Below are 72089 nucleotides of genomic sequence, written 5' to 3'. Positions count from 1 at the left end.
ACAAAGATGGGCGGGTGATAGCTGCAGCGGGGAAAGTTGAGGGGGGGGGGGCGAGAGGGCAAAGGAGGTGGAGGTCGTGCGGCTGGTGATTAGTGCTGGTTGAGCCCGACTTGTCACAGGTTGACATGGGATGCAATTATAGAGAGGAAGTGTCCCAGCCCCTCAGGCATGTGCCAGCCACGCTGTCACCGGCAGCTGATGTGTGGGCTCCTGGCACCGCCAAAAGGTGTCACAGGTGCTTATGTGTGCTCAAAAAAAAACACTGCTACGCTCCCATGAAAATTGGCCTTAGCCTTTTTTTTCCCCAGGATGACTGTGTCCCGTGCACTCACACACGCCCGGTTACCTTTTGTTTGAGTATTAGTTAAACCCTACTCCACTCCCAGCTCTCTCTCTCTCACTCTTTCTCATTTCCTCTGAAGCCACACGGTAAAGCTACAGCACTTGTGATTCTGCCGGCTTCTCACGCTGTTCCCACATCTTCTCCTTTTCCCGTATCTGCCGGCATACGACTCTGCCAGCAGCGCGAGTATAAGCTCCATAAGACCCAAGGCAAATTACCTCAGCGGGACACTCCACTTCTGTTTCCCCTCCTTGCTTCTTCTTCTTCTTCTTCCTCTTCCTCTTCCACATCGTCTTCTCTCTGCATGTCACAAATCAAAGTGTGCACCTCAGCACTGGCTGCATGTCGTGGGAGTGGAGCTTAAAAACAAATTCAACGTCCTCCACCGGCCTATTCACATCTATCCTGCAGTGAGAGGAAAGAAAACAGCTTAAGTTGTCCGTCTCGTCACTATGTGGGAAGAAACAAGAACACTGTCTTCTACTAAAGGACACAGATGGTCATCTGGACTTTTGTCCAACCTTTCTTTTATTCTTTTTTTTATCATAACCCTTTTTTCAGAAAATGGATTCGTACAAAGACTTTCATACTACCATCTAGGGGCTTGAAAGCCATGCTGGTGGGCCATCAGGTGTGATTTTCCACTTCAGACCATTTTTTTAGTGGGGAAATGGCCTGAAATTGGATCCTCTGGCAGCTTGCAGTTCCTCTAAACTAGCCTTGAGCAATACAGTTCTTAGATGCACTCCTACCTCTCCTGCTATCATTTCCAGAAGGATCCCAGCTATAAAGATGCTGCCACTAATCCTCAGACAGGTAGAGGAGGGACGGTTCAGTAACATCCTCACCGACCAACGGTTCCTCATACAACGGTTCCTACGATATCCTACAAGAAGTTATCTCTCATATTGAGTGCATTTTCATATGAAAGCCAGCAACATGTTACATGCATACGGTCTTTTCAAAATAAACTTCTGTCTTCACAGGAAACTAAATTAGATTTAGGTAATAAAACCACGTATAAGGTTTATGAAAACATTATGAAATACTCAGTTAGGTTTAGTAACCATGACACAAGCTACATGACAGAAACATCAACATTGACTTCTTGATTCTCATGAAGAATGAACAGCAGTCTCCTGGCTGAAGTATTGCTGTTTGTTGAACCCACACACCTCCCCGTCCTCCCTATTCAACCAATGTGTTTATGATTCAATTGTTAAGAGCACAAAGTTCCTCATAGATCGAGCCTCTTTAAAAAAAAGTGGCCACCTACGAATGATCCGACTCACCGGCTTTCAGGAGGCAGCCCTATCGGACCCTCACATACAAAAGATAATTGTAAAAACTGTTTGGAGGAGCGTAATTAAAAGGCTAACGAAGCCATTAAAGGTGTTATATGGCAGCCTTTTAGCAGGCCTGTAGAGTCACCGGGGTCTGCCGCTGTGCCCTGTTAGAGTTGTTAGCAATAACCGCAGCCAGCCGGCAGGACGTGTCCCCGTGTCCTCTACCTGAGGCCCCGCTGTGATCACGCAGCAGGTGAGCATACGATGCTCCTTCGCCCCTCACAGTTCATAGCCCGACACCCCAACCAAGAGGGCCTGATTAAATCGGCGGAACAAGGCCTAATTAAATAGGGTCTGATCATGGAGGAGTAAATTATTTAACACTGCCCACACATACTGATGTCTCCTCTTCAGATCCTGAACCAGAGACTTCTCTTTGTCGCTTTTGTCTCCTCTTGTTTCATTTTCCCTCTTTGTCTGTCTCGTCTTTTTTTTTTTACGACATTTGCACCAAGTGCTCTTTCATCTCCGAAATGCCATTCAGTGGCCACGGCAGAGTCGTGAAACAGTCACGGGAACAAATGCAGGGCCGGAGCCGGAGGAAGATAACATTGTGTGTTGATTAAAGACATGGAGGGAGACACCTATATCATCCTTTGGAATCAACATAGAAGGGCTGACAGAAATATCCCCCCTGAGGACAAATATAACAATGGGACAAGTGAGGATGTTAACTGTTGGCTCTTCCTGCTTTCATGGTGAATACCCCCCCCCCCCTTACCTATGCATTTTAATATAAATAACGCTTCTTGTTTTATTATACCCTTTAGAAACCTGTAGCCCGTTAAGAGTGCTTTCTGCTGATGCTGTGATCCAAGCAGTACAACTGAAGGTCCACAGAGAAACTCGTGTATTCGTTCACTCAGCGGGGGATGGCATTTTCCATTTCTTTTCTTCGATGCCGAGGCTTTTTCCATCTGACAGCGGTGCTCTCTCCGGGCCAATTTCAGACTTTCTGATCACCCACCGCACTGTGCACATCTTTCCATCGCTACACTGTGCTAACTACGAGACCTGAATCCCACAGAAAACCACTGACCCAAGACAGCGCGGACTGAAGGGGGGGGTCCATTGCCTTGTAAACATTGCATTTTGCATTTACAATCCGTTGTCATGAAACACCTTGAGAAAAAGCTGCAAACTAACAGCGAGGGGACATTCAAATGCAGCACTCGATACCCCCCCCATCATTACAAGGCCTCCACCCAACAGACTGAATGAATCAATGAGGAGTGATTGTGCAAAGCTGCTAACTTTACAGAGGAAACCTGTTTTTTTCTACAAGAAACAGCAGTGCTTGGGGCGGCTGGGTCTAGAGAAGTAGATCTGCGGTTTGATCTCCTCCAGTCCGCATGTGGAAGTGTCCTTGGGCAAGATAATGAACCCCACATTGCTCCCGAAAAAGCCATCAGTGTGTGAGTGAGCATCACTATACATCCTGATGAGCAGTTTGCCACCTTTGGGAGCCTCCACCAGCGGATCTGTGGCGGTTTAATGCCAAGTGCGTCTGCAGATACAAGGATGTTGGCTTGGTGATTGGTGTAGGAAGATAAACACAGTGCTCTGGAAGAAGACATGATTTGAAAATAAAAAAATATGAAAATGTACAATAGAATATGATAAACAAACTAATTAAGAGTGTGTTAAAATAACCTTTCTAGTATCGGCTCAGCTCGCTAGGGTACTGAAAAAAGTACCAGGTACTGTCAACAATTTCCGCGAATGGAAAACCCAAAAGAGCGAGTCGAGTTGAGCAGAGCCGTGCCGTACCACGCAGTGGAAATGCGGCATCTGATTCACAAGATGGGACTCGGGGTCTTGGCCGGTTAGCATGTCTTCAGTTGACAGCGTACATCCTCATGCGTACAGGAAACGAGGACCGAGCAGTTCTTGTCTGAACAGCTGATGGGGCTATTTTTAACAATTATGGGAACAAATTCAGGCATAATCCTGCAGAGCTGTGTGCTTCTTCTGGGCTTCATTCAGGATGTTGAGGATTAAAATAATACATTGGTCTCAAGTAGCAAAGAGAATAACAGATGAGTCAAACTCTCATATAAAGCTCGTATTGTCATTCAATCATCTTGATGTTCATCATGGTCGAAATGTAGTCCCCAGAAATAGATATAACCAAATACATATCCCCGTGTACACAGCTCCATGGTACATAAAAAGCGTCTATTAACAGCCTCTGCAACTCAGCATTACTTTAATAATTAATGGCTTTTGTAAGTGTGCAGTAAAATATCACGACACCAGACAACAAAGGTATGCAATTGCTTCATAATGTGCTTTTGCTCCCTGAGCTTTAATGCACTCAGACTGTACGGGGCTGTGGCGTGTGTCTGTGCATGATCTCGGGCACATTCATTACGAAAACAACACTTTACTCCGGTGGCAAAATGATGTTGACCTTTGCAAAATCGAATACCAGCAAACCGTGTCTCATTGTTCAAAGATAATAGCCGGGCAACATTCCTCGTAAGGCAGATGATGTTGCTGGCATGCTGAGTGCCAGCCTCGCTATTGGGTGGGTGTTTGGACCGCTGATGACTCATTCTTCATCTGCTTTAGAGAGACCTGGGTGACAGGTTTCTGTTTTAGCCGCCGAAACAAAGCCTTTCCTGTCGTCGGTGGATTTTTACTTCCCTTAGATAAATGATTGAGCAAAAAAAAAAATCTCCTTTTTGTCTGAGCGACATCCTACCTGAGGTTTACTCGGCATAGCATGTGGAAGAAGAGGAGGAAACAGCACAGAGAGAGAGGGAGGGAGAATTAGAGAGAGAACAAGAGGGGGAGAAAGTGGGCCAGCCACCCTAAAGAAGCCTCGTTCATTCTCCAGGGAAATTGCATCACATATTGATCCGTGTTCCCTGCATCTAATGAACACAGAGGGTGGAATTGCTGGTGGCAATTGGGAAATAGCTATGAGAGTAACAAGGAGTCATTAAGGCATGAAACCCAGGTTATTCACCTGAGGACCTCTCACCTGCCTTCACACAGTCCGTCACAGTGCAGGCTGTCTGAGCGGCTACATAGACCGGGGAGGTAGATTGCCAAAGCAGCAGGTTCACGGGCTCAGACGAGCATTTGTCTCCATTACAGCCCTCACGCTGGCAAATAAACAGGGGAGACAGCCAATCATTCTACGTTACATCCATGACTATAGCACTTTACATTTTCTATCAGCGTAACAGACTCCCTGGGCCATCTCACAATCCTCGCATTCATTTTTTTTTTACTGCGCATTCTGCTACTCGTGAGCACAGATGGAGCCTGAACAAGGGAGGGATTTCCATGACTGCTATAACATTTATGGCCCTTTCTCCGAGGCAAACAAAAAAACAAAAAGCAAGATCCAAAGCAAGGTCTGCATGCTAACCCAAATCTGTCATGCCATCAGTGTTGTCGTGCTACTTCAAAACAGAAAGCAAAACACAGCCTTTCAGTCGCAGTCTGCACCGACACTATTGTTTCTGCTTGGAGCTCACTGCCCGATGCGTCCGCAGGAGAAGGGCAACAACAAATGCATTCAAACGGCTTTTTTCCAACAGCGTGCTAAAACAGCAAATGCGAAATTGAAGGCTAAAGCCAGGGGAAGAAAAGCAAGACGGGAGCAGCCAGTAGAGAGAATCTGTAATTTATCATGAAAGGAGAAGGAAGTGGGAGGACCGGCATCACGGTGATTTTATTCTGTGGATCTCAGTTTGATGTAAAGCAGAACCTTGGGGCTGCACAAAAGGCTATTTTTGTTCACACCTAAGCAGGCAAAACGTATTATTCTAACAACATATTTTCTTATTTTTTAATCATGTTCCTTTTAGCTGCAAATGCACCACAGACGGAGCGGCTGCCCTGCACAATTTACAATTGGATTTATAATCGTTTTTTATGGCTCTTTGCAGCTGATAACCATCTCTATTGCAATTCAGATAACGCTCCATTATTCTTAGAGGCGCGCGGACTATTTCACACATATGAAGGCACTTACTTGCATGTAAATTATTGATCACCTCTCAACCCCTTAAATAAACCAATCGGCTCTGCGCATGTAAATAAGGCGCCGCACTTAGCCGAGGTGTTTCGCCCCGGTGTCACACTGCCGGTGATTTTGATTTGGTGCCATTTGGATATTAAGTGCAGTGGATATTGAGTGCTATTACAGCAGGGAACAGGCAGCACATCAATCTCTGTCCAAGCAGACAGAAGCAGCCAGGAAGGAGCTACAGTAGCTAAACGGCCGCTGCATAAAGACAGGAATCCCAGGAGTGATGGGAAAACTACTTCTGTATAATGAACCCTATACGAGCTTAGATGTAGCGGCTCACCTTGGCCCGTATGATGAACTGTAAACAAGCTAAGCTATAGCATCTCATCTCATCCCTTTGGTGCTCACAATCTGCCAGTTACCATAATTGCATACAGATTGACACAGAAGTGTCTCAAAAACACGTTTTATGTAGGACAAACACAGGACTTTACCCAGGAGACAGCTGTTCGTGTCCCAAACGTGTGTTGTTTGTGTTGACAACATTACTTTTCACATTTTTACTTTACAAACGTATTTTCTACCCTTAAACCGAGATCAGTTTTTTCCTAAACCTAACTAAGTGTTAAACTGCGACCACAGTGGAGCATCAAGGTGTCCGTTTTTGTGACGAAAAGCGGGTTTGTACATGTCACAACATCACCTTTTGTCGAGGTTGAATCCTCGCTTGCTGCCGCTGCTGGTCAGCAGAGCTACAGCATGTGTGGTGAATGCTGTTTTGTGCATATTTGTGGAATATCTACATTGCTCTGGCTCTGTTTTTGCAGTGCTGCTTTTGGCTTTGAAGCTGCTTCTCAAGGGATCCCCCCCTAAAAAGTTACCTGATGAGCCACCGTCCTCACAGGAAAGAGGGGGGGTTAGAAACAGAGACAGAGAGAAAGAGAAAGAAAAAGCTCTCATTATTTCTCCCTAATTGCCCACGAGTGACCCTCCTGATTCCCCCCTCTGCAACCAGGTACGGTGCCTCATTACAGGCAGCCTCCTGAGTTCTCCCAGGAGAAACCCATGAAAAGGCCATGAAAGGCCTCGTCTGACAGGGGCCAGCCAGACTGGACCAATTAACAGGGTTTTTCTGTGCTCTGACTCGCCACACTGCAGTTTGCAACTCATCTGTGGTGTGAGACTCGTGGACGTCTTGGGTCAGGGAGGGATGGTTTGTTCAGGAGGTAGGAGGGATAAGGCCAGTGCCATCCAGCCACTGCTTCTGCGCAATTTACATGTTTCTCACGCCTCCTTTCACTTTTTAATTTGTACTTTTTAGGGTACACATGGCTGACTACTTTATTTATTTTTTTATATATTTTGATTAGCTTTGAGAAGGAATATTAAAGAAATTAATTAAGTGCAAATCCGCCTTTTTAATTTTATATCCAGGACAAAGAAAATATTAATTTTGGATGAAACTGCGACAGGCCGATGAAAGTTTAAAATATAGTTGTTTTCTGGCGCCCGGGCATCATCGCTCCATGAAGGCTAAATGCAATTGTCTCTCAGCCTCACAGTGCCAGGTGACTTAGTGTGTGTCTGAATAAATGACCCAGTCAAGGTGAGCTCCCTGTGTCAAGCCAGGAGCATCAAAGACAAACCATGCAACCTTGCCAGAGGGCCCGTTTTTTTCCTTTCACCCGGAGAACTCCCTTTTCACTCTCCAAGGCTTGATGCATTCAAGCCCGTCCTGATCTTTGTAATGACTGGTCAAAAAAAAAAGAAGTAATTCAGACAGCCTGCTGTCTATTAGTGACATGAAAGACAAGGCTTTCAAAGAGCGTCCTCCTTCCTCTTCAGGTCTAAAGAGGCACCGACATTCTCCACAAGGTCACATCAGTTTCTGCCGGAGTGATTCAAAGCAAAAGATCACCTGAACGTTAACAGCACTGACTGATAGAGTGGAGGACAATAATGGGGGGGGGGGGGGTGGCGACAATGATACCACTCAGCCAACAGAGTCTGTCACTTCAGAAGGCGGTGGTGGTTTGGGCAGAGGGAAAGAGGAAGGGTTGTGAGGGGCGGGGCTGGAGGGGAAGAGGGGCACTGATTGGCTTGCTGGCTCCTGGGTGGGGGGGCATGTTTGCCTGCAGGGAAAGGTCACGGGAGGGAACGGGAGTAACGAGGTGTGAAGGGAAGGCACTGTCCTCGGCTCCTGGGCCCTAGGAGACGTCCCCGGCAAGGTGTTAATGCAGATGCTGCAGCCTCCCAGGTTCTGTTTATTACACTTTCTTTCGAGTCGATACAGCTGAAAACATGGGAAATCAGAACCGACCGGACTCATCCGGCCCAGAAATGGATAAACACGAAAATGTGGAAAAGATTGGCTGCGTTTTATTTGTGTGAACGATATTTTTTAGGGGTTAAACTCAATGTGGTTATTTTTTCTCATTAATTGGTCATGTCTCCAATCCAGCTCACCTCGGTCAGAGTCTAACCTTCCAAACACCCTGAGCTGTGACCAACGAAGTCTCACTCCCAACTGACAGTTGGTCGGTGGCCCCTCGGCGTCTGATAGTCTCGACTAACTCCAATGTAAACCCAGCCCCGTCTTTACTAGACAGTCAGAGCAACTGACTATAAAGAGAGTATAAAGACTGAGAAAGTCCACACACAGCGTGAGGGAGGGGGGGTCAAACAGACACAAGACTTTCACCCAGGAGACCGCTGTTTGTGTCCCGTGCAAAACTAAAAGTAAACGTCGGTCGTCAGCGTCGTTTGTCACTCGCTAGTCACGAGTCATTGGTCAGTCAAGTTAATGTCAACCACACTCGTTTCCTCAAACAAATGAAGTGGTTTCGTTGCCTAAACCTAACTTCCTGTGAAGTCAGAAGTTCTTCTTGAAAAGACACTAAGGAAGTAACTTAGTGCAGAATGTGGTTGGTGCAGAATCTGGGCTCAAAGACACCAACTTGCTTCGTGTACACATGATAATCAATAACTGGTGTATGTTAATTCTTTAGTACCTGTGCCTTTTGCTTCCAGTAACCTGCATGTGTCCTATTGATTATCATTATTTATGTTGCCTGCAACAAGATGGTTCAAAACCAAGCAGCATTGTTTGTAATGCAGGATACGATATATGAATATATTGACTTAAAGGGGAACACCGCGTAAATTAAAAATGCCACTATGTTATTAACGTCAGAGGAATGTTCAATCAATACTTGTGAACATGAGCTACTCCCTCTGAAAGCCAGACACCAGAGCAGTAAAATCTCAAACACACCGTCTGGAACTCCACAGACGATGACCGGAGACCCACAGAACGTCTCTCATGTTAACGTAGCTGTATACTCAGAACGTTCCCCTGGCTGCTCTCTGTGTTATCTATATTAAAGATGAGAGGCGGGAATTCGAGTCACATGACTTGGACTCGAGTCACATGACTTGGACTCGAGTCACAAATTTGATGACTTTAGAGTTGACATAATAAAAAAAACGACTTGTATTTAAAACATCGTATTTGTCGGTGAGCACTTTGTGACTTGTTTAGGACTCGAAACTCAAAGTTTAGGACTTGGAACTTGAGTGCAACGACTTGAGACTGACTTGTTCCCATCTCTGTTGACAATGACAATGAATCTTTAGCAATTCATAGTCTATGGAGCAGTTCCACACTTTATAACTCTGAGTTATAGCACTCTAGAGTTAGTATTTTGGAGATAGTTGTTCATGTTTACTGATATCTTTGGACTGTCTTGGACCATATTGGAATAACCTATGAATTTTGAAAAAGGTCATAGTTCCCCTTTAATATGAAGGACTAACTTCCATATAAGAAGTTCATCCATAAACCGATGAATAATTAAGGCTGATGTCTAAGTAAACGTGTGTTTCAACCCGCCAAAGTCATAAGAGAACGACCTTAACACAACCCGACGTGTCGCAGCCCTTCTTTTGTTTCCAGAGCGGTCCCTGCAGCCGCAGCGAAACTGCTGTCTCTCCATGAACTCAACCTGAGAGGGGACCGCATGGGAGACCGACCCTCATTATGTGTAAAATATCATTAATTAACTTTATTGAATGAGTCACAGTATGGTTTCCACCACGTGGTTCCCTCAGGGTCCATTGCCCAAGACCCCACCTTGCCCCGTTTGGAAGCCAGAGAGCCAGCATCCTTCACATCGGCCGAGGCCGGTTCTAGGTGACTCTTTCTCCCCTCTTGTCATTGCTTAGAAAGCTGCCAGTAATTTATAATGTTGTGACAGTCAAATAAACAGGGCTGCTGCTTGCTGGAGTGAGAGAGAAAAAAAAAAGTCCCGTATTAAAGGGAATCAAAACAGCTCCAAATGGTGCCTTGAATGGGAATAATCTCGGAGTAAGATCTGTTCTGGGCTGGCTAATTTAAATGTGTTCAGGGTGACAGCTTACTGGAAGAGGGACATAATGAAGTCCATTATCATCAGTGGTGCAAATTCTAAAGAACGAGAACTCTCATTATCAGCGCTTTCCTGTATACGAAGGAAATGTGTTCATCCATTATGAAATGTGCTGAGAATGACAACACGGAGCAAACATAAGACAATGTGAGCTGTGACTCGCCGCTGGAACAAAATAAAAAGGAGACTGGACAAGTCTCTCCTTTTCATTTTGTGTTTTTAACGCCTTCACTTTATTTATGGATGAGGTGATGGTGATTTTCACTGCATGGGAGAAGGCCGTGTATTGGATTTGAACGCAGTCAAGACTGTAATAGGCTGATAATTCTGATATCTCACAATGTGGTGTGCAACAGCAAGATTCGCGGGGCCTTTTCTTGTGGTAATCTCACATCTGGTGGACCATGCCAGACCTTGAACACAACAGTGTCTCCCCAAGCATTATCTCATGAAAACAGAACCTTGAAAACGCAGCTCCGTTGGACGAGTAGCGGGAAATAACAACAAGTCATTTTAGGCCGGAATTAACTGATAAACAGGGAAATGAGGGAAGTGTCCAGATCTGTAACCCACGATAACCGGAGCTTGACTAAACTTAGGGAGCGAGCACTTCAAGCTGTCTCCGTAATATATTCACTTCAAAGAGTGTACAAATAGGTTTGGTGCCAAAATAATCATCAGAAGTAAGTTCAGTGCCAGCGAAATGTGTTGTGGAATGAACTGGAGGGGAGGAAATGGGAAAAGCCAGGTGTTGGGGGGGAGAGACACACACACACTAATGTGCTATTAAAAGTCAAGTGCACACATTCAGGGACAAGAGACTGAATCAAAACACAAAGCAATGCACTAATAATGAAGAAAACGCCGATTTATAAACGTGTGGTTTAATCTGAAATGATGAACATGTTTAGTGCCACTGCACCTTCCGTCTTTGTAACAGTTGCATCCGTAGAAATGTCTCACAGCAAACTGGACCGAAGGCCCGAAACGCACTGAAAGCGATGAATGATGCACGTCAATTGACGCTCTACAAGCATTCAATTTGAAATGCACAGAAAGCAGAACTTCAGGAAAAGGTTGCTATTAAAGCAATAATGTTGTAACAAATAACCATAACTATTTTAATAAACAAAATGAAGGTCTCGGTTCAAAACTATAAGAGGGGATAAGATTCAATTATTGATGTGATGTAAATGAAAGTTTAACTGGAGGAAGTGAAGTGCACATATGACACGAAAATCCATCTTGTCTTTAAGTGCACGGACCGATCAGCGTCCTGCGTCACCCGTTGGTTTGTGGGTCTGCTGTTTTGAAGCCTTGCGTTTGCCGTTTTGGCCGTCGCCATCTTGGCTTTTTTGCAACCAGTGGACAGGAAGTGACCATATTGTACCGATTTGCCGTTTTTACAAGAGGCTAAATGCTGCACCGTGTCTCGGATGGGAACAGTAACTACCTGGCGTCTCCGATGGTTGCCTGGCAACTGCTCCAATCCGAGTAAATAGTCGAGCACATAACACATACGAGTATTATGAGATGTGGACACTTGTATGGCTTCTATTAGCATAGAATAAGGATGCATCAACATTAACCAGGAGAAAAAAAATGACTACAAATTATAAATCATGCATGGCCATGAGGGACAAGTCCCGCCCACCTTCTGAAACAATTACTTTAGACCCCTCCCACTTTGACCACGTCAAAAAGTCAGTGCTTCATTATGAAATCCATTCGGCTTGCTTATTGAGGGTTTTCACTGCTACCTTGCAGCCATGCAGATTCTCTCTCACACACACACACACACACACACACACACACACACACACACACACACACACACACACACACACACACACACACACACACACACACACACACATTACAAGCGAGTGTGCCGCTGATGCGTGGGTCGAAGCATACTAGAAACTATCACAGGTTCAGGCGGACGGGTCAAAAAGTGACAAAGCGGCGTTCTGGGTTAGTTATTAATAACTTGCAGAAACATGTGTGCAATAGTCCACCTTCTCTCCCCCCCCCCCCCCCCCCCCTCTCTCTCTCTCTCTCACTACTCGATGCTCACTGTGACAGTGTTTCATGAATACATGAAGTTAGCGGTTTGGGGTCGGCTCTCATATCGGGTCGGAGGGGTATTTAAAACCCCTGACTCATGCTTCACCAGTCGCTTACGTCAGAGAAACACGACAGGAGAGAGGAAAGTAAGACGGCAGATAAAACTAAAAGAGAAGGAGAGAAAGAAAGGGATGAAGGAAGTGAGGAAACAAAAAGGGATGTAGGAGGTGCCAAGGCAGGGAGGAGCTTTCAACCATGCGTTGATACAACTGGGCATCTCATAATTGTGTGAGGTTATAAAATGTATTAAATTAAAATAAACAGCAAAAAGCATCATGCCCCTTTAGCCATTGGTGGTGGTTACTTGTGCAACATTCATTTTTATATTTCAGGACATTTTGGGGCTGAATTTTAAGTGAAAATATTTATTTTGTTCAGCCAAAGGAGTTGATATCAGGAGCCTGTGCCAAGTTATGAATTCCAGACTGCTTTCCATGAAAGGTGGTTGTTATATTCGTGGCTTTTGTCTTGAAATGTTTAAATATTCATGCAGAGTGCTTCTCTGTAGCAGTGTTGTGAAAATATTGTAAAATAACCAAGATAACTGGCTAACAACATGAACTATTGAGACGTGGGCCTCGGGTCCGAGTGGTTCTTCACAGCAACAGAAACGATTGGAAGTTGATTCCTCTCCACTTAACTCATTGATTTGATCAAAGTAAAGAAATTAAAGAGATAATAAACAATTAGTGGTTATTATTAAAGATGGATCTGAATTGATTTCTGTCCTTTTAGCTTTTAAATACTCTTTTTATTGTGATCAGGGCTCAACCACCTCCTCTGGTTGAACGCTACAGCCGGATAAAAGTTTCACACCAGAATACAGGAAATGACATTTACCCCGTGAGGACATCCAGACCGCCTTTGATTGCCCCGCCCACATTTTCAATGTGTAGTACGCTCTACTGGTCACTCTGAAAACTACATTTTCCCACATTTCAAGCAGCCATTAGTTTCCTAATGGTTCGTTTAAACTTGTTGAAGGTTGTGTAATCCATCGCAGTGAATATCATGGTTTTTTTTGTTCAGGCTTTACTTTGTTATAATATTAAAACTTTGAGAATGTGACTGATGATGTGGGGGCTCTTTAGTCCTTTCATTAAGAATGTTTAAGGAGGAATTTACAGGTCAATCTAAACACAAGGGTAACTTCATCATATTACACTCGTACTGTCCACAAATAGCTCCTGGTTTCCTTTAAAACGCACCGTGTGGTACACAAGGAAGGAAGGAAGCGTCACATGAACTCAAAACATCCTCAGAGCGGTGTTGAAAGACCTTACAGTAGCTTCATTATGAAAATCAGATGCCAAAACAAAAGTCTTGGATACGAGTGATTTTCAAGGCAAGAAAGACAAAGGACACATATCAAACACACACTCGTCCTCTAACCGACATCGTGTCTCTGTTCCATCTCACAGGGATCTTCATGTCCCACGCGCTCCCTCTCACTCCTTCAGGTCAATATTAGCACAAGGAACTCCCGCTACTTGATGTACCAGAGTCAAATTTACCAAACACCGTTTGACTCGCGCTATTAAATCTGAAGATGAAAGAATCGCCAAGGGCACACAGCCCCCGAGGCCGTACACCGAACACACAGACTCTCTACTTTTAACAGCGAGGTACAATTAAAAATTTAAATGGACGCTGCGTAAATGTGCTTCTGCCGTGAATCCGACCGACTTTGAAAATATCATAATTAGTGCCAAGTCGACCGCTGACATTGTGCAAAAGTGTGTAACGTCCGGCTATCTTCCCTGAAGCCCTGCGGTGATAAGTTCATCCCCTGATTACGTGGTAAGAGCAGGATAATATGACACAAAAAAGTACCCGAGAAAGAATAATATAATGAAGTCGGGGGCTGTAGATGTGTGCTCCAATCTACATCTATTGTACCTCAACACTATGTACTTTCAACATACAATCCCAACTCTATCACAGGAGATAGAGAAGGACAAATATGACAGACAACAGACAAATGGGAAAGAAGAGCGAGAGAGGGGAATAAGAGACGGGGAAAGGGGGGGGGGGGGGGCTGTGAGAGTTCCAGAGAGGAGTGACCAATCAAGATAGAGTGAAAGAAGGGGGGGGGGGGGGGGGTACAAATTGTGATAAGAGCGATGACAGAGTGTAAAATGACTCAGTCTAAACCCTGGCAGTGGCATCGGCTCTGACCCCGCATTCCTCGTCCCTGGTTCAGAGGAGTCCTGAGGTTTTGGGGGACTGTGCCAGCTGGTTGTAGGACACCGTTTGAACCTGCTGATTTCAACAACAGCTTAAAAAAACAAACACTGTAAACCCTCCGACACAAAGGGCCTGCCCCAGACTCGGACAGTGTTTCACAGGCAAGGACTAGATGTCGACAAGTTCTCCAAGCGAAAGGATAAATTGCTCGTTTTTTGTCACTGCCCTCCAAAACAACACAACACTGTTTGTCTGGGATGTGAACACCTCTCTCCCGTGCTGACCAATCCCAACACAGAGCTCCTCTGGAAAAGGTTTTTAGCTCATTTTACACGTTTGAACAAACAAACCGACGCTGTTGTTATTTTTTCCGGTGACGGTACTCGGATTTCGACAAAATCAAAAAAGCTGCAAACACCTTTATACCGCTAAGCACGAGATTTGATGGTTTGTGGGTCAAAAAGGTAGCTGTCAACAAGTCTTCCAAACTAAATAACACCAACATTATGTTGTTTATTGTTGCCTTTCAGAACAACCAATGGAGCCCACACTGTCACTAACTGCCTGCATGAATACCATCTAAATATTAATTAAATATCTAAACCCTCCAAATCAAAAGCCTCTGCAGACCCCGACAACGTCTCACACAAACAGGATGTACTCTAGAGTAGGCATCTATTGGATTCACTTATTAAAGGGCTATTACATACGATCCAGTTAGGACCTGCTTCACATTGAAGTATGGTATGCAAGTGGGCGAGGAGCTCCTTGCTGAGCAGGCAGGTTTTACTGCAGGTTTTAGACACATCCAGCTGTTGTGTAGAATCAGATCTCCAGCCGTGTCATGTGGACTGAAGCTGTAGCAGGACCCTGTCAACCGCACCTGGCTGTGAGGCTCGACATGCTGTCAGAAAGTTGTTCATAACAAATGTCTGCACAACACCGTCGGAGACGTCCTGGACACTAACCTTTTCAAATAAAACAGCGACGTGGAACAAACAGGACAGGGATGTATGGGTGTCGTCCATAACAAGGAGTGGGTGGAGTTTGAGTAGCCGTGCTCTGTGGCCTCAAGGGAGTGACATCTTGAAGGGCCCTTAAAAAGATCCTGGAAGGAAATCAAGGTGGCCAGAAGGAGGACAGTGGAGACAGTGGAGACAGAGTTGACGGAGATAAAGCTGACCTGAGGCCACTATGTCTTTATCTCAGCATTCTGCTATGAAAGTCCATTAAACTTATTCGATTTGTGCATTTAATTGAAAATGTAGACACATTTGAACAGATTAACGTTTGAATCTCCCCGAAATAATAATAATAATAATAACTCCGTTGTTCAGGCTCGGTGTAAATCACAGTTAAATGAACTGAGAATCTCTATTTTCTACCTGCCGTCATGCATTTTCATAAGCAGTTGAAGCGAGGGGGGGGGGGGGCATATTTTGTTTTCTGAGTAGTTGACAGTTGCAAAGTGCACACATATTGACAGTGATTAGAATCTGTGAGGGCTCACTGCCAATGAATATTCAAGAGCACCTGTCTGCAGCTGAACCTGTGGTTCAACAATGCGTTCAGTGTGAGTCTCTGAGTCCTGCTGCACTCTGTTCAACACAGGAATCCACTTCATTTACTACTTAAATCATATTTAGTCATTCTCTTGTATTTTGTTTGTTGTAATTTTGTTTAAATCTCAAGTCTGTTTTTATCGTTCTGCTCATTAGAGTATGAAAAAAAAGTCATGTTTGACATGCAACATGCAACATTTAGCTGTTTTATTTAATGACACTGTTCATTTGACCTCTCTCATTTTTAATTTAGTCTGTTTTGTTCTCGAGACTACTGTCAAACAATTTCATTGATTATTGATGCTATTCATGTTGTACTTCTTTGTTTGGTTGTTTTTTTTTACTCATGTTTACAATGTTTACTGAGGTAATAAATCAAGAGAGAAGTAGAGTCATTTTCTCATAGACTTCTATACAACCAGAGGAGTCGCCCCCTGGTGGACACTAGAGAGAATGCAGCTTTAAGACTCTTCCGCATTAGCTTTACTCTTCAGAACCGCCTGTCCGCTAGTTAGCTCGCTTGTGTGCTAATTCCACCTTGCTGTAATGCTACAATGGTTTCAGAAAATAAGATGAAAAAAAAAAAAAAAAAAGTTGCCACTCATCTGGTGGTAGCGATGTGCTTTCCTACGCTGTGAAAAGAGTGTGTGGATGAAGCCTTAAATGGTTTAATTTACTTGTGAATGTCCATCCTACTGCTATTTCATTTCTATGGTTGGACCTCACTATCTCTCTCTCGTGGCTGAATGGGAGAACGTCCCAGCAGCCAGGATCTGAAATCACGTCTTCACAACAGAGCGGAGGCTTTTATAACAGCACATCAATGCCCGTGGTTATGAAATGAGAGTTTGTGTAATTACAGAACATGCGGGCAACTTGCGGTATAAACAATTGACCTCGACCAAGCAGAGAAAAAAGGCAATATCTTTGTTATTCTTGACACCAATCTGTCCCAGTTCTGCTCACGCCCCCTGCTGTGCCTCTCCTCCACCTTTTGGCACATTTCACAATGAGTCACTGAAATACCAAACGGGAACAGGCAAGACTGTGCCTGCAAAACAAAAACAACCAAAAACAAAAAGCTGATCTGTAATTCAGGAAAATCCCACTCGAGAATGTAATTTTTCTATTTGCCTTTTAGCCAAATGAATAAATGGAGCAGCTCGCCACGTTTCTGCACATTAGAGACCCGAGAGACGCCGAGGTCTTCTCTCATTACAGTTCACGTTCAGTTGACTCATTTACAATGATATAACCTAGTAAATATAGATCCGTGTTTTGGATCCCCGCCTGACAAAGCCAGCTGGTTCTATTAAGCGTGTGATGCTTTCTCTGGCGCACACGGGGACATAGGTGGGTGGGTGGCACTGAAGCCGTTTCAGGGTCTGGAATTGATATCACTGCATTTAAATAATGATAATATTTGATAAACAAGACCAAAAAACAAACAAATGTAAACTACCATCAACAGCACTTGCACCGTCTCTCTACCACAAACATCCCATTTGTCTCAGCAATTGTTGAGAGAATTAGATCACAATTTGTGCGTTTGAGCTTTACACTGCCGAGTGCATTAGTATCCAGCCACTCTGACACAACGCCGCCCCGTAGATCACATCATCACGAGCTGCTTTATGCAATTTAGCCGTTAACCACTATCATCTGTGTAGAAGGCAGTGTTTTGTGTGAAACGAAACGTCGCTATAGACGGGAGCTGTAACCCTGCCATTCTGTAGCTATGGAAACAATAATGAGGTCACTGTGCTATTTTAGCGCTGGGTTTACTCGGAGAGATCGGTGCTGACATCACCGCCGCTGAAGTTTGTGGAAGTTCAGTAAAAAAACAAGAGCTTTGGCTGGAAGCTGAGGGAGCGTGTCACACACCAAGTCACATTAAGCTGCGATGCTGCCGGCTGTAACCTTGAGTGATCTCACACGGAGCTCATTAGTTACTGCAAACAGCTCAATAAGCCATGTCCAAATCACAACGAAATGAAGAGCCACAGCATCCATTTCTATCTGCAGTAATAGCATTTGTGTTTGGCCTTCAATCTGCTGAGGAATTCTTTTATCTCTGGTCGAAAGTCTTTTTCAGAATTAAACACTTGTTGTGTGAAAGCCGAGCCGTGCCGAGGACGTGAGAGGTCCGGTTCACAGAGCATATCTGAAGGTACTTTTTGGATAAAAAAAGGTTCCAGTCACTGATTGATTGAACAGCTTGTATTGGGGACTAAGAACTCTAAATTGAAATATAATTTCCTGCTGCAGCGTCTTGCATTCAGCGTCGTTTGATAATGCCTCCATGGAGCAAAACACGTCCATTTATTCAACAGCATAATGAAAAGGGGAAACACTGGGTCTAGACGAGCAAACCCAGTGTTATGCTTTAAATTACACCCGAAGAAAGACTTGCTCACCCTTCATTCACAGCCTTTATTTGGACGTCAGAGTAGCCACTGAAATGTGCAGACTGGAGGACTGACAATGATATGGTTTATGTCAAACACAGGTTGGATAAAGGCTGGATGGATTGCTGTTTATATCATATATCCTCAAGGTGAAGTCACAAAGGGAGACGACTACATTCATCTAACGCTGAATGGACCCAGCCATCCGGACGAGTTAGCGATCTTCAAACATTGAGTTAAAACTGTTCAAAATGTCGGCTTGTTGCATGTTCGGTCGCCACAATTGATGTTCAAACAGCAGAGTTTTACAGATTGACGGTTTCAGAGAAACAGATGTTTCAGTTTAACCGGTCACCGTGTTAACTGGTGACTTCCAGCCGAATGCGTCCTTGAGTGGTCGTCGTCGATAATAAACACAGATGAGTCCGTATTTAAAATAGATTGAAGGCTTTTACGAGGACACATACATGTTCTGTTGGGCAACCACGGAGGAATTCAGCTGAGAGTCACCAGTTAACACGGTCACTGGTTAAACCGAGACACCGGCAGGCTGCGAGCTGTTAAACCCACTCGCTAACAGCACACAGACCTGGAAAGTCTCTTTGTTTAGCATTCACAATACTTTACAAGTTTAAATCCATTTTACCTGCGAGTTAAGCTTTTCCTTCAGTGAATCATAAACTTACTTAAACCGGTGGATCATTTTTGTGTTGGAGACACAACTTTTGGGGGGTGCTCTAGTGTTGGACGTGATCCGATTTGTCTTTCATTCCTATTTTCTCTTGGACTTTTCTCATGAAAAAGCATTTGGACAATGTTGGTGGAATTGAAATGAGGATAGTATTGAAAAACAAAAGAAAGCAGACCGATGACGTCCATCATCAACAGCATGATTTACCAAGAAATAGGCGTTTTCTCAGAGCAACTGCTCGAGAATTTGATCACAATTTAGGAGTTTCAGCTTCAGTCTGCTGAGGGCATTAACATCCAACTGCAGAATAGACAGCACTTACACCACATCACCAATAAATCAGATTATGATGAGCCTTTTTACCAATTTAGCTGTAAATCCGCACTAAGCATGAAAGTGAGGAGCACAAATATTCCACATTTGTTGTCGTAAATGTGACGAGTGTCTGGTGGTAAAGAACGGTAAACGGCCAGACAGCAACACATTCTGGGAGCATCCGAGTAAACGTTGTCCCCCCATGTCTCTGTCCTTAACCATTTGTACTCTGGTAATGACTCCAACATGCTGTGTTCACCAGATCGAAAAAGGAAGAGAAGATGTGTGTGGGGAGGGGGGGGGGGGGGGGGGGCGGTAAGAGAGGAGGCTTATCGTACAGTTAAGCTGCAGCTGCAGTTTCCATAACAACTACCTGCAGAAACCCTGCTCCCTCGACCGTCATTAGAATAACATTTTTACTCGTAAAGTAAGCATTAGCGGAATCTGCATGAGCAATGAGACGGGGGTAACACAGAGAAAGTGCCGGCGTCCATTGGAGCTGTCGTTTGACAGTCGTGGCAGGAACCCTCTTGTTTTTTTTCTGCAGGGCGATTTCTAACAGCGTAATTACAGAATGGGAATTGTAAGCCGTGTAGTTTTCCCTAGAAAATGTACACATGATGTCTGAGACTTTCCAGAGGCTCGTGCAGGAGTTTAGCATCGCAAATGATTCATACCCACGCAGGGTTCACAGAGGAACGCGGCTCAAGGCTTCAGAGGCCGGGTCTTGATCAAAAAACGCTCCTTTTTTTGTGTTCTAACATCCGGCGACCGACTCAAGGAGACAAGCGCCTTCTACATCCAGCCTCTCCTCTGATCATGCATTGCAATATTAACTTGAAAAGGGGGGGGGGGGGGGGGGGGGTAATCAAGAGTTTAAAGAAAAAGTAAAAACAAAGGTAGAGGGAACACATTAAGTGTTGGCTAGTCCAGGGTATCATTTAAAATCAGCGCTGATGGCTTCATTGTGTGGGCTGTAACCTTGAGCGAGGCTGGTGGGGCCCTGGTGACCAGCGAGGGGACGGGGAGGGGACGGGGACGGGGAGAGGGATCGGCTCTTTTTTTTCCCTCTTTGCATTCACATTCTGCTCAGCAGGCACCCGGGGGCGATAACCCTGAGAATCCGTATTAGGTGAGCCAAAGTCACCATTAATATAGAGCACTGGGCCATACTATAACCTTACACTTCACATCTCTGGGGTGTCCTGAACTGAGGGGGGGGAGAAAAAAAATGGTACTATCGAACAATCACTTGGGAGGACTTTTCAAAAGTGACCTCTTACCAAAGTCAATCCGTTTGCTTTTCCCTTCTTTCTTTTTTTATTCATTTTTATCTGTGTTTGCTGTTCCTGCTCAAATCTCTCCATCTCTCTCTGGCTCTGCGTGGACGGCGGCTCCGGCCTGGCGCTCCGTGGCCGGTCACGTCAGAGAGCTTGTTCCTCCTTCACTGGATGCAATTACAGATTAGGGCTAAAACACAGGTTGAGGCCATGCTGCTACCACACCTCCGGCTCCAGCTCCAGCCTCGGCTGAATATACGGCAATGTGAGAAAAGGACCAAAGAAAACACAAGGGGAATAAAGTCTTCTATGTGCACAGTTACGCTCGGGAAACATTCCCATGAGCACTACAGACCCGGAGGTTCGATCCCACTCCAGAGGAGGACGGAATCTGTTTGTCGTGTGAGCTCGGGGAAATTGAGAATGAGGTGCACTTTTTGTTTTACTGTTTTACATAAGGGATGACCTCCATTATGTTGATTTCTTTTGGCTGCATGACTATGACAAAGTTGAGTTGTGCTTCAGGAAAGGAACCTTTTTTTCGTAGCAGATTTTATTTTCCAGGCCTGAGAGAGAAGGCAGAACGTTTTGTTAAAGATCGAGCGCTGAAGTAACCTGTGATGTTGTAATTGAATGAAACTTAATGACATGTGTGTCCACTGCAGCTGTATTTGATGTGTCTTATGAACCCATGAGGGTTGTGCATGACACGAAAATAAAGATATCAATCAATCAATCAATGTTAGGCGGTGAAATAAGGTAAAGTTAAATAAACTAATTAAAAAAGGTGCCGCATGCAGCAAGTGTCCTTTCAATGTTTATGAATGACTCATCACTAATAATGTGTAGAAATACGATGACAAACAAAACCTGCTCATTCTGACCTTTTTAAAGGTTATTAACTGATTTACTCCTCGGAGAAACAGAACTTTTTTTGAATAAATTGTGAGTCAAAGTGTGTGTTTAAAGTCTTCTGTCACACAATAAATAACTGTTTTGTATCCAGTGCACACCATCAACCAAACCAAACATAAACTCTACACAGCTCTCTCAACACTAACCTCCTTATTAAATCTAGAAAAGTTAGACGACAGGCTGCTTAAAATAAACCTATAATGAAGTTATTTCCACACTCTTAATTATCCACAAAAGATTAAACGGATTATAAACTCAAATCTAGGGCTTCACTTTCGCCTCTTAAGGATCAAATTGAGTTGTTTTACCCAATAGAGTGACTTAGTCTGCCTCCAATCCACCTTGAATCCTGATATGAAAAGCTCCAGGGCTTTTAGAGTTTGTATTCAGTGGTTCACTTGGTGAATATGAAGGTAAGCACAAAGCCTCCTCTCCTTGAGAACACACTGTGTGGCACCAGCCTGGAAATGTGGCCAGAAAGCTCCTGGATCGTTTTTAGACACAACAAAAAAAAAGGGTGGTTCTGCTTTACAGCATTAAAAAAAGGGAGATGGAGCTGTTCCTCTGGCAGGAACACAACTACTGCACCTTCTTTAGAGTTCCTGACAATAGCAGATGGTAGGAGGAATGTGTCCGGGGGGGGGGGGGGGGGGGGGCTTACGGGTTAAGTCAATGTTTGGGGAAAGACTTGCAGTGTGAGACAGAGGTGAACTGATCTGATTTCCAGTAAGTAAACAAATTATTCACAATAGATTTGAAAATATGATCATGAAAGGGAGAGACAGGACCTTTCTATAGGTCAGGGGTGTCAAACGTGCGGCCTGTGAGAGGGTCAGATCCGTCCCTGTGGAGGACACAGCAGTCTGTCTTCAGTGTTTTAACCTCATCATTGATGGTGAGCGTCTTCACAACGTACTCGTAGTTCTTCTGAAAGAAAGTCGTTATTTAAATGTTATGAAGCAATGGTTCTGCTGGTTTGGCCCACTTCAGATCTAATTTGTTTGTATGTGGCCCGTGACCTAAAAAGCTGGAGACCAGAACCGAATATATATGTTTTTGATTTCAGGTTAAAGCTTTCCTGATCCTGACTTCAGAAAGAAAGAAACGATACATCTTCTTATCTGGTTTGCTGACTGAAATGTTTTCATATTTGCCGTTAAACAAAGACTACATTAAAGAGAAAAATCACTTTGTGACCGACGATAGAAAGCTTTCCCATGTTACACGGAGAGTATAAGCTGAGCCATATGATGGTCAGCCCTGGGCAGCAATGAATACATGAATAAATAAATGAATAAGCAGTCCTCCGGTGATGTGATATGTTGTACGTTTTGTATGGAATTCAGAGAAATACCTGCTCGGGTTGTTTGTACAGAATCTGTCGGCGTAACACAGAGACACTGTTCTTTTAGTGTTGTGGATGTTTCATGTTTGAGAAGCTGAGGAGCCTCTTGTTCGTTGTTAAAGGGTCAAACCCAGCCTGTTTTCATCTCGCCATGCAGATACATAGCTCTGGTTCGACACAATGAGCTTTTGAGACATTGGCTTCGAGGTGTAAGACACCGATTACAATCACCGATCGTTGACCCGGGAGAAACAACGAGGTCAAAGTTGATTTATTCGTCACGTAACTTGCGTACTTCAGAAACCACACATCTGTAGTTATGTGGATCTTTTCCTAAACCTTATACGGTCGTTTCCTGTGAAAACCTGTTTGTAACGAGGGACAACATTTTACTGGATTTGACTCGCCCCCAGAAGTCAAAATGTCTAAATATTTATCTAAGAGACAATCTTTCCTTCACCTTAAACAAGAGCTTTGAGTGAGTAAACATCCCCATAAACAATTTGCAGTATTTTGTATGCAAAGCAGTTTGGCATGTTTGTTAAAATCTTTCATCGATAGGAACTCTCTGGTCCGTGAGTGAACAGTGTGGAGGAATCAAAGATCACTGATGAATCTGTGGACAAACCTACTGATGACACAATAACACCTGATGACAAAACGTGTGCGATGTTAAGACCTCACCAACATAAATTTGGCAATTTCACCACTTCTTTTGAAATGTAATGTTTAAAAAAAAAAAACAGCAATCAGCTGGTCGACAATTTTTCATTAAAGGCGAAGTTGCCTTTGGCGTCTGTTGCCCTGATTTGATCCTGAGTTCAATTTGATTTCTGTCTTGCTGTCATTGGTTTAGCACTGACCACTCCGTCGGGGGGGGGGGGGGGCAATGAAGTTAGTAATTCATCTCAGAAAAGGGCAGTGTCAGACCCAGCCAATCGCTAAATATAATGTGCCGCCAGCGATTCATGGGATCTGGAAAGCCGGCTCACCTCTGAACTTTGGCCTTTTTGAAATGGGCAACCTTTGCCGGGTGACCCGTTTGAATCCCCACACCTGCTGGGAAATGTGTCTGGAGTACATGAGCTGGGGAGGCATTAGTTCCTTCTGTCACGATGCCCTTGCACAAGGCAACTGCTCTAAGAGCATGCATGCGTGGTTCCCTGAAGAAATATTTAAAGTAACAATGCCTATATTTGCAACAGAGATCTTCAGTGATCAGATATGATGGGGTACCGAAATAACCCAGTACCAAGTAGTATCAGAACTCACCATTCAAAAAGAGACCTGTAACCGATCCTTTTTTTTGTGCCCAGAACGAGAAAAAAAAACGATTTGCATGATTTATGATCGCAGCCAATCATCACTATCCATTTATTCTTTGACTTTACTTGAAGTGCTTATCCTGCTCCGGGTCGCAGGGGGGCTGGAGCCGATCCCAGCTGACATTGGGTGAAGGCAGGGTGCACCCGACTATCGCAGGGCTGACAAGTAGAACCCGGAGAGAACCGACGCTGACACAGGGAGAACATGCAAACTCCACACATAAGGCCCGTCCAGCCCGGGAGTCAAAACCGGGACCTGAACGCGTAGATGTCTGAGTCGGCAGCTAACAGTGCTAACAGTGGCAACAGTGCTGACAGAGACCACAGGTTTTACGTGGTATATGGACCGGAAAGGTGGGCGTCACGCTTCTACCGACAACACGGCCCTGCCATCGTGAGTCCGGCGACGCCGTTATCAGCACAGCTTCCATTAACATGATGGGTATTGAATGAAGTACTCTAATGGTATCGGTATCACTTTAAGGGTACTGGAAATTGGTACCGGCATCGTTAACAACACCCAGCCCCGAGGGTCAGAGAATCTTTTGTTCAGAACTGTATTTTGAAGAAAGCTTTGACGGGGAATAAGACAGCCAACCGGTGTTAGCGAGGGTCAAAGAATATGGCCGGTCTGCCAGAACAGGGGGCAGATTAAACTCTCCTCTTCCTCAACACAACTACTGTGAAGCCACCGCGTGCCCTCAGGGGGTGGGGTGTTTGGAGGTGTGGGGTGGGGGTGTGGGGGGGGGGGTTTGACTGTAATGATTGGCACCTGTGAAAGAGGGTTTGGGCAAGTGCACGGACCATATCAAAGAGGATCAGCCGGGGCACAGTGTGACCTGACTTTTATTAGGTGCCAAAATGAAATGGTCGCTCTATAGCCCCTTCAAGAAATCATTTAACCAGCCACAGCTGAGAGAAATACACGCAAGCATGCACACGCTGGTGAAGTCACACACACACACACACACACACACACACACACACACACACACACACACACACACACACACACACACACACACACACACACACACACACACACACACACACACACACACACACACGCACACACACACACGTATAATAAAGACCAAAGGTTGCTAGTATACATTTACCGTGTGGTGAAGGTTGTCTACATCATTGTGTTGGCTGAAGTGATTTGTAAAACATCTATTTGAACATCTTTCAGGCTTTTGATCACATACACACACACACAGATGTGATGTAAGATGTTATTGTAATTGGTGCAGCTGTATTTGACCAAAAATAAATAAATCTCACTGAAGTCCAAAAACGTTTTGATCCGCAGTTAGGAGTTTGCTCAGTTGTCGACCACAACCAAAAGAAAACTCTTTCACAGACTGTAAAAAGGAGGACGGGTCATTACGTCATTGTGACATCATAGTTTAAATTTTGCATTGGTGCCAGACTTTGGTGCCCCTTTTATTAGAGATAATGGTGCGTGGCAAGTCCCATTATAACGCATCGTATCGGGGGTGATGATGACTGATGTCTTTCATCTAAAAGTCAAAGCAGCTGCATATAGTTCAACTCAAGCCCCTGTTTGGTCCAAGCTGCCTACATGATGATACATGACTCAACGTTAACCATTTTAGCTCTGATTAAAGGTGCTATTGATGATATTGATCACTTTCTGCAACTAGATTTCTCCATGAATCTCTCGTAGTAGAGTAATTCATTCATTTTGCAACGAGTATCTCTACATTCAGCTTCAGCTGTAGGTTCCTTTGTGCAGTGGTGTGCTCTGATGTGCATCGTCGTTACAGATTGTTTGAGGGGAACTGTAAACTGGACGCCACCGTCGCTAATGCTAACAGAGCTCCTCGCGGACTGAAGCTGTTATTTTTCTCACTTTAACAATCTAACCGGCGACAACACATTAGTTCAGATTGGCTGTTGTAAGAAGGACTTTGGCTGATTTTCATTAAACATGCAGTATTGTAATTTTATGGGCTATTTTTAAGGGTTGTTTGGACGATTAAGTTGAGATAGCTAATAAATGTGAACGTCGGTTGTCACTTGTTGCCACGATACATTTTTTGTAATTTACGGTAAACAAAGTGTAAATGCTAACTTAGTTCATTACCAAAGTAACAAGTACCGGTACAGGGTCCAGATTCATAGACCTACTCCTGACGATAATAGGAAACCTTATCCAAAGAGCTGGCTAACGTTAGCCCTCCTAAATATGAATGAGCATCATAAACAGTCTGGTGATCGCCTCAATGTCCGCTGAATAGACTGTATGCTTGGCACCAATGTGCGCTCACGCACTACACAGCGATGTAATGACCCTTTCTTCTTTCTTGCGTTCAACAAGATGATGGTAAACTAATAGACAGCATCACTTTCTTGAAAGAGGGATGTTGTTCGCAGTTCTATGTGGATTTTTCAGAACTCTGGGAAATAACAATAATCAACCTCAGTCTAAATTGTGTGCATGGATTTGTCAAAATTGGATCAAACTGTGGAAGATATAAATGAAAAAAGGATTCGCATTAGTTTTGCAATAGTGGGGGAATGTCAAGTCCTTAATAAAAACAGCTACATATGTCGTGCTGCTGATTCTGAAGGGGAAACAAATGTCTTAAACGGCTTATAAGTTACTGACCAGAAAGTCCTAAATTCGGCTGAATGATCCGATTTCAATCTTTCAGTCCGAGTAGTGAAGAGGAAGTTAAGAGAAGCTCTGAGGGACAAAGCATCTCAAAACAAGAGTTTTAGTCCTGCAAGCGTGAACATTTAACCTTGTTATCCACGAGTGTAAAAATAAGTTTAGCTGAAGCACTTTGTTGCCAAAAAAGAACTTTTGGCATCCATCTATAGCAACTTATTTGGTGCATCTCAGATCGCTGCCCTCTAAGAAGGTAAAATCAGTTGTCAGAGGTGGAACAGTTGATAAAAGGGTCAGATCTTTTAGGAAATAAGGAGTACACAGTCGTAGGGTCAATCTTAAAGTGCCGTAAGTACACACTCAAACAAACAGGAAGCATTAGAACCACTTTCCATGTTCACCTCCTCTAGAACAGAAATGGACCAGCTTCAAGTTGTCCACGCCGACGCTTTTCTTGGCATTTCTTCTATTCTCAGTCTGGTTATTGGAAGTCTGGACTTCATAACAGATATTTACTTAGCAGCACCCCCGCTCTCTCCTCGCCATCTCTCTCTGTTGCCGTTTGCTCATTTGTTGTGTCTCCACATTGGCCGAGCCGGCCGTCCCCTTGAGGGACCGCTTCACTCATGACTTCCACTGTTGTGTGTCGGCAGTCCTCTGCCTTTCCTGCACAAACATATCGATCACTTCCCCTCCTCCTCCTTTGTCACCTTTTTTTCTGTCCTGAAGCTAAAAATACACTTTTCGCGACCAATCCGTGTCGCCGACGTCCACCTCTAGTCCTGTCTCCTTCATCCTTTGACCTCGTCTCCTTCGGGCTTTAATCCTCTTCATATTTATGTCCAGAATGTTTGTTACGTCAAAAATCCGTCTCGTTACGTCCCCAAGACCCTGTGACCTTAGGATGCTAGGATCGCCTTTGCATTGGACTCCTTTGTGAAAACCCACGAATGTACAGTCCTCACATAAATGCTGATTGCTGTGTTATTAGGTTCCTATAGCTCATAAAAACACGCCAGCCCCTCGATGTTTACAGAGCCGGGGACTTTACAAGGGTCAATAAAAGGAAATTGCTGCTCAAAGCAGATGTGGGAGTATGCCTTAAGACGTACAACTCAATCTATGACCGGATCCAAACTAAAATAAATAAAGAACCCCGGCCCTCAAGGACCCCCTTCTTTTGGATGACAGAGGAAAGTCCATCCCCGCTGTCTAATTGTCGAGCCAGGCTCAGTCGTATGCCCAAAAAAAAGTGTCTTCACTCTGCCCTCGTTTACCCTCGTTGATGAAATCTCACCTGTGATGCTCTTATCTCTTTGACAGGGCCGACAATAACAGGCGCCGAGGTCACCGCAAAGACACTGCTTTACTCCCAAAATAACAAGTTTGGGTTTCATAAGGCTGGAGAAGTGGCAATAATGTCCAGATCAGTGGATCCACACGCTCCCGTAAATACCCTTGGCAGCGCGAGAAGAGGTGTGTTTTTATTTTTCGGAAAGGTCGCGGCGGCGAGGCCTCGACTGAAGTGTCTCAATCAAGGCGGCGCAGAGGGGGGGGGTCACCTGATGGCCAAAGGCGTCCGCTCCAGAGGGCACTTAACCCTGGATGAGTAGCTAATGGAGGGAGTCATCCAGAGCAGATTCACCTCACACATTTAAATAGGCGTCCACTCACAAATGCACGGAGGAAGTGCGTGGAACTGCCGAGTGCTACGAAGCCAAAGGTGCTATTAAGGGGACGAAATAACACTCAACAACATCCACACGAGCTGTATCGGTGTGTACCGAGCAGATAGTTAGGGAGCGGGACTTAAAGAAAGGGATTTGTTTTTCCTCCATTATTTAAAAGTAGGATATTAAACCTTTGATTGTCTGCGTGTAATCTCCGCAGGATGGAACAAAACTGATTTTTTTTTGTGAGAATTCAAAGAATAGCCCGAGACTTACTCGTCACCCTGACAGGAGTCAACGTGAAGAAGAAACTGAGGGTGAAAAACATGCGGTAAAAAAAGAAAGAAGAAAACTCGACAACATATTAAATGTGATCGCGCCGTAACGAAAAGCGAGCAGTGATAATAATAAGCTCTGATGGGGCCCTCTTATGGCCCATCGATTTCCAATAGCTGAGATCATAGAGAGCTGGGTGGGGTAATTACACTGTGCAAGCAGAGGTCGTCCTGAGCAAATATCATTATCATCAGATTAGAATGAAAGGCTGGAGCGGGTCGAGCACGCGGCGGGTGAAGGAGACCCAGAGGAGAAGCTCCTCGGCACACATCCCTGACCCTTCATCCGTCTCAATGTCCCCCACCTTGCTCCCGACTCCACGGGTCAGCCCTACATCACACTGACACAAACAAGAGGAGGGAGGGATGGGAGGTGGCGGGGGACAGGTCACCGAGGCGCGTCCATTCATCAGCGAGGGACAAGGCGTATGATGAGAATGATGCCTCGGAGTAGCAAACACATAAACAAGGCGCACGACACCGGCTCGGAGCAGAGCGGATACGGGGGGCAGCGACACCACGAGTTGCCGCGCTTTACCGGAGGCTGGAGCGATGGAAGGGTTACGTTTATTTGGGTACAAAAAGGGCCTTCAAGTAGCGGTCATGAATAAAGAGTTATTCCTCTACTTACGTGGCTATGTCAGTCATATCAATTTACAAACATATCTATTATTGATTCATGTCTTGATTATTTCTTATATTAATCATTTAGTCTTTGAAATGTCAAAAAAAAAAAAATAGTGAAAAAATGACCTTCACAAGTTCCCAGAACCGAAAATGCCATCTTTAAATTATTCATGTTGTCCAACCAACAAACCCGAGCATATTTAAAATGAGTCAAAACAACAGGAGGTTCTAGCAGCTGGAACCAGAGAATGATTTGGTGTTTTAGTTTTGTACACGACTTAAAAGACTAATGAATTAGTAGAACTGTAGTAGATGTTAACAAACTAAAATAATTGACTGTTCCAGTTCAAATAGTTCTAGTTGCACGAAGATATAACCGCAACGGTTCGTATGATAGCTTAAAAAAGTTACTCCTTGCCTTTGTGTGTTTTCCTACTAAAGTCCAGCAACACGTGTCAATTAATGCTGGTTAGGTTTAGAAATAGATCGTCTTTTGTGTTAAAATAACCACGGACGTGCGATTACTGATGTAGGTAAGTTACGTGACAAAAACATCAACTGATTATGTTAATAACATAATTTAGGGCGCATTATTTTTGGTAGGTATTGCTAAGAATGCTGTATGATACCAGCCTGCATTATGTTATGTATGATATTAAAAAGTCCCTGTTTTTATTTCTACCAGTGTTTAAAGTATCAGTTAAAGTAAGCTCAAAGTATCAGTTTGTTTGGTATCAGTGTGTATCATATGAATAACACAACGCGTGCATATCAAACAAAAGCATAACTGGCAGTGCATAGCTAGTTGTGATTGAAACTGTCAAGGGTCCGACCGCATCAATAAACAGAAACACAAGGAGTTAGTATAGAAACACATATTAGCAATTAACAGCAGAATTCTCTCTCTCTCTCTCTCTCTCTCTCTCTCTCTCTCTCTCTCTCTCGTCGTTTAAGGTTCAAACGAAGTGTGGAGAAGTAGATGAACCATTCAGAGATGATTAGGCGGGAGGGAGTCCCTGCAGGCCCGCCTCACCTCACCCATCTCCCTCACCCTGGGTACCCCTCCGCCGCCCAGCAGAGTGCCACTCTGACGGGCCTGTGACGGTCCCTATCTGTGGCGCTCAGGGTGGGATCTGGCCCGGGCCACCTGCATTAACATAAACAAGGCGTGCTGCTGGGGTCCGCCTGTCAGGGGCTGTCACCGCCGAGGACGGAGGAGACACGCCTCTGCATTACCCTCCAGGCTTATCTCGCTCTCGGTGCGTCCCGCAAAGAAGAAGAAAAATAAGTGGGGATTAGTGCTCAGTCAGGAATTGCTTTTGGGTCCTTGTCACTTCTCTGCCACTTTCCCAAAGCGAGGGAATCCCTGGAGTTTTTAAAACGGCAAAACCCCCACAGGATGTGAGTGTCTTTGATTTCTGGTGACACCTTTGGTGCTAAGTTGTGTTTACGTGATCCAACGACATCTGTGGAAATCTACGTATCGTGACAAAATGAAATGCTGCAGTTTTTAGGTTTTTCCGTGTGCATGGGGTCCTTTAAGAAGACGTTAAGCGGACAAACAAACTCAGCACTAGACTAAAACATAAGTGCACAAAATAAACCCAAAGATAAGTTGACCAGAACCAAGATGTGGTGAAGCTGAACAGACCCAGAGAAAGAAGACACCAATTAACAAGCAGCCGAGGTCGTTTTCTCTGCACTCTACATTTCACAGTCTCAGTCTCACTGTTATGAGCCGATAGCGATCAATGGGGGCCCCAAACCTGAACCAACAAGCCTGAATACAATCTGGATCTGGACCTGGACCGGGTCCCGGGCCAGGTTTTTGGTTAAAAGGAAGTGGGCCTGTGAAGAACTTTACTTTTGACTAATATTCATATAAATTACTAACGCTTCTACTGGAGAATGTTTTATTTCTGCTGCAGTTGAAAAAGTGCCACTTCAACAAAGAATCCGTCCCAAATTAAAAATGTAATGTTCACAAATAAGCACAAAGACATTCAGTAGATGTGCTAATGATTAATTCCATGACAAATACCTATACGTTGAAAGGTTTGAATAAACCTTTAAAATGATTACTGTGTTCTGAGACTTTTTCAAAACATATTCCGACTGACTGCTTATTCAATCGTCGAATAAAAGGAAACATATTCTGTGAAAAGTACTGCTGCAGGGGTTTGAAAGAAGAAATAACTCAAAGTGGACTTCTCGCAGAGCAAAAGCCACGAGTGAAACCTTGAGAGAAGATCTGTTTCCGAGGTCAGAAATGAACTTTCACACTTTGCTTTGCCGAAGTTTCTTCCCCTCTCTGTTTACCATGCTGGCTGCGGCTGCCTTGTTTACAGCAAACTTCTATTTTTTTCAGCCGAAGAGACGCAGGAGCATGATCAATCACAAAATGATTTCTTGAACTGCATCCGTACAGCATGTAGACTTTCGTTCGCCTATAGAATTCCTTCGGCAGATTTGTTGACGTCCCCGCGTCAGTGATTTCCGAGGAGGCCCCGCGCTCCGGTGTCACCGACGATGATGTAGCGTGAAAGGTAAAGGTGCTCCAGCTCTGGCTGACGGATGTCTGCTTCACCGACAAGTAAACAGCAGTTAAGTCCTTCCTCTTCCTCTCCACCTTCCTCTACCTCAGCCAGCACGGCCGCATGGCTCCCGGCCAACCAAAAAAAGACGTCTGCAACACTGTGAGAGCCCGATCCATAGCTCCAGACCTCGGGCCTAATCAAACAGACCGAATGTAGGGATGGAGTCAATAGCTGCTTAATTACTAACGAGGGTAATGACAATAACAATCGCATTCCTTTCCGGGCTGACGTAATTAAGCGAGTCACGCCGAGGGGCGAGCCCGCCTCCAAGCGGGGCGGCAATTAGGGGGCAGGAGCCGAGGAGGCAGCTTGTGGCAAAGACATGAGACGAGCTGCAGACACTGTCTCAGCAGTCTCCTTTCTTTTTTTTCCCGTCCAACACCTTGTCCTCCTTTCAGGCATCAGTATCATCAGTTGGTGCCATGCGCTGACAGCGCCGGGCTTCATTATATCTGTCCTGCCCGTCGGCGGTGCGAACACCGTGTTGTTCATAGCCCGGCTTCCTCCGGCACGTCGCTGGCGGCTGCCATGTTTAATGACCCCCCTCCCCCTCCCCCTCCTCCTCCTCCGCCTGTATCCAGCGCTCAGTAGGCACAGCGTGAGATGTGGGGAAACACTCAATTTCTGTAATGGCTTGAAATGGAGTAAATATCACTCCCCCCACACTTGCATTTGTTACTCGTTCGAGCCCCGTTATCACTTGCTGCCTAATTTCCTGGTGCACTGACAAAGGCAGAGGGCGTTTCCATGGAGAGGGAACCCTTGCGGTTTTTCATGCTTCTCTCAACTTGGCACTCTGTTCATTTCACAGCAATTATACTGAGTCATTCCACACATTCTGCCACAGAACTCAGGGGAAGGACCTTTCAGCTAATTGCTTTCAAACGGAAATAAAAAATAATCACACGGCTACTTTGTCAAAATGACTCCTGTTATGCAGCATTTGGTACGGGGAAATTGATGTGGAATTCCTTTTAATGCCCCATTTACAATACCCTTCGCTCTATTTCAGGATGAATGGCCTTCTTTAAATGCATCTGGGATGAAGTCCTGACACTGCATGCACCATGATTCTTCAGCTTCACAACTTTTCTTTTTTTTATAGTCCAGGTTTTTTTTTTTTTACCCTGAATATTTGGATCTATTTCCGCTGGAGCAGCTCTATAGTGTGACATTCACTCCTCAACATATATAAATCCAGTTATTTATTATGACATTAATATTTAATGATGGGTTTCACAGTTATTGACTCTGCCTTTACGTCCATACTGCACACGATCTTTTCTCTTTTGTTTCTGTGACTCATCCGAGGTCTTAGAGGTTTTCTTTCTGCTAATAGACATCACTCTATTCAGGAGATGCAGGTACAACTTAAAGATTAGACGGCATGCTGCTGCGTACAGTAATGGAAACGAGTAGAGCAGCCACAGAGTGTCTGTTACCACATTAATCATGAATGAGCCGCCAACGTGTTCAATATTCCTGCAAAACAAAGCAAAAAATACTCTCAACAATTACTGGAATGCGGCTGCTGAAGGAGAGACTGCTTGAGGCTGAAACGCTTTAAGCGGACTGTGACGCAAACACGTCCACTTGACACCCCAGGGTTGGACTCGTCTCTCTGTGATGTCATTGAGTTCCCTTTCTTAATTCATGCTCAGCTGAAACGTAGACCATGAACATGAGTTCAGAGAAATCTCATATGTGATGTTGTACTGGGGTGCTTTGAGCTAAATAATGACCGAATGCTAACATGCTCACAGTGACAATGTTAACATGCTGATGTAGCATGTTCACCATCTTATTAAATTAGCATGTTAGCATGATAACATATGCAAATAAGCACTAAATACAATGTACAGCTAAAGCCGATGGGAATGTCATTAGTTCTGCAGAGTGCTGTTGTATTTTTGCAGGCCAACAGGAAGTTAGCATCACACTGGTTCCCTCCACAACAACCCAATGGGATTTGAGATTATTCTAGAAAATCATCAACACAATTGACAAACACTTTATGATTTTTGAAGCAATCAGCAATCCGCTTGTCACATGAATACGATCTTTTCAAAATAAACTTCTCTCTTCACAGGAAACTACTCGGTTAGGTTTCGGAAAATATTGTTATTTGGGTTACTATAACCAGTTAACTTTAACTTTAACCAAGTTTTGGAACAAATACATCAACATAGACATCTCGTCTCACACGGGGAAGGACCAGCGGTCTCCTGGCTGAGAGATTGTTGTTTGATCTCTGTTTGTTGGACCCATCCAGCTCCCTTACCTCCCACCCGTACCTCATACATGATTACGTTCATTTCGTGGGATATTTACAATTTCCGGCGCATCATTTTTCAGTCGGCTTCGTCTCTGGGGACCGTGAATGTCTGTACAAAATGACTAATCCTTCTCACAGATGTCATTTTTCACAAGTGAAACCCCTAGACTTGTTGGTGGCACAACATGAAAAGTTAGGGATCAAAGTCATTATGATTCATCCTCTGGGGAACATGAATCTGTATCAAGCTGTACAAAAAACGTCAACCACATGATGGCACAAGAGGGCAACTTAGTGATGGCTAAACTGGACAAAATGTAACGGCAATTCATCTAAAAGTTGTTCAGTCAAGACAAAGGTGGTGCACTGACCTAAAGCCGTGCCAAAAATGTTGACTACCCAAGAAGAACTCCTGCAGCTAAATTATTTTCAAACATTCCCTCGATTTTTCCACTCAATTCCACAACTCTTACACAAACTCCTGCTCTGCAAGCGCCGTCTGGCTGTAACCACAGTATTCGCCAGCAAAAAATATATTTGTCAATACACATCAACCGCTGTAATATGAGCTGCAGCGGGCTATTCTTTCGGGTTTAGCGAGCCTCATGTTTGTTATTTTTGCCGTTTGAAGGCAGGCAGGCAGAGCGGTGCCGATGATGTGTTGACGTATGGTGGGAGGCAGGAAGAGGCAGCTGCTGTTCATCTCCACGAGAGGAAGGCCACTCTGAGAGGATGAGTGGAGAGGGGCCTTTCAGAAGATCTCTGAGTCAGAGCGAGTGGGGAGGCATCGGGATATTATTAGGGAGGTGTGCCTGCTGCCCTGCTATTATGACTGAAATAAATGCTTGTTCTTCTGCTGCTGCTTCAGACCGAAGATACACCTGCCCCGCGTTGTTTCATCAGGTGTTACATGTGAGATGTGAAAGAGATTTGAAACCTGTGATTCCCCATCAGATCGTAGGGCTAAACAGACCTTTTGATTGTTGTGAAAGGGACTGAAGGCTATTAGGGATGAAAACCTGTTCACCGCAGATTAATGACGCTGCGAGAGGAAGATTCAGAAAAGTGAGGAATATGGACTTGAATCTTTGTTTGACATTCACTGCAGTGAATTCCATTATCTCGGTACGGTTTAGTAACCTGAAACAGCTACAATACATAACAGAACCTCCAATAAAAGACGCCCAACAGGAGGTCTGCTTTTTTATTCTCCTTAATTCCTCCGCTGACTGAGGCTCTACAGACTCTGTATTATCTCATGTGAAACAGCCACACTGCACTTAATCTCTAGTCTAAATGCACTTAAATAAATGATTGAATGTATAGCGCGGGAACCGAAATGTCACTGATGAGCTCCTTTTTGAAGCTTTGTGTAAAAACATAAAGGCAGAAATGAAAATGTTAATGAATTGTCTGAGGAGTAGGAGATCAGAGGAGCCAAACGAATTTCATATCACACCTAAAGACCTGGCATTTAATTAAAGTGGCCTGAAAAATGGCTGCCTGGTTGGCTGACAACAGTTTCTCTTGAAGCAAATTAAAGAAATCAATTACTGCCGTGTGAAAAAGTGTAATGCCAGCACACTGGAGCCCCCCGCGGCGTCACAATGAGACACCGGGCCAAGGGGAGAGGAGCGAGGAGGAGGGCGCCTCCACTGTGTGCCACATCTGACTGGCTCGGCTACAGAGTTTATCTCGTCAACCTGTTACGGGCAACAGAGCCTGAAAAAAGGGCCCACGCGCTGGAATGAAGCCGCAAATCAGCCGAGCTGCCTCCACATGCCTGAGCCTCCTCCACTCTGCTCCCAGCTCTTACTCATTCTCTCACCTTAATTCTCCCCCTCTCTCCTGTCTCACAAATGCAGAGTGGACACATATGGTGCACATGCTTGGGTTGGAGACATTTCAGAGTAATAACTACATACTGCATGTGGCATGTTGGCTCGTCAACGTCGTCCTCTTACTAACGGAACACGGCTCCTTCCTGATTATATGACGATGTGTCTGTTAAAGCCACAATTTACTCCTTTTGCAAAGCCCCGCCCCCTGCTGCTACTCCGTCACGCCTGTCAGAGCTACGTTACCCTGGAGCCCACACTGCCACTAACTGCACTCCCTTAAAAAATATCTTTCGGAAAACTAAAAAGTGATTGCAGAGAAAGGCAGACAGAACGGGTCTACAATGTGTGTTTTAATGAGGTATCCAGGATGAAAACAGGTTGAAAAGATAAAGATAGAAGCTCAAGCTACAGATCTCAGTGTAAAAGTGAAGCAACACATCACCTGGAGATCCAGACTGGAGACAATGTCTTTATTCACTGTTACAATCATTAAGGTGGCCGATGCTACGATATGATTGGCCGCTCTGCATTCGCAGCGATGGACAAGTATATTTTCTTTGCATGTTTTACCATTGATGTTGTTGGGGGGGGAGGCTGTTTTTACCAACATTGGGCCGAGATTTCCACACCAACATTTGCCAGAAATATCAAGCTCTAAAGTAAATATTGGCATGAAGTTTCCAAAGAACATTCATGCTCCCCAGGATGAACCTTTGGTTATTTGAACACTCCAGTGCCACCCGCAGGACAACCAGTACATCTTAAGACCTGCTACTGGTAAATAGAAGTATACTCTCTGACTTTCATGCTACTGAAGACATACAGTAAATATTTTTTAAAAACATATGAGGAATAGTTTTAAGTCTCAGAAACTTCCTAAAACAGCTTGGCATTGTAGATTTGTACCAACGCTACTCAAACAGGAGAAAATAATACATTTGTTGTGGACATATTTGTTTGATTCTGACAAAAAAAATTATTTGGGGGCAAATACAGAAGGTTTTTTTGGTATGGAAATGTACAACAAGATATGAATATTACCACAAAATGTTGGCTATTGTTTTAAAAATGTTGTTATTCATGTGACCCATGTCATACCTGGTAATCTTAAAGTGGTAAATTGCAGCAAGGTACGCTTTAAGGTGAAAGTACACATTTTATCCAGAGGTGCAGTATAATCTATATTTATGGCAGATTTTATGGTGCAGCCTTTAGCTGATCATTAACTAGATTTCCTATTTATTTATTTATTTATTACTGGTGCTGGTGTACCACTAAATAAAGTGCTGGTGACAAAACCTTTGCAAGCAAGAAATAAAGAAAGAACAGTTTACTCTACTGGCTGTTCCAAGAGAGCGAGTAAGGAATTAATGAAGAGGAAAGCTGATACACTGTAGGTTAGCGACTGTAAGAGAAAGTGATTACATGCTAGTGGCCTGCTGGAGGAAGGAGCCACTTTATAATAGGAATATCTGCTGTCATAGTCCTGCTGCTCAATTTTAATGCAGTGAGTTACGTACACCGTGCCGTTCAGGCGGAACTGACTGCCACCCTCTCTAAATGTTAATCTCATTGTTATCAAATCAACGGCAACACACACAACAGGAGCAGCAATCACATATAGACTTTGTCCAAGGATACAGACAGGCACTCAAGGTCGGTTTGAGTATAAATTCACTTTGATTAAGTGCTGACACGGACATTAGATAGTCAATAACAATGGAGGTGAATGAAATGCATTTTAAAAACGTTTCTTTCCTCCTGTATGTTCACTTGACTCTGGATCTCTGGCGCTCTGGTGCTGCCCTGAGACCTCTCATGACACACACACTCTCAAACACTTTGTCACTTTTCAGAGTGGTTGTTTGACAGGTGTGAAGCAGTCCTCTCCTTCTCCGTTATTCTGCTGCACCAACAGCTCCAGTCCAGTCCCCCTGCTGAAATCAGACTGCTCCATCAGGGGGCCTGTTGGAGACTATTTGGTCTTGATCCACGGCGGATCAGCATGCATCACAATGTGCCAGATACTGAGGAGTGGCTCAAACGGAGCTATGAATGATGAGGCATTTATGTCTAATGGCAACGCGCAGCACCAGTGCAGGAAGTTAGCACTCAAAAGATGCTTTGGTGCATAACGGAGCCTTCAGTACGTATATATTTTGCTTCAGTGGTGAAGCAAAATAATGATTTTTTTTGGGCCACCTTTTAAGTTGCTTATTTACACATCCAGCAGTTATGGAGCAACACTATCATTCATTTGTAGTCCTGTTTAACGGCAACTGAAGTATGCAAGTCCAATTTACAGTGTCTTTTTGCTCTGTTTTTGGTCTCGGAAGGGAAATATCTCTCACTTTAGCTGCTAAATGCTCCACTAATTCTGTCTGTCTGCTGGTTTTTTACAGCTTCTCTGCTGAAAACAGCTGAAAATAACACTGAGAGCTGTGAGAGTGAATCAAACAGTAAAGTGTTGGTCCTGTAAAGCCAAGGGGAGCTGCAGATTCAGGAGATTTTCATCTGTAGTGATCATCAAGAACAACACCGTTCACATTGCTACATGAGCCGCGTTTCCATTCACATATAAATATACATACATTTATGTGCATTTTGAAATATCGGCTTAGGAAAGAGAATTGAAAGCAGCAACATTTGATAAAACTTCCTCAAAAACATATTTAAACTCGCTTCAGGTTTTTTTTTTTAAAGATATTTCAAAAGTTTACTTGAAATTCAATAGTTTGTTACTGTGAAAATATGGATTATAGACGCATTAAGTTAACGCACCAATAGTACTGTGGGAGAAACACAGAAATGTTTACAAGTAGAAGTAGAAGTGAAGAATTATCAAATGTGCTTACGCTGTCTAAAGTAAAGTACTAAGAGTCAGTGTTAACTTATTGATACCTCACAAGTTCATCAGTGTAAAAAGAGATAATGAAAATTACCAAAATGTAGACAAAAAATTGAAAAAATCTCAAACAGTGTAAAAATAAAACATTAACTGGGTTGACGTGTTTTCTCTAAACGTGTCAGCGGCTAAAGGAAAATGGTTTTATAATTACAATAATTCAGCTGCTTACAGTATGCAAAAGTTAGTGTTTTGGCACAAATTGAAAACAATTGAAATGTGTGTTTTCAGGTTACAAGATCAATATTATGATCAATATTGTACATTCAGCCTTATTTAAGCTCTTTCATTGCTTGCAACCAAAATGGATAAAACGACAATGCGTGACGGCAATTAACTCTGTTGGACGTTTAACAGCCTGTGAAGCTGTTGTTCACTGAGAGCCGTACGAGCAGCTCCAGTGGAGTTTTCCTGTGGTTTGAAGTTTTACGCTTGGACTCACTGGCATGTAACCTGATAATAAGCCATTCATGCATTAAAAGTTGTGTTTGCTCACAATTCAAAACACATCGATCTCGGCATGCCGGCATGAACTTGATGGTCTACTCCCAGTCACAGCGGGGAAAGAGGCGGCGTGCCATTCAGACTGCAGAGTGAGCAGAATACAGATGCAGTTAAGAGTTTACAGGATAGCCGTGTTTATGTGTTTTACCATCTCTTTCATCTGCAAGTCTGATATGACAGAAAAAAAAGTATGGGCATGAAAATGTGATTTATTAAAACTCCGAATGTTTCAAATTTAAAAAACTGCATTTAGAAATGACGGCAACTTGTTTTTGCTATTCGTTGTCGTGATTGTTGTTTTGAAAAGTCCAATAAGAAATGTCTTTTAAAATAAATGAATCAGCAGCGAGCTGAATAACAGTAGTTTGGGTTGTAGTGACAGATTCAAAAGTTTTTAATACCTCAGACTGATCGTTCAAAGGATGTCAAATCGTATATCGACTGTGTCATCAGAGTTAAACAGAACTCTAGATTAAAAGAAACGTTTGCTAGAAGATAAAATACGACATCTTCAGCTTGGGAAATAGCATGTCTTTTTAAATTTGTGCATAAGCAATGCACTCTGGCTCAAACTGATGAAATAGTTGTGTCTGTCCGTCTGGGGAGGGAGCGCTGCAGTGGTTGTGTACGGGCAGCAGGGAGTGCTAAAGGCAGAAAAAAAGAAGAAGAAAAACCTCTTCTTCAAGAAAGTGTGAGAGTCCCTGTGGAAAGTCTGTGCAGGACTGAGAGGGTCAGAGAAAGTTTGCTTGCCCCTCAAGTCCAGAGTGTGTGTGTTTGATAAAAGTTCTCAGAGCGCAGATCTGAGACCGTGCACCGGTCTCGGCAGTCCAACAACACTCCTTCCGATTCTTGCTGACAGTGGAGACGAGCGGATAGAGTTAACACGGGGAAGCTAATGAATATGAATGAGGTAAATGAAAGCTGATGAATGTTATCCCTTATCTCCATAAAGATTGGACAATTCCCTTGAACCTCTGCCAAGGACACACGCAATAAAGAACAAATTTGAAGAGTTTGCTTGTCTGGCAATTTGATGGACGTTGATAAGGTTACATCACAACGCAGTGATATATAATGTCTGGATGAGGGTGAGATCTGAGCTGCAGATCACTGTTTAATAGTTTGTCCATTGTCACGGCAATTGCTAAAAGAAAAAATCAATGTTGATTTTATAAGATCTTTTACCAATATCCTGCAGGGCTCATACACACATTTGAGTTATTAAAATGAATATGTCTATTAAGGTATTTTCTTCCCGAGAGACCACTGCTAGCTGACGAAGAGATATATACTCTCATTTTCCTCTTCATTTTCCCGGTGTCAGATCAATCATGCACCATCCCAACTCAAGGTGAAACCCATCAAAGTGTCATTCCTCCATTGTGGGTGATTCACAGGAAACTCCGGCACACAGACGGGCGGGCAGACAAACAGAAAGACAGCATCAACAAGCGAGTTGGGGGGGGGGGACAAACAGCCCCGATGCCCGGAGAGATTAATCTGCTTTTACTGCCGGTCCTCAAGAGCAAAACGAACACAACTCCCAGTCGTAAAAATTGGCTCATAAACACCAGCAGGCCGCATGTAGAAAGAAATGAAAAGTCTGTCCAATCTACGAGATAAGACACAACAATGAAACAACAGGAAACTTTGCTCGGAAGCAGTTGGCTGCACGTTCCTCAGGTGAGATGCCGAGAAGGTGGATCATCCTTTAAATGAGAGAGTGTTCGCTGGAGGTGCAGAGTCAGTGAAGATGTGGGGAGAAGTGCACGCCGCGCTGTGGACCAGTCTCTGCCTCCTCTGGGCCTCGTCCGTCCTCGGAGCTCCGGCGAACGCGCGGGGACAGAAGGTGCTGCTGGTCTCCTTCGATGGGTTCCGGTGGGATTACGACCGCGATGTGGACACGCCACATCTGGACAAAATGGCCGAGGATGGGGTCAAAGCCCTGTATGTCACACCTCCTTACCTCACTATCACCAGTCCTACACACTTCACCCTGTTGACAGGTAAAGTGGCTTTATGTTCTACAACAGTGCTTCAGGTTACCAGCGGGATCTGCATATCATGGCGGAGCAGGAAACCGCTCTTTACTTTGCTGGGATTGAAAAAAAACAGCCATGGTGAAAAAAAGGAATTAGTTGTAATTGAATGTCCCAGGGTCCAGCAGCTTTTATAGCTGAGTAAGATAATTATGCTTGGATGACTGAGGGAAGAATTCGCTGCTCCCTTTTCTTATTTTGACTCTCAAAATCATCAGCGCCAGCTAAAAGAAATTTAACTTCCTTGAAATTAAATTCCTCTAATCTCCGAAGTTGGTCATAAGACCTTGTCCAAAAGCGTCATGCCACTCAGCCCGTTAAGTTGATAGAATTTTAAATGCGAATGTGTCACGCTGTGAATAATGAGCACGAGCACACTGACGAGCGAATTCCCCTCTTCTGTAGGCCGCTACGTCGAGAATCACGGGGTAATCCACAACATGTGGTTCGACACCACCACCCAGGAGAAGGAGCCTTACTATGCGACTCAGTTTGTGAACGAGTGGTGGGACAATGGCACTCTGCCGATCTGGATCACGGCGCAGAGACAGGTCTGTGCGCGCAGCACAAATTTACATCTTATCACTGCAAGAGACTGTTTTGCAGTTTTGCAGCACTAGAAACCATTTCTCTTGACAAAACCCCATTGAAGGCCCGCTGAATCATTTCAGCTGGATCCCTGCAGTTGTGATGCAAATTATGTTTTCGGCGGTCCAGATGTTTACTGGTAACTGCATGCAAATGACAGCTGCTGTAAATTTGATTTGATTTGGTTTCCCTGCATGTTGAACCAATCGGCCCTTTGCATGCTTTTTAACATGTCTTTCTACCCCCCCCCCCCCCCCAGGGCCTAAAAACTGGCTCCCTTCACTTTCCCGGCACGGCTTCCAGTTACCAGGGACAGGTTGCCCTGGTGCGGGAAGTGGAGCCGATGTGGTACAACTACAAGAATGAGACCGCGTGGCGCGAGAACGTGGACAAGGTGATGGGCTGGTTCAGTGACCAGGATCTGGACTTCGTATCGCTGTACTTTGGCGAGCCGGACGGCACGGGCCACAGATACGGGCCCGACTCCCCGGAGCTCCGGGAGATGGTCAAGCAAGTGGACCGGACGGTGGGCTACATTCGGCACTCAGCTGAAGGACACGGGCTGACCGACCGCCTGAACGTCATCATCACATCTGACCACGGAATGACCTCGGTGTACCGAAACGGTCTGGTGGAAGAGATCACGCTGTCCAAGATCCCGGGCTTCTCGTTCAAGGACCTGTCCTTTCACCTGGTGGACTTTGGCCCCTCTGGGATGCTGTTGCCGAAGCCGGGCAGGCTGGAGACGGTTTACGACGCCTTGAAGGGCGCCCATCCGCACCTCCATGTGTTCAAGAAGGAGGATATGCCAGAGCGTCTTCACTTTGCCAACAACGATCGTATCCTCCCCATCATTCTATGGGCCGACCCTGGATATGTAATCAACGGGGTGCGTTGACGGATAGGCTGAAGTTTGCTTTTTATAACTTCCATGCTCAAGAATACACTGTTTGAGACCTGCAAGACTGCAGAAATACAGATGTTTGATGTGAACTAATCACTACGGCTGCGTTGCACCAGCAAGGATTAATTTAATGTAAGCTAGTTCTAATCAGAATTTAGCAATTCTTGGTTTCCAAATACATATTTGAGATCAAGCCAAGCTCTGTTGCACAATTAAAAACAAATCTCTGTTTCGTACTAAGTTTAAACCAAGTTTAATTAATATGGGGATATTTGCTTACCCAAATTAAAATAAATGAAGAAAATTGCATGCTGTCGGGACCAAGTAAGTAGGCTCTGAAACCCGTCTGTGCACATTAATACAACACTACATTGTTTGCAAGCTAGGAAGCTAAAAAGTCAGTTTACCTTACGTTACTCACAACAGCTCTAATATCTCCTCCTTTTAGGAAAACTTGTTGGCCGAAATATTGGAGAAACATGGACAAATATTAGAAGATAAAAAAGAAAATCTTTTTTCACAGCCTGTTGGTCCAATCGGCTGCAGAACAGTTTTCTTCCTAAATGGATATCTTGAGATAAATTCAGCAGCAGCATCATAAAACTCAACTGGGTTGAGTTTGCTCCTTAACGTTCTTCGAGGATCTTTATCATTTTGCTCCATCCATCTCAAAAAGGCAGCATTTTAAAAAAAGGTAAACCTCCTCAAATGTAGTTTAAAGTGAATACTGGGTTAAAACAGTTTACAGTTAAAAGTTAAAAGCTTTGGTGCAACATAATTAAATTAAACTGAAAGTAAAAAACTAAACTGATGATTAATTGAGAATATGCTACTTATTTTAGCAATAGTTAGCTAGTCAAAGATTTTGTAGTAGTAGTAGTAGCAGCAGTAGTAGTAGTAGTAGTAGTGGTAGTAGTAGTAGTAGGTGTAGCAGCACTAGTAGTAGTAGTAGTAGTAGTGGTAGTAGTAGTGGTAGTAGGTGTAGCAGCACTAGTAGTAGTAGTAGTAGCAGTAGTAGTAGTAGTAGGTGTAGTAGTAGATGTAGTAGTAGTAGTAGTAGTAGTAGTAGTAGATGTAGTAGTAGTAGTAGTAGTAGCAGTAGTAGTAGTAGGTGTAGTAGTAGTAGTAGTAGTAGTAGTAGTAGGCATTACATTACATTACATCACAGTCATTTAGCAGACGCTTTTATCCAAAGCGACTTACAATAAGTGTATTCAACATCGGTTTTCGAGAGAACTACTAGTCACCAGAAGTCATAAGTGCATTTCCCTTCCTCAAACAAGCATCTAAAAGCATAAACCAGAGCCAACGTTCAGTGCATAAACAAACGAATGCAATAAGTGCCACAAACTAATAAGTAAACAATAAGTGCAATAAGCTAGTATGAATACAATAGATGCTAAGTAAATGCTAAGTGGAAGGCTCAGGGTAGGCCTTTTTGAAGAGGTGAGTTTTCAGCCTGCGCCGAAAGATGGGCAGAGACTCTGCTGTCCTGACGTCAGTGGGGAGTTCATTCCACCACTGTGGGGCCAGGACAGAAAACAGCCGCGACCGGGTCGATCGGCCGCAGGGACCTCTGAGCGACGGGGCTTCAATCGCCCCGAGGCAGCAGAGCGAAGTGGTCGGGCGGGGGTGTAGGGCTTGACCATGGCCTGGAGATAGGAAGGAGCTGTTCCTTTCACTGCCCTGTAGGCTAGCACCAGAGTCTTAAACTGGATGCGAGCTCTTACAGGGAGCCAATGTAGAGAACGGAGAAGGCAAGTTGTGTGGGAGAACTTGGGGCAATTGAACACCAGGCGTAGTAAACAAAGTATATGTTATTATTATTTTCCGTCACAGTTTGGTTAGATTTAGGCAACAAAACTACTTGGTTTGGGTTACGAAAAATATGAATAGCCTACAGTAGGTGACATTAATAGATACGGTATCGCCTGGTTGCCAATAGATGTCAGCCTTAATTAAATCTTTACTGAGTTGTAACCGACAACCTCACCGCTCACTCCTCCACATTAGACCTTTAACTGCTGAGATTATGATTACGACCCATTAACTGATTATAAGGAAATCAAATGACAAGCACGGATACACGGATGCAGATAAACAACCTTTACAAGCCGTCCAGTTTATTGGAGGAAAATATTCTCAAGTCTCGTCTGCAGAGATACTTAGAGTACCAGTAGCATTTTGCTCACAGGAAAATGGTGAAACTGGACTCTTTTTCGACTAGAATTAATGAGTTCAAATTTAATCTCAGCACATTACAATTTCAATCAAGTGGATTTGCACATCCTCGGGATAATCCAAGCCCCGGCTGATGACATGCGGCGCTCTCGAATGCTTCGTGAAGCCATTCATGCCTCAAAAATTCTAAATTAGCGTTTTCATTTGACTCCACTGGGTCGGTAACTTTGCATCTGAATGCGTCAGTCAGTTCTGGAAAACCACCAAATCATAACTTAATTTAGAGAATAAATAACTGAAATCATAAACGGTCTCCAAATGCTGATTGTGAGGAAACCAATCAGTGCCGTGAATCCGCTGATAAGACAGGTTATCTGAAGTTTAGAGGCCGTGATCACGACTGTGTTATCTGACTTTCTGTTCTCTCCGTTGATGGCCACTCAAACTGCTTTTAGTCTGATCTCAGAGGAGGATCAGCATGTTGAGGCTGTTACATAACCGCTTGGATGAGGGTATTCTGCATACGCATATTTTTAGCACATTTCTGCTGGAAATAAACTGAATATTTACGACACAAATTATCAAAGGAATTTATGTGTTCTGGGTGTTTTATGAAAATGTTTATTTTGGGAGCTGGATTAAAATTCTCATTTAGCCGTTGGTTGATAGAAGTAGCAGATGATAGAGAATGGAGAGGACTCTTTCTCTTGGACAACACCTCCCTCTGCTGAATAAATAGGAGCAGGCCGAGATGCGTCACCCTCTGCAGCTGTTAAGATCCGGCTCCTTAAATCAATGCCTTATAAACGTTACGATGTAATTGAATCTAACAAACTGGGTCACGCGTGCTTTGTTATCCGTCCTTGCAGTATTTCCCCGTTCAGTTCAACAAGGGTGAGCACGGCTTTGACAACCAGGGGATGGACATGAAGCCCTTCTTCAGGGCAGTGGGTCCAGCGTTTCACAAGAACCTGGAGGTGGGGCCCTTCGAGACGGTGAACATCTACCCCTTGATGTGTCACATCCTGGGCATCCAGCCGGAGGTCAACGACGGCCACCTGAATGCCACCAAACACATGCTGGCGCGACCACTCAGCGCGACCACTCAGGGTGAGTTTATAGCCGACTAATGAGTCTCTCCCCGTGGCCTCCAACACCTGCTCCTTCATTACGAGGCCATTCATCCATCATGTCTGACTTCATCATGGATGGATTACTGAACGGCCCTACAAAGCACAGGCCCAGGGGCCTGAAAGTGTCAGGGGCCCCACTGGCCCTCTGCTAAAGAATGTAAACTCAAAGAGACTCGTACCGACCACGAAGAGAAGCCAAATGTTCACAATTAAACAAAAAACAAATACAAAGAGACACAAAAAGATAACAGAGATAAACAAAACTACCACAAAGATACATAAAACAACAACGAAAGGGACTCAAAAGTACCTCAAAGTGACTCAAAACAATTACAAAGAGACGTATCATGACCTCGAAGACACATAGAAAGACTACAAAGTGACAAAAAATGCCCCAAAACCAGACTAAATTACCTCAAAGAACACAAAATAACCTCAAAAAGACAAATAAATTATTACAAAGAGACACACAAATGACCTCAAAGAGACAATTATAAAGAGACACAAGACACCTACAAAAAACACAAAATGACCTCAAAGGCACAAACGACCAAAAAAGACACATAATGACAAATATACACAGAACAACCGCAAAGAGATATAAAACGACTTCAAAGAGACACAAGTAGACCTCAAAGACACAAAAAACTATTTAAAAAAGACCTCAAAGAGACTCAAAAGACCAAAAAAGACACAAAATGGCTACAAATGGCGTCGAGCTACTGTAGGTTAAAACTACAAAGTAGATCTGGCATTGTTGATGGTAACTTTGGAAAGATTTTAAGAAAAGAGATCTAAAGATCTGATCCTAGTGTCGGGTGTTACATAGTTAAAGGACAATGCTGTCAATATTTTTGATTATTCTTACCAACAAATGCCATGAAAAGATCAAAAGCAACAATGTGTTAGTTTGTCAAACTCAGGTTACTCAAACAGAAAGAAATAGTGCATTTGTATGGGACTATTTTCAGCAGCGGATGAATCCACATGTGGTGCTATAGTGAGTGTTTCTGACCGCAGGACATTTCTGTCAACACTGACTGGAAAAAGAAGAATGTTATGTCTGAGCCACAAAGTTAGGAAGTTATTGGACTGAACATTAAAGTTGTTATAGCGCCATCATGTGTTTGGTTGATGCAATTGAGTAGAGGCAGTACTTTGATCGATGGGTTTTGCTATATTTTAATACAGTAGATATTCAATTTCAGCACTAAGTTCCTGTAGCATGTAACATTAGTCTAAGTCCAGAAACACACATTTAGACTGTGAATGTGTTTTCTGTTTCAGGAGGAAATGTGAATTTCCTGCAAAATGTCTTCACTGGATTGGCTGCAGTGGCTGGATTTCTTGTTGTAGTTTTTATCGTGATGATGTCCCACAAAATACTGCAGAACAAACGCGAGAATAAAAGGTAACGAGTGAATAATTAAAGACTGTTTTCATGTGTAGTAACCGGTTGTCTCCTGTGGAGCTCAGCAATACGGCTAAAAACAGAATATCGAGAATACTTCTGAGAATGTTTTTAAGTTCTGATATCACTACATGGAAATCGTATTTTAAAAAATCACATTTTAACTGTTCAACTCTTCACACGTGCGAGACAAAAACGTAACTATTGACTGTTGTTTTGCTGAGCGCTGTTATCACTTCTTTTGTTGGTGTTTCAGATCACAGAGTTCAGAACATCTTCCAGAGAAAGAAAAGACAAAACAAACTTCATTGTGATCCTCAGGAGGACAGAAGCTGCTCCACGGTGACGCTGAGGAACAGCTGCCCGTGTGCGCAGTCCTCCTGGGGGGTTATTGTTCATCCCATGTGAGGAAATGCACTCTGAGAACTACACAAGGAACCCAGGAGCAGAGTTGTGCAAAAAAGAAGAATATAAATGAACAGAATCGGTGGGAAATAATCAAATTAATAGAAGAGCACATTTTTGTGTATTTTGTTTAGTATTTGTTTGAAGGACTCTTGTATATTACTGTGTTTCACAACATGTAATTAAATGTTTACTATGAAGCGTCTTAAGACCATTAGCTCTCTTGAATAAGAGCTTTAGAAGCCATGAGCATAACGCACATATGTATCATAACTGCTGATGTACAAGACGTTTTTATTATTTCTAACAAGCAAAAACAAGAAAAAAATAATAAATAAAATGAAGATAAATAACCTTATTCTAAAACTAAGTGTGTTTCTGGTTTGCTTTGAGAATAAAGTAGCGTTCATTTGTCCATGTCTCTACTGTCACTTACAATTTGTAAATAAAGCGTTTCGATCAGAGGACGGTGGCCGCCAAGGGACACCTGTAAGCAACCACATTCTCAGTTACCCGCCTCTCTTTGAGTAATGTCATCAAGTTAAGCGCGGGAGCAACAAACTTCCGGTTTCGACTTTCAAAATAACAGTATTCCCTCAATATACCACAATGTGTGCATTTTTGTATAAAGGAGAATTGTCCGTAACAAACTTTTGTTTACAACACAACTAATGCATAATTGCATCATTTCCACATAACCAACTTTCTAAGTCAGTTTATTTTGAATGATATTTATAAACAACATGAGTTGTGCTTCCCAGTTGAGACCGATGGGTTAGGATCTGCCCCAATACAGGTAGAGATAGTTAAGGAAGAAAAGGCAATAATGCAAAATGTACACAAAACAATATTCATAGAAAACTAAAATAAAATAGGGAGTTAAGAGAAGTACAACGTCTACAGCAGCGTTTCTCAGATGGGTATTATAGTACTGCAGGGGGTACGTGAGATATTCCTAAAGCATATTTCATTAAATAATTATTCTATTATCAGTTCAGTACAGGATGTAAATGTATGTTCGATAAACCACATTCGAATTTCGTTTGTCAAAACGACTTCAAAGAGACAAAACAATTACAAAGAGAAGCTTAATCACCTCAGAGACATAAAATGACAAAGTGACACAAAGAAATGCCCAGAAAAACACACACAATGACCTCAAAGACACACAAAACAACCAAAGACGACACAAAACTACTGCAGAGATACAAGAGGATTTCATATAGACCTCAAAGAGACCAAATAAGACACAATGACTACAAATTGCGTAGAGCTTGAAACTACAAACTACGTCTGGCAGGTAACTTTGGATAGATTTTAAGAAAACAGATCTGTAGATCTGATGGCAGCAGTTTGTTTTTTTAACAAAAATGTTTCAGCTCGTTGTTAGCAGATACTTAAATAAATGATTCCAAGGGTGTACTTTTTTGTTGTTTATTGTGAGCGTTTAAGCCGAGACGAGCTTTATTTTGAAGGCAGAGGACCGCGGACATCCGGTCCCCACCGCGCGTAATTCCGGTGAGCTGGACGCGCGTCGCCTCGTCCTCTGATAAAGGATTGTTTCTCGGGCAGAAGGCAGACATGGAGGAGCTGAGCGCCGTGGGAGAGCAGGTCTTTGATGCGGAATGCATTTTAAACAAACGGCTGAAGAAGGTCAGAGCTCTGAAACATTACAACTCGTTTCCGCGTTGTTGTTGTTGTTGTTTACCTTCTTCTTCTAACGGCCTGTTTACGCACGTTCTTCCGCTCTTCGGGTTGTTGTTCTTCTCTTCCAGGGAAAGTTGGAGTTCCTGGTGAAGTGGAGGGGATGGTCATCCAAGTGAGTACAACAATGAAAACAACAACAACGTGTCGCTGGTTTCTCTTCCATCAAACTGCTCCTCGATCCCTTGTTCTATCTTTACGTATCTATTCAATCGTCCAATCAACGAAGTCCGAACAACAACGACGCGATATCGTCACATCTGCTCGCGAGTTTGTTGCACAAAGTCTGCCTCTTTTTTTTTTTTTACATTTGCTTTCTTTTGTTCATAACACACTTACATTTGGGAAGTTATCTCCAAACCAAAGCAAATATCTTTACAGCAATATCCGGTTTGTTTAACGGTTTTCCATACCTCATTTTAATCCAACAATAATTACGTTTTATTAATTTTATCCCCAAGTAAACATGTTTTAATCGCGTGACCGATCTGTCCCCTTCACGAGGGCAATCTGACATTAAAGTGACTTTATATTATGTTATATAATGCGTTACACAACGCGTAGTTCTAGTTCATTTACGAGTTATTGGCTCTTTATTTTATTCTGCATTTATGTTGCTGCTTGCAAGGCTCCACTCCGTCACTTGCCCTTTTCTGTTCACTCCACATTGTTGCTGTAATCCACCATCAATGCACACTGTTGCCTGCCAGCTCCATGGCTTTCTGTTAGAACCACATCCTTTGTGTGTGTGTGTGTGTGTGTGTGTGTGTGTGTGTGTGTGTGTGTGTGTGTGTGTGTGTGTGTGTGTGTGTGTGTGTAGGGAGAGGGTGGGGGTGGGGGTTGATTATTTCAGTGGTGACTGCTGATCAGAACGAGCTATTCAACAACAAGTGATGAGGAGGAAAGACAGGTCATTACGAATGCACGTGTAGTTCAAGATACAAGACGACTCGGCGCGTTTGTCAGTTTGTTTTCTGCAGTTATGAAAAGTTTGTCCAAGGATTTGATTTTCACGTGTAGAAAATAGTGTCGTTCAATTAAAGCAAAGTAAAATGGGACTAAACCAGCCGGCGGAGCCACAAAGAAGCGAGGTTATTTAAAAACGTGCTCCGTGCTGTGACATCACCAGCACAACAGAGTTGTTATTTTATTCTATGACCTAAAAATGCTCTTCCTGGTGTGAATGTGTGTATGTCTGTGTGTGTTCTACAGAGGTGAACAGCGACTGTGGGAAGAGAAATAACTCTAAACTGAATCTGATTTAGTGGCTGTGGAAACAAACCAAAACATTCCCAGAAATTCCTCACATATTTCTGTAACGGACACAGAAAATTCTCCACTTTTCTGCTCCGGCTTCCTTATTTCAGCCTTTTATTTTGAAAGAGGAAATCAAAACCGGCCTATTATTCCAGCCAGGCGCACGTAAACAGGGTGTGATTGTGAGATTGCTAAACTAGAGTGTAGAGATGTGTTATGAACACATCAGATATTTTAGTTCATGCTCCGTTTTGCTCAAACTTCAAAGGTCTTTCTCAACCGATCCTGAAGGAATACTTCACCCACAAAACAACCATTCTTATAACAATTACTCAAAAACCAGAGAGTCTTGATGAATTGAAGTAAATGGGGTTTGACTCGTTTGACAACAGCTAAACTTTAACAAAACATCTGTTTACAAACTAATATAATGAAAGTATCATTTATTCAGTCGTTTACTTCATCTTTACTAAAACTATTCTATTTAAAACACTTCCCCATAAACAGTAGCGAAGACTTGGATGAAACCGTTTGTAACTTCTAGTTTTGATAGTGTTTTCTTATTAAACTCTGTTATTTGAGTCTTTGTTCCTCTCAGATGATGAACAGGACGTCTTTAGTGAGTTCACGGCTGCTGGAACAACAAAGTCCTTCGTTTCCAAATGAGCAAACCGTTGAAAGGTCATTTATCTGAACTTGGATGTTTACGTCTTAATCCTGACGCGCGTCTTCATGTCGATTCCTTTCAGACACAACAGCTGGGAGCCTCAAGACAACATCCTGGACCCCCGACTGCTGGCTGCGTTCAACAAGAAGTGAGTTCAAAGTGAGCGCGGTGACGCTCAAACGCACATAAATTAGATTTATTGTATTTTTAGCAGAAAGTGGTGTAAAATATTAAATATATAAAACATTTCGCAGATGTAATAACTACGTGTTAGTTATTCTATATTCATGTTGTAATCATGCTGAACGCTGACAAAAACGTCTTTTAGTCCAAAAACGTCTACAGAACATTTTTCGGAGGAGCCGTAGCATTAGTTGATGAATACTAATTAATTGATATTTGTTCATTATGTTTGTTTTGAAGAGAGCAAGAAAAGGAGCTTCTGATGCTGAAGAAAGGGAAAAGGCCGAGGGGACGGCCGCGGAAAGTTCTAGTAAGTACGACTCAGAGCAGAATGTTATTAATACTTTGCCGGGTTAGTACACGGCATCTAATACTTGCTCTTTAATTTAGGAAAATGTGACCGACGCTCCAAAGTCAAGCAGCTCTTCGTCCGGCTCCTCGTCGTCCTCTGACTCCTCCTCCTCGTGCTCCTCTTCGTCATCCTCGTCAGACGATGACGATGACGACGGCAGCAGCCACGTGAAACCGTCGACGCCGGGAGTCCGAACGCGAGACCTTCACCCCGTCCCCCAGAAGAAGGCGCAGATTGTCGTCGCCAAACCGGAGCCCCCGAAGAAGCGCAGCAGGAAACCGCCGTCGCCCGAAGCCAAGGAGCTCCCGCAGAACAAGGGGCCTCGCAAGATCCTCAAGGCGACCAAAGATGGCGATCTCCCCGGGGCCATCAAGAAGCCCGTTTACCCGGCGAGCTTCACCTTCATGGGGTTCCACCGGGGCTCGCCTCGGGATGCGGTGGCCGGTCAGACCAGAACGGGCTCTCTGACTCAGGGAGGGGCCGCTAAGAACTCTGCGGGACCAGGCAGGCCGGTCCAGCCCGCCTCCCTCTCGCTGAGCAGATCCAGCCCGAGCAGGAGCGTCGGCGAGGGCAAACTGTCCGTCTCCGGCGGTGCAAGTCTGGATTTGAAAGCAGCTGCTAGTAAATCAAAAGGCGTAGCGGCGTTGAATCTGAATACCTCCAAACACCTCATTCAAGGAACCACTCAGCATACACTAAGCTCCCCCAGCGGACAAAAGAAGCCCCCGGCCCCTGTGTCAACACTGCAGCGGACACCCAATAATAAAGCAGTGGCTTCTTTGCTGACTAAAAACTCCCCCGTCAATCAAAGCCCCGGCCCTCAGCCGCTCAACCTCCAGAGCAAACGGGTGCAGAGCGGCGACGCTCCGGCGTCGGGCCCGAGGAACGCGACCAACCCGGCGAGGAAAACCCCCGTCTCGCAGGACCAGGAGTATAATCCCGCCAAGAGTCCGGCGACACCCGGGAGACTTCAGACCAGAAAGAGCCAGCCTGGGGCGGACGCGGTCAAGGAGGCGGCTGAGATCCAGACCCCAAGAGTCCAAGGCAGGCTGGAGAAGAGCGGCGTGCAGAAATCCTCAATGGAGGTCCAGAGCCAGCAGGAGAGATCGGACGGCAAGAACGCCAAAATGAACGTCATGAGCACGGGCGAAGACGAGAGCTGCTCGGACTCCGACCAGGACTCTCCCTACGTCGGACAGGCGGCCGCCCAGAACCAGGACTGGAAGCCCACGCGGAGTCTGATAGAACACGTGTTCGTAACGGACGTCACCGCTAATCTGGTTACAGTCACGGTCAAGGAGTCGCCGACCAGCGTGGGCTTCTTCAGCCTTCGCAACTACTGACGGGGAGCTGCAAACCAGATGGGCTTTGAAGCAAACATTTTGGGGGGGGTGGGGGGGGTTTCGGGCTCTGAAGGAATTAGATAAAAACCCTTTGGCTGGAGGATTCCTGAGGAACGCCTCAGAGGGACCAGAGGTTCATTTGCGCTTCTTCTTTCTTTTAGTAAAAGACCAGTTTTTTAGGTTTAAAAAGATAACGTCCGTTATCGATTTGTGTTTAATTTATTTTGCTCGTGTCTACAAATTGTGCCACGATAATGGCGGTGGAGGAGGCACATTTTTGGTCCCGACTGATGATCTGAAAATGGTCCAAATTATTGTTGTCGTTACCGGCGTCCTGGAGATAAAATAACTTATTCATCTTTAAAGTGTGGAGAGCTCCGATGCCTCACGTTCATGCCGATCCCTTCTGTGTCTCTCTGTCGATGAGATCAGAGGAGCGAGATGGGAGGAGACATTTAGCTCATTATGGGTCAATCACTAGCTAATGTAAACCAGTTTTTTAATTCTTAGTATTGTTTATCTTTAACATTTCATGAGTTAGCTACCTCTTTTTTTAAATTTAGAAAGTTTGCTGCATACGTGTGTTCATGTCTCGTGGGACAGGAGAACCTCTCCCTCCAGGGTCTACCGTCACTGTGTCCTTTATAATTGTTTATATTTATATATATTTGACTCTCGTGCTGTGTTGGCTCCAGCAGCAGACAATGGCTTCATTTCTGTGTCATGAAAAAAAACTCCAATCGGAACCTCCTTTTCGAGTTTCGTTGAACCGCTCGCGCCGTTATCGCCCTCAGAAGAAAGAAGTTTCGTTCCACAGTGCAGCTGGTTTATCAGCTCGAGGTTTTCTCCCCCAAACGGGCTGCAGCATGTGGGGGAGTCAGATATGCGGCATCTGCGCTCAGATAAGACTTGGCCTGAGGTTTCTGCCCTTCTGCCTCTGCATCGGCGCTGTCCTTCGTTGGCCAGCAGCTCTCATCTTCTCAGACCTGTAATTAATACAAACGCAAAGAAGAAGCAGAGAACACGTGCTGGCGTTGACATGGAGGGATGATCACGGACCGAACCCCTGACGAAGGAAACGGGTCGGGCGTGGACTAAACTTGCCAGTAAGAAAAGCTCGCGGTTGTTTGCCGTTCACCAGATGTCATCGTGTCTGTTGCTTCTGGTGTTTCAACACGTGGAGGACTTGAAACACCAGATTTGGTTGTTTTTTTCCGTTGCAGCTGCAGACGTCTCATTTCACCCGCCTGCATGAGTTCAGGAGCTGCAGCCCCCCCCCCCCCCCCCCCCCCCAGTAAAAGAAAGAAACAAAAAAAAAAAAAAAAAAAGATCTTTATCTGATGTAACGGAAAAGAAACCACAACAATGTGCGCTACTTTCTGCTCCCTCGAGAGGAGTTCGGCGACAAAGCACTTGGACTGAACTCGTCTGTCTCATCCTGCTCTGCAGACTGTGCCTTTTCTTTGCCTCTCAAAGACTGAAACACAAAAGACATTAACCCCAAAGATAGCTAGGATTTCAGGTAATTCAATAAAAAGGAGATACCCTAGAGGAAGAGCACGCAGACCGGCCGGCATTGCTTGGAAACAATACGGTCCGGAGACACACAGACACACATGTGATGCCTCATTGAAAGCACAGATTAGAGATATTGTAGTTTCCATTGAGGAGCAGCTGAAAACAAGAGTGAATTCTCACATTACAGGTGGAAAGTGTCTTCTTGTCAGTCCAGCTCTGAGCAGAAGGTAGAGTTTAGTCTCATCAGAAGGTCCTGTTTCACTACCAGCTGTGTCTATGAACATGTTTTTATTTGATCTGTTTTACTGACTGACTGAGAAGAACAACCTTGTCATGAATATGTTTTGTTTTGTTTTTAGATCTAACCATCTCAGTGAAATGTTCTCTTTACAATCTATTTATTTCAAATCCAGAGCCTTTCACGGTAGGACGGTGTCACCAATCCTTGTATTGTGCCGCTCGTCACGTCGACTAATAAATGGTACCGCCTTTTGTCCGACTCCTTTGATTTGTTTTAAATCAAGCAACTAGAACGAACCCCTCATGTGTACACGTCTGTCTGTCCGAAATGTCATAATTAGCCAGTTAACTCTGGAGTTATGGCCAAACTACTTTTTTATGAGGTCACTGACTTTTCACCACCAAATCCTCGTCCGTTTATCCTCGAGTAGAGTTGATATTTGTGCCAAACGTTGAAGAAATTTGCTCCAGGTGTTTCTGAGATATCACGAGGACGGACCAGACGCTCTGTTGTCGTCGGGCACATTTTCTGCTTCCTAAATGTGAGGATTTGCTGCTTTTCTCTGAGTGATGACTGTAAATGTAAAATGAGTTTTGGGCTGTTTGACGACACCGTACTGGGCTCTTGTTGGTGCTATTATTCAATATTCTCTGACATTTGACAGACTAACCAGTCAGGGTGGCTGATCCTATATATTACTACTGATGGACAATTGGCATACAAACCATGTCAAACATTATGTGATCACACAACATATCAGTTGTACATCATACGTTATGTTGTATAATCTACATCTCTGAGAAATCAAAAGGCAGCTAGCCACCAGTTATATCTGTGTAACCCGGCGGTATTGTTCATCTTTTGTATAAACTTATTCTTTAAGTCACTGAGAAAGTAAAACGTGTTTATTTGTGTACGTTTAACACCGGTCACCTTTGAGTGTTTATATTATGGCAATCAGCTAATTGTACTTTTGCTAAATATTAAAATTCCAAATGTAATGCACCATTTTACTCGGCCTTTACTCGTGCACATAGAATTGGAATAGATCCTGAAATGAACTGCACTGAATACAGAATCAATAATCAGATTAAAACCCCAACAGACCAATCGGTTCAATACATAAACAGATTGATGATGAGAGGGATGTTTCAGCAGCTGAGAGGAGTCAGAATATGTTTGGCTGTTTCAAAAAGGTGCCACGTATTTACATGTTTATTATGACAGACTTGTGCTGATTAGAAATTCACGAACTGTCAAATATTGTATTTTATATTTCATTCTCTCTGCATCAGTGTGGATTTAATCTTCATCATCACCACCGTTAAATCAGTCACATCCATCAGTTCAGAAACCAGATGACTGCCTCGTTCCTCCACCACCTCTTGTTGAGTGGTACTTCAAACGGCCACTAGGTGGTGCTGTTGCACTTGAAGGTGAGGACACCCGGGAGCGCTTCAGTTTCTTAATTAACCATAATTACATCATCTGTTAGTTTACACACTTGAGATTGAACTCCTTTAACTCGGTGCATCTCGTTATGTGAAAGCAAACCGACAATTCTCTGACTCTCTGACATTAAGAGCCGTACACTAGTATTCTCTATGTAATCACAGTACAGCAGTGTACACTAGTATTCTCTATGTAATCACAGTACAGCAGTGTACACTAGTATTCTCTCTGTAATCACAGTACAGCAGTGTACACTAGTATTCTCTATGTAATCACAGTACAGCAGTGTACACTAGTATTCTCTATGTAATCACAGTACAGCAGTGTACACTAGTATTCTCTATGTAATCACAGTACAGCAGTGTACACTAGTATTCTCTATGTAATCACAGTACAGCAGTGTACACTAGTATTCTCTCTGTAATCACAGTACAGCAGTGTACACTAGTATTCTCTATGTAATCACAGTACAGCAGTGTACACTAGTATTCTCTATGTAATCACAGTACAGCAGTGTACACTAGTATTCTCTATGTAATCACAGTACAGCAGTGTACACTAGTATTCTCTATGTAATCACAGTACAGCAGTGTACACTAGTATTCTCTATGTAATCACAGTACAGCAGTGTACACTAGTATTCTCTATGTAATCACAGTACAGCAGTGTACACTAGTATTCTCTATGTAATCACAGTACAGCAGTGTACACTAGTATTCTCTATGTAATCACAGTACAGCACTACACTAGTATTCTCTATGTAATCACAGTACAGCAGTGTACACTAGTATTCTCTATGTAATCACAGTACAGCACTACACTAGTATTCTCTATGTAATCACAGTACAGCAGTGTACACTAGTATTCTCTATGTAATCACAGTACAGCAGTGTACACTAGTATTCTCTATGTAATCACAGTACAGCAGTGTACACTAGTATTCTCTATGTAATCACAGTACAGCACTACACTAGTATTCTCTATGTAATCACAGTACAGCAGTGTACACTAGTATTCTCTATGTAATCACAGTACAGCAGTGTACACTAGTATTCTCTATGTAATCACAGTACAGCAGTGTACACTAGTATTCTCTATGTAATCACAGTACAGCACTACACTAGTATTCTCTATGTAATCACAGTACAGCAGTGTACACTAGTATTCTCTATGTAATCACAGTACAGCAGTGTACACTAGTATTCTCTATGTAATCACAGTACAGCAGTGTACACTAGTATTCTCTATGTAATCACAGTACAGCACTGTACACTAGTATTCTCTATGTAATCACAGTACAGCACTGTACACTAGTATTCTCTCTGTAATCACAGTATATTTTGATGCTGATACTTTTGCACATTTTACTTGATATTGAACGCAGGACTTTAACTTGTAACAGAGTTATGTTTTTAACACTAGTAAAAGCTCTGAATACTTATTCCACTATTGTTTATAACGCATCATATTTTATTTTATATCTAAAAACTGAATCTGCAAAAAAGAATAATGGTTCCCACTGAAATGTCGCAAAGTGGCATAAAAATTAAAAACACTCAACCAAAGTGTGAATATATGAATTATACTTGAGTACAGTACTTGCGTATATATATATAAGTACTGCAGTACATTCTGGTTCTCGTATCATAAAAATGTTGCAAGAAGCTCATTTCACAGCATTGTTATTGTTCCGCTGAAGAGACCAAATGAAGGAGAAAGTGTGCAGCTCCTCCCCCCCCCCCCCCCCGCTGTATTTACGCCGCTCTTAAAAACACTGTCAGGCGGCCGGACTAACTGACACAAGTTATCATTACACAAAGCGCTCGATTCCATAATTTATAGAGATCCCGTCGCCGGTCGAGAGGAATTCTCCCAAAATAAATTCAAGTAAACACTTACGCGACAAAGAGGCACTCACAGTGGCCTGGTATGCATAAACACTATGAACAGTGTGACAGTGTAATCCCCCCCCCCCCACACACACAGCCCAACACACACACACACACACACACACACACACACACACACACACACAGACCCAACAACCAGCCCAGCACTGACTTCAGGCTGAGGTTGGAAAGCCTAAACCCCCACCTCACCCCCCGCGCCAATGCACCAACCCTGATTCCCCCCCCCCCCACACCTGACTCCTGGCAAAATAAGCCAGACTCCAATCCATCTTCCATCGCAATAACACCCCCCCCCCCCCCCCAAAAAAAAAAAACATGTAGTTTTGAAGAGCATTCAGCAAGTTCATCCCCCCCCCCCCCCCCCCCGGGGCGTCTTATTGTTTTAGCAACACAAGACGCCGTAAATCAATCAGCTCTTTGCTTTAACTCCGGCCTTTGTTTAAAAGCCAGAAATAAGATATTGTTTTCCCATGATGCATTGTTGGAAAGTAAGCAACTGATACAAAGGACACAAAGCACAAAGGTTTGCACGGAAACTTATTTCACTCACCTTTTCACCTGCAGGAAAGATTGTACCTCTTCATATGTACATTAATTACACAAAATATGGAATTTATTGTGAGGACAAAGGTCTTCTACTCATTAGTACACAGTAGTGCTTCTGATAACACTCATATTTATGTTGCATTGCTGTGTAAAGGCTCCGTACCAAACAAGAAGCAACAGTGAAACACACTTTTTATATCTTCTGCCTCCATCATTGGCCAGACTCCAGGCTGGATGTGGACTAACACAGCTATTTAAAAGGCCAATACTGATATTGATATTTCATTTGCTCTGTTTGTATTTGTGTTTTGGAGGATTGTAACCAAACGAGTTTGCTGGTTTGAGGTTTTTAAAAAAGCTCCTGGGACGGTTGCTCCTCGATTTCAAAGGGAATGTTTAGAAACCTGAGCCGACCCTCAGCGAGCAGACCTTCTACGCCCCTCATTCTAAATCACTCCGCCGGAGCAGTGTAAACAAACTTCAGTTTGCTCTCTGATATTGAGAGGTTAAGACAAGCGGCAATCCTCCACTATGACAACACGGCCTCAGACAGACGATGTCATCTGTCTTACCTCACTCTCCATCCATCACTACGCCGGAGTCGACATGTCTGACAGTCCCACTCTCGCTTTTTCTCGCTGGCACAGGCCTCTCTCTCTCTCTCTCCACATCTGTCACATTTTCCTCCAAGCTTGCTTTTATTACGCCGGATGAACTCCGCCTCCTTTCCCCGTTCTGAATTCACGGACACCTGAAGGGCAAGCAGGCAGAGAGAGAGAAAAGCTATCGATTAGTCACGGTGTCTGCTGTCATCCTGGCTCCACTAACACTGTGGAACCAGAGAAGTATAGGAAGCTGTATGTGGACACATGGAAGCGTGAACAAAACATGTAAATATGAAGTAACTCAATGAATCAATAACGAAGGAAATTCATTTTTTGGTAAGTCTGTTCTGAAGTGTTCGTTAGAAATTATATAATAAACATTTCACAATTAAATATGTTGTTTGATTTGAATTTCTGAGCTGAAAAAAGCTGAAAAAGAATTAATGAATAAGAAAAGAATGGGTCAGTTTGGGTCAGAGCTTGTGTTTAATAATAAACACTATTTCTGCTTTTGTCGGCTCTACGAGGAGGCTTTTTAGAAAGGTGAGCTGATTAAAATGTCCTATGAGGATCCTGAGCAGAGCAACCCGAGATCATTTAGAGGAATGATGAATGTTAAATATAACAAGCACACGACTTATTAAATGACTTTCACTTCCTCCAGTCCTTGTCAGCTAAATTTGGAATAACAAAAACTGATTCATTGCTTTTTAAGGAAGTCAGACAGAAGCTTATTACAAATGAGAGGAAAACTAAAAAGGACCTAAATCTGAGCCTTGAGGAACACCCAATGATGTGTCGTAGTTCTACGCAGCCGTACACTCCTAAAAGTGATAGAATGAAAACAATTAAAACTGCATGGTCATTAGGTTTTGAGGGAACGCATTTTAATTTGTTTTCGATGAATCACAAATCTGTATAATCAATGCACTTTAACGTTGATATACATGTTTGTAAAAAGGTTTGCAGAAACGTACGATGCCAACACTTTATTCTGGCGACTGTTTTTGTTCTACGACAAATGTCACTCTGCCAGCCAGGAAGAAATTAAGGAGCATGACCGGGGTTTTTTGGGAATAAATCAATAAATTAAGCTGTGCCACTTGGAAAACTATGTTGGCACCTAAATTCATAAAATGTTCTGAAGGGACAATCAGACAGAAACCTGGTTCCATCTTGTCTCTAATAAATCTCCTAAAAAAGGTTTGACATGATTCTAAATCTGTTATATTGATAAGAAAGGAGAGTTTATGTAATCCGTGGGTTCATAACTGAAAGCTATCTCAGCGAGATCTACGGACATAGATTATGACCTTTGTGATCATAAATATATACTGTAAGCCTACGTTTACATTAATTCTTATTGTTCAGCACTTTGCTCCAGACTGAAATATTGACAGATACAGGATTGACTGCCGGGACGATTCATGAACAAATACCTGACAAAAACAAACAAACATAAATCAAAATCTTATTCCCATCAGCCTCTGCTGTACTTTGTATTTAGTGCTAATGAGCATCGTGTTAGCATGCTAACAGAATAAAGTAAGATGGTGAACATTATCAATGCGATAAACATCAGTGAGTTAGCATGCTGGCATTAGCATTTAGCATTGTGCAGCCTCACACAGCCACTAGCTTGGACTCTCGTTCACTCACTAGTTTACAGATATTAAGCCGTAAATCAAGTGTCAACTTCTGACATCTAACAGGTTTTGTTGCCAATCAGTGATTTAGTAATAATACAATATGGTGAAGCATGAAACAGCAGAGAACTGATACGGTCAAATAAAGAGGAAGACAGAAGGAAGTACGTCTGAGGGGGTTTTGACATGAAAAGCAGTTTCTCTCGACACCCACAGGGCAGGAATACGGAGGAATCTCCCTCTGCTGTGAAACCGAGGTAACAAAGTCAAACTGTATCCAGCAGACAGAAGGTGCCAGCGGGACGTTTGCCCCTCTGATCTCTGCATAATCTGCTGTGGGGAAGACACAGCTACTCTCCTTACCGCCTTCAAAGGCTCCTCTCCTTCACTTCCAGCCTCGCGTCCTAATCTGATTGGCCAGGAGAGGAAAATATTGACTATTTCACAGGACAAAGCACTGTAAATATTGGAAACCATTGCTATGATACACAAGTGGGAAATGGAGCTCCAATATTGACAATTTAACCAATTAATTTAGAAACAACAACCTAAAAAAAGTTACTTTTTTTAAAGCATTTCAAAGCATGTCAAGTTCTGCAAGAACATCTTCCAAAATCACGTTCACGTAGATCCTTTCCAAGCGTCGACGTTCTCAAATACTACATTCAATTCCCCCCCAAAAAGCTGGGGGTCCTTTGGTCAACCCACATAAAAGTCCATAAAGCCAGTGGCACCAGTGGAGGCGCGCTGATAAATCAGCGGCAGGCGGCGAACAAGGCCCCGGTGCCGGCGGACCTGTGTGCAACAGGACGACTCTATCGGTGGATTTCACAGGTCATTACTCTGGCTCCAGCCAGCGCAGCCTCCAGTGGCTCTGGAGACAACAGCTTACTGGCTTTGTGCGAGCTAAACAAGCGTGTCTGTCTCACAGCAGCAGATTAATGTCCAGATAGAAGGGCCTGCTCCTCGGGGAGACCTGCAGAGGAGCCATCCTTCAACCTTCGGAGGCCATTACACAATAACAGAATAACAAAATCCGAGAGGGGGGGCACTCAGTCAATGAGCCCCCCCCCCCCCTCTCTCAGGCCCCCCGGGGCCACAGAGAGAGAGCGGTAGACGGGAGAAAGAGGATTCTGATTTAAGTCTCACCAAAGAGACAAGGGATGAATTTCCTAAAAAAAAAATCTAAGTGAGCAAATAAAAGAGAAATCTTTTTTCTTTTTTTTTTATGTGCTCTGCGAGATCAAAAGGAGCCGATAGCTGCTGGATGTGACTGAGAAACAGGAACAGAGAGCCGCCATCAAGGGCTGCTGCTGAGGATCATTTTCAAAACTGGTTCATATTTCTCTCAATTATTTCCATCTATAAAATGATGAATATAATTTCAAACGGGGCGTCTTAAAAATTCCTTTTTTTTATTTGACAAGCAGTCAAAAAAGAAGCAAAGATGAAACGAGCTGAAACCAGAGAAGGTTTGGGCTGAAAAATGACTAAAAAGGACGAATTGATTATCAAAATAGTTGCAAATGAATGTTTGGTAAATTGACTAATCTTATAATCAATGCAAAAATAATATTAATAATCCATGTTATTTGTATAGCGTGCTGATAAAGACAGTATTATAAACAGTAAAGAGTATAAAAAGAGCTCCAAAATGAATGAAAAGGGACGGATGTGGGGCCGTGATGCAGCTTTAACAGCATTTTCACTGTCGTCATCTGTGAGAGGGTTTGTGTGGTAAACACACAAACCCTCGGCACTTCACATGAATGAATGGCAGTAAACAACACAGGATCTCAGCCCCCCCATCCTCACCCCTGAGGAGAGAGGGGTCACACAAACACGGCATCTGATTTGCTTAAAGCAGCCCATTCAAGTAAAAAAAGAAACAGGCTCATCAACAGAGAGAGAATCTCGTTTGCAGGGCCGTCGCCGTGGCTCGGTGGTGGTGGTGTTGTTTCGGGACGCCGCTGACGACTCAGCTGACTTCCAGCACACACAGCTTCACAGAGGCGCCAGGTTGTAATTAACACTTTGCAGATTACGTTTACAGGACCAACATGGTCTGCCTGAGTTTTATTAGCGCCTGGGTTGTACTTCTGCCCTCCGGGGGAGGAGGGGGGGTACAAAACACCCTCTGTTGGACGTGGGCCTGTCCAGTGTGAGAACGTTTGACGGGGTTTGGATTGAGTCTCCTGGCTGCTCACTGTTCTTCAGAGATAACGGGAACCTCCACACTCACTTCTGCCAGTTTCTCCAGACACACGCTGCAGTCTGACAATATTAATCTATTTCTGTCCCCCCTATCGGCAGCTTTTTTCATTTATTTATTTGAGCTCACGCTGTTGGCCTATAACAGTCTCATTTGAGGAGCAGTGACACTAATCCATTCCTTGGCAGCGGGCAGCAGACAGCTGGGCAGCGAGGAGTCGCCACAAAGTGGCTGATATAATTGCGGCGTAATCGTTTTCATGCAGCTCCTTTTTTCGGCCGCCTCTGAGAAGGCAAGCGGCGCTTCAGGTTAACATGCCGCGCTAACAAAGCAGCCGTCAGCGCACCAATGACCTCAGAGAGGCCGAGTCCTTCAGCTTCCATCAAAAATGATATTTTATCGTCCTAAAACCCACACAGACACGTGTGGAATTAAAAGATTTAAATGTCTCACACCTTCTTTGACCTTTTTGTTTTGGTTCAAATGTTTCGAGAGCTCTTGATTTAGCTCGTCAAAACTGAACCAGATTCCTTTGTGGTGGTCTCAGATCTAAATATATCAGATAAGAGCTGAGCTAATGTCCTGTGCTAATATTAGCCCTAGTTAACATGCTGCAACACTTGTGCTTTGTAATCATGGGCCGCAGCAGTGTGGACAGTTTGCATGCTGCACCCGTCATCACTGAGACAGGCAGAAGGGGGGGGGGGGGGGACTGAATGAGCTGTACACTTTAAGTGCAGCAACATCTGCACACATCTGTACCACTAGATGGCAGATATCCCCTGAAATATGTCCCGTTGAGCAGCTGTCATTAATATTCCTTCAATAAAATAAAAAATTCAAAACTGACGGCTTCCAGTCGTGTCAGGAAGAAAAAAGGAAGAATTTTCTAAAAATAAATCAGTTCAAATCCCCAAACAAGACATGCTTCATATACAGAATCAACACGCAGCAAATTACCAGTGAACAGCCTGTCAACAGCTAACTGTGGCAAACAGTACTTAGAGAGTTCATTATAGATCTGAACACAGAGAGGTGTCAGTCTGGACGGAAAAAGCCTGGCTTCCCCATTTATCTCCCCAAACCACACTCATGTGTCTTAAACACTTCACACTGAATTAAAGTGAAGTGGAAACCCACTCTCCAGACTCCTTCTTTCCACTCCATGGCTGGGGTGATAAATCTGTAGTCTTCCAAACTCTGCCGCCTGCCTCCCTTGTTCCTCTCTTTTTTCTTTATAAGCGTTCATCTCTCTCTCTCTCTCTCTCTCTCTCTCTCTCTCTCTCTCTCTCTCTCTCTCTCTCTCTCTCTCTCTCTCTCTCTCTCTCTCTCTCTCTCTCTCTCTCTCTCTCTCTCTCTCTCTCTCTCTCTCTCTCTCTCTCTCTGCTCAGACAGCGGGAGGTTTGCTTTGCTCACAAATTATATCAGGCAGACGGTTTGTGAGTTTGGATCTGCAGAACGGTTCAGTACATCGGCTCTGAGGAAACGTCCTTGAGCACAGTTTCCAGTGAAGATGCTCCTCACATCTGTAAAATAGGTATGAATCATAGACGGTATATCACAAGTGGACGTAGTCGTCGTGACGTCACCCGTTGGTTTGTGGACTGATGTTTTGAAGCCTCGAGTTCGGCGATTTGGCCGTCGCCATGTTGTTTTTTTTTGCAACCAATGAATGGAAATGACCATACTTGGATGGTGGAGGAGAGACGCCTTTCTACGGCTCTGGTAGGGTAGCGACCAATCAATCAAAAGGTAGCCCCGCCCCTAAAGCATACCCTGCTTTATGGTCTGTTTGACTCTAAATGGACCATAACTTACTAAATTAACATCATGCTGTATTGAAGAAGACTTGAAACTAGAGATTGAGACCATAAACTCATGTTTACAATGTTTACTGAGGTAATAAATCAAGAGAGAAGTAGAGTCATTTTCTCATAGACTTCTATACAACCAGAGGAGTCGCCCCCTGGTGGTCATTAGAGAGAATGCAGCTTTGAGACACTTCAGCATCGGCTTCACTCGGCAGAACCGGATGTTCACAAATGAGCAATCTACGTGTTGTTTCTATGGAATGATATTTCATGTGTTGTATCCAGGGAATCTGTCCAGGTTAGGGTTGTACCAACACCTAAAGCTCACTAATTAACATGCTGCATCTTGTTTGTTTGACGCCTCCTTAAACAGAAATCTGAAAAAGGCAATTTGTGGTTTTAGGAGGAGTTACGTGCCGGAACGATTTCGTGACAAGCAATAACTATGGAAATCCCTGTAAAACCAAATCTGGAATGCTGTGAGTATTAGAACCTGCAGGTCAAATGTGAGATACTTGTTTTTGTTTTCAACGATGAACGATGAAGAAATGCATCTCCGCGAGAAACAAATGTGCTTAAATCCCTCTGCTGAAATCTGGGATTAAGCCTGAAGTAGGCAGGCGTCCTGCTCATGAAACACAGTATTTATGTGACATGTTTGTGCAGAGCCTCGACAATATGCAATTATATCAGCAACCCACAGGCGTGTTAATGAGGGCGCCCTGTCATTAGGATGGAGACGTGAGGTTGGTTTAGTCTCAGTTTCTGGTGCTGGAGGGCTTTTGCTCCCGATAACCTTTTAGTTTTACAAACATTCGGTAACCCTGCTTTTGAGGCTTGAGGCTGCCAAAACCGTCATCGTCAGCTGAGCTCAGGTTGGCGCTCGCATTCTCATTCTCTTACTCACTCTGTGATATGCACGCTAGCAACAGGCCCAAGTTTGGAAAGGGAAACACCTGAGTCCTTTATAGTGCATCCATCCTACTAAAGCGGGACTATTGGTGACCCGGACATGAAGAAAAGGGTGTTTTTTACACCTGCCTTGTTTAGTTCGGTAGAATCCTGGAGCCTTAACCCCCTTAGTTGCGGTTCATTTGGGTAAGAGTGAACGCAGCAATCGCACTTGGTTCACGGATCAAAACAACCTTGTAGAAAAGGTAGTTTCGGTCCAGTGACAAAGAGACTTGGGTGTGGTTCGGTACAGTTTACTGGTGCTGAGAACATTCATCGACCTCGATCTGACCCAACTGGAGGAAGCATTGCACCTTTCTTTGTTTTGAATAAGCCAGCTCCCGTAGACGACTGCAGTGTATTTTGTTTGTATTTTGGAGCTGCAGCTGCGACGCATTAAACAGTATCTTTAGCCTAAAGTGATAAATCCAAACAATGAAATAAATTGTGACCAGGACCAGGACCAGCCCTTCATTGTGGAATTGGAAAGTGTTGAGTCTGTTCTACGTCTTCTCTTTGTTTACCTCAGAGAGTTTTCTCGAGTAGATATTCTGGCTTTATTAGAGAGCATCTTCCTTGTGCGTCACAAATATGCTGCAGTGTGACTCAAGGCAATATTCAATATTGTAACTAATTATTATAAACGAACTATAGGTCTGAAAACGATGCAGAGTTCACCTGAAGTGATGCCTCTCTACTAGGTAGCTGGTGTACCATCCATAAAGTTCAACACCCAGAGAAGAAGAAGGAGAGTCCAACAATCCAGCTCAGCTTATCCAGGAAAGTTGCCGAATTTATCCCCACTTTCCCACCAGACACCTCACCCCCTATCCTCACCGTGCCAGCAGGAATACACAGTATTGTGAATTGTCCTGAACCACAACCTTAAGGATGAAGACCGTAACAACTCCAGCCAGACGGGAAGCTTCCTCCAGGCTGTTTGTTTGCTTTTCATGTTTCTTTCTCACTAATATAGCTTTCGGGTTTTTCTTGCTTTTCTTACCAACCGTAATGAAAGAAAACTGGTTAAAAGAGCAACAACAAGCAATCTGTAGCCAGATTAACACATATGTTGTGGTTACATGGTGGACCGAGATGACAGATATGTAATCCCCAAACAATTTGCATATCTAAAAGGAATTTGCTTTATTAAACACAGAGTGACTGAATGGCTCATCAACTTCAAAATACACCAACTAAGGTTTGCAAATCTAGAGCAGAGTACAACTCCAGGAAGACTGATTTCAAAACCTACATCCTGTATATTGATGATCAACAAATGATGAATCATAAAATCCAAATGTGATCAAACTTCTTCATCTGTGCTGTGTTTGTATTGCTCTGAAACAATCCTGTGGTGTTTTCCAGCATCGTGTTCTTGGTATAAAGTGAATATTGAAAGGTGATTTAGGAACCAAGGGCCTCGATACAAAGAAACTATCCTCACTGCTTGTCACATCTTAACATCCTATCTTCCTATTACAGAAGCAATTCCTAAGATCGTGTCTGTGTTCTATCAGACCTCCTATTATATCTTAACTTGAGAAATCCCAACTGTAGGTTTGATTCTTCAATCTGCACTCATACTGTCATGCCTGTATCTTAGATCAGAATGTACCGGTAGACTACTCGAGATGGACAAGCCAAAATATCAACGACTCTCACTTGTCACTGGTGAGCTAGCTTGCCATCATGGACAAAAAATGAGGGGCGTTCGATTTTAGGTTTTATGCCATCCTAACTACCGTTTCCTAGGACGGGTCTGTAATAACTACATTCCTATCCTAAGATTTATGTCTAAATGCCGTTAGGAAACATCCTAAATGTCATCCTAAACTGAGATAAGAAAGGATTTCAGACTCTGTAATGAGCTTCCAGAGCAGCACTCCTTGGCAGTTTCTTCTGAAGTTATTGTAGGCGAGAGTATAAATCAAAAAGAGGTGGACCTGGAAACTATTTTGCAGAAATCCCAAAGTGCATCTGAGAGTCTCACGGACCTCCAGAAGTGATCTTTGTTAGATACTTCTGATCAAACCACGGCTTTAATTATAAATATCTTCATAGTGTGTAGTGTTGCAAGAGAACAAGACAAAAGCACTTTGGGGAAACAGGGAAACCTGAATATGCTCGAAGGCTCGAGAGGTGCCAGTGGAAAGGGGGGGTGCTCGGGAGAAACGGGGAGACACGGGAGAGGAATGATGGACGGCTCACACGCCAGCCATTGTGAGAAAATTATAGCTAGGTGCCGCCAACTGAGGCAGTGTGGCGGGCGGCCAAAGCCCCGCGAGAACAAAGGCAAAGGATCCCCTGTGAGTGAGCCCCGAACCTCCATATTTACATGTGACGCTCAAGAGTTAATTGCAGTGAATTCCTGCGCTGGGTGCAAAGTGGGGGCTCGTTGTTGCTTTATTTTACATAACAAACACACTGTTTCTCGTCATTCCTCTCTCGTTTCCAAGGAACTTGGACCAAAGCTTGCCGTCGCAAATCAATGGAGCTCATGAGACAAAACTCTTGAATGAATAAACCATTGAGTAGTTTGTTTGTTGTAATATGGGTCGGGGACGGCTGAAGTAAACGTTGTTTTTAAAGACAATTCTTTGGTGAGAACAAATGGAAGCAGTGGGCTAATATCGTGGTTAATATCGTGGTTATGTATTCTGTGTTATTCTGTGCTTTCTATTGGTGGCTCCCTGAGGAAAACATAAAAGTTCCACACATTCCTCCGATTACCCCGTGCGTTTGGGAAGCGATTTGTACGTGATTCAGCCTCTTAGGGAAAAAATGTTCATCTGTGCGCTTTCCAAAGAGGCCCCCTTCTAACAAACCAGACCTCATCCTCACAGTAGTCGGTGGACGAAAGCCAAAATGTGTCAGGGTTGCTGCAGTTCCTGATCTTTGGTAAACGAAACAGTGCCCTCTCGCCTCTCTAGACTTGGCAGCGCTGGCCCCGTGCACATCAAAGTAGGGTCTGACCTTGCATACCAGATGAGGTTTGGATTAACGAGCTCTGGACATCAAACAGCAGGATCACTCCCCACAAGTCATCAAAACCAGCTCGGTGAAATTTACAGCGGACAAAAAAAAAATGCTGGAAACATCAACATCAACCTTGCCACGCATCCCAGTTTGAACATCGTGACCAGCAGCAGCAGCAGCAGCAGCAGAGAGGATATTTCAAAAGCCCTCCAATTATCCGATGTGTGGGAGAGCACAATGAACTGGGCCGCATGCCAAACAGCATCCTTTACCAAACCAATAAAACTTTTGACAGGACGTGTCTGCCTTTCAGAGAAGGACTGCACACAAACAGACTGCTCAGGCGGGGCGGCGACGAACGCTTCTCGTATTCAGTGCTCACTGATTTCTGGAACTTCATTTAACAAATTACATTCATACTTTTATTTTAAAAACAACTCCAGACAGAACTCTGGTTGAAGTAAAGAATGACTAAAAAGCCACGGTATTAAACATATTGAAAGGTACTGAAATGAAAACCCATAAGGACTTTCTCCTTTTCATTTTCTCCATTAAGGAGTTTGTCCCACAAACGTTTTAATAGATATCAACGGGATTTTAAAAAGGATTTCTTCAGGCCTGAGTTTGTATCTGTTCAGTTACGATTATTATGATGCGTTCAGGCTCTGCTCAGTGAAGATGAGTATTGGGTGAAGGTAAATTATAACGTTATCGTGATGTGTTCACATGTGATCTCGTAAAATATAGTTTTGGTGAGAAACTTGAATAAATCCAGTTGTTTGACGGAGACATAAATGGATATTAGAGAACATAAAGTAAAAGTATAACATTTAGAATGTTTGATGGTTTACTGACTTCAGAGCGGTGGAAATGATTTTTGGGAAGGTTGCAAAAAAAATAGCCTGCAGTCTTGTGGAGCAGCTGGAATCCAAACAACAAAGTGAACTGTATCTACCAACATGGATCATCAATGATCAGCAGTCAGTATCAGCAGGAAAAACAACGTGATCAGGGATCTAAAAGCTATATTTGCTCCCTTTTACATTTTTGGGCCGATCCCATCAGTGACTCCAAACCGAGAGTTTTATGATCATAGCTGGTGGTGGTTGCTATTAGCACCAGAACACCCAGGAGCACGAGCATAAAACCTTTCTATCTGACAATAAACTAAAAAGATTGGATTGGTTCATATCTGAGCCGTGTGATGGACAGAAACAGCTGTTCCTCCGGGAGCGAACACCTGCATTCATTCAGGGACGTTCTTCACCAGCCGGACATCTGGTCAGCAGCTACTTTATATATTTGGTGCTACTGACAGATGTACGCAGACAAATTACTCCGGTCATTAAAGCAGCGTTTGTCTTCACTGACATGCTAATCATGAAATGGACGTTAAAATAGGTCAGAAAGGATCTCAGTTCACCCGATTTAAAACTGAATAAAAAAAGCTTTTATTACCAGGAGTCACGAAGTCCAACATGCTCGGCCAATACCTCTATTCATATTTATTTTATATCAATGCAGGAACACAATAGACAGTTCTTAGGGTGCTAAATTTGAATCTAGAATATTCTAATAATGTCTAAAAATTCATCCACCAAAGAAAAGCTTCAACCAATCAAATAAATATAATCCTACTGGCTTTATCAATACATTCTGGTTTGGACTTTTGGAGGGTTGATGATATGAAATCAGGAGAATTGAAAACATTTTCCTCAGCAGCAGCAGTTGTTGTGTAGCTTTGAACTTTTAAGACAAATACATAAATCAATACAATGACGGTTATTATGAGTTTAATAGAGTTTATGTTCTTTAATTTTAGGTCTGGAAAAAGTTAGTGAGAAAAAGTTTTAATGTCTGTCATTTCATCATGAGGGAAGTGTGTCATGTCTGGACTAGTTTGATGTTGATTTAACACACATTTCCCACTAATTAAGCTGGACGTGGTATCTTTAGAAAGTCTGAATGAAGCTTTTTCTGCTCAGCACGATGTTTGGAAAGACTTTTTTCTTTGGAACAACAAATCATCTTTGTCCTTTCCATCGAATAAACATCCCTCACCAGTCTGACTCTCACAAAGTGTTTTCTTAACGAAGGCGCCCCTATAAGGCTCTATACCTTCGGCCTATTAACGAGCCAAAGTTATTCAAACAAATTGTATCATCTGTAATGAAAAAAACCCAAACTGAATTATGTTTGATATTGTTGGCAAAGACTAACAAGGAGAAGTTTGCTTTGATCAGGAAAACATCTGAACCCTGTAGGAGAATCTAATCAGCAACAAGGTTTTGGCCTCAGAATATCTCGGAGGAAAAACAAAGAAAGAAAGTTGATTAGGTTGGGGGGGGGGGGGGGGGGGGGCAATAAGAGGAGCCCAGACCCAAACAGATCATTAAGTTA

General features: G+C 43.6%; 2 protein-coding genes across 2 annotated transcripts; both read left to right on the top strand.

Annotated features, from left to right (window-relative positions):
* The first annotated feature begins 41404 nt into the window (after positions 1-41404).
* LOC142945188 (ectonucleotide pyrophosphatase/phosphodiesterase family member 7-like) lies at positions 41405-48221 on the top strand. Its single transcript, XM_076086610.1, has 6 exons — positions 41405-41657; positions 42096-42241; positions 42538-43167; positions 46233-46473; positions 47787-47907; positions 48164-48221. Exons 1-6 carry the CDS (start codon positions 41405-41407, stop codon positions 48219-48221), a joined length of 1449 nt encoding a protein of 482 aa, XP_075942725.1.
* Positions 48222-49827: 1606 nt separating this feature from the next.
* Positions 49828-55100, top strand: cbx2 (chromobox homolog 2 (Drosophila Pc class)). Its single transcript, XM_076086609.1, has 5 exons — positions 49828-49965; positions 50088-50131; positions 52023-52088; positions 52364-52433; positions 52514-55100. Exons 1-5 carry the CDS (start codon positions 49894-49896, stop codon positions 53816-53818), a joined length of 1557 nt encoding a protein of 518 aa, XP_075942724.1. The 5' UTR covers positions 49828-49893; the 3' UTR covers positions 53819-55100.
* The last annotated feature ends 16989 nt before the right edge of the window (positions 55101-72089 follow it).

This window comes from Anarhichas minor, unplaced genomic scaffold (assembly GCF_050575085.1).
Source record: "Anarhichas minor isolate MPS153535 unplaced genomic scaffold, ASM5057508v1 ptg000007l, whole genome shotgun sequence".
In the NCBI taxonomy this organism is placed as follows: domain Eukaryota; kingdom Metazoa; phylum Chordata; class Actinopteri; order Perciformes; family Anarhichadidae; genus Anarhichas; species Anarhichas minor.
Note: the sequence above shows the minus strand (reverse complement) of the source record. Positions and strands in the feature narration are given on the sequence as shown.

Excerpts from the sequence above, each read along its gene's own strand:
- LOC142945188 (XM_076086610.1), top strand. The coding sequence starts at position 41,405 with ATGTGGGGAGAAGTGCACGCCGCGCTGTGGACCAGTCTCTGCCTCCTC. Across the intron at positions 41,658-42,095 it reads ACACTTCACCCTGTTGACAG|GCCGCTACGTCGAGAATCAC; the intron begins GTAAAGTGGCTT and ends CCTCTTCTGTAG. Across the intron at positions 47,908-48,163 it reads AACAAACGCGAGAATAAAAG|ATCACAGAGTTCAGAACATC; the intron begins GTAACGAGTGAA and ends TTGGTGTTTCAG.
- cbx2 (XM_076086609.1), top strand. The coding sequence starts at position 49,894 with ATGGAGGAGCTGAGCGCCGTGGGAGAGCAGGTCTTTGATGCGGAATGC. Across the intron at positions 52,089-52,363 it reads CTGGCTGCGTTCAACAAGAA|AGAGCAAGAAAAGGAGCTTC; the intron begins GTGAGTTCAAAG and ends TTTGTTTTGAAG. Across the intron at positions 52,434-52,513 it reads GACGGCCGCGGAAAGTTCTA|GAAAATGTGACCGACGCTCC; the intron begins GTAAGTACGACT and ends TCTTTAATTTAG.